We start from the raw sequence: 72089 nt of genomic DNA, 5'->3' as shown, positions 1-72089 counted from the left end.
CGATCAACGCAAAGTCTTGCTGTGAAGTTGCGCTCGACCAATGTATTCCTGTGATCGCACTCTCTGCATTGCATTAACGCATATTCTGCACAAAAATGTAAAGATCAACTGCTCTAATGCGTTGGACGCATGCGACCGCAATATTATAGAATTTATGCTTAATGGACGCAATTTAACATATTTCATCAATGCAATCCAACATTGTTTAAGAATTTAGTACTATGATAACGTGCATTTTTGCCCGTTATCAACCACATAATATCATACCTATCTCTAGGGTGCATGCGATGCAGGTTGGCAAACAGAGCTTATCTTTAAGTCCCTATCTCTTGTTTATGCAGTTCTAATTTTGCTCTCTCGAGTCTAGATTCTAACCTAGCTTTCTCAAGTCTTAGGTTCTTTCTTTAGATTCTCTCTCGAGTAGCTCTAAAGGGATGTTTGGCACAACATAACACAAGATAATCGCAAGCAATGAACATCCTAGGTCATATTAGCTTAGTTCTTCTCAACCCATTCGACATGTTTAGCTACTCATGCGTGCTAAGAGAGTGAATAGATGTAGAATAAGAACTTCCATTGTATAAATATAAAGATGAAGTACAAAATAACAATGCAAGAAGAGAAGAAAGAGTCTGATAGCAATCTTTTGCTTCCCACGCTTCTACTCGTGTTCAAAAGATAATCTCGCTCTCGCGAGAGTCGGCCCCTCTCTGCTTCTACGCCTCCATGTCGAGTTGCCCTAAGCGATCTTCGGGCGTCTCTACTCTTCTCTAACTTCGCCGTCTTTAAGATAAAAGAAAAACTATGAACAAAGACATGTTGAGCTAACTGAACCGAACCCCTTTTCTGAAGGATGCCTTTGGTATTTATAGAGCTTCGAGATGAAAGGCAACTTCTCTCTTATGATTGCACAAATAGGATGGCTTTAACGTCACCGAAAAGCTGAATGTACTTGTTATCATTAGCGGCTGTCAACTTACTTCAGATTCGACCGTCATCAACTTTCTGTCGCATCGTGATTAATTATGCCTTTCACCCAGATGCGCCCATCAAGTTGTGTCGGCTCTATGTGGCAATCCTTCTTGAGCAAATGTTTGCAAACACAAATCACCGCAACGCCTTGCGGTAATACTGTCTCATCTGTTGATTTCTTGTGATCGCACTTTTTGCTTTACGTCAACGCATATTCTGCATAAAAATACAAAAATCAACTGTTTCTATGCGATGAATGCATGCGACCGCAATGTTATAATCTTAATGCTTTTAGACGCAATCTAACATATTTTATCAACGCAAGCTAATATTGTTTAAGAACTTAGCAGTGTAATAACGTGCATTTCTGCCCGTTATCAGTAAACGACCTCTAGTTTTTCATGGTTGAGGAGTGTCCTTAAGTCCCGACCCTTGATGCATCGCAAAATGTTCGTAATGCATATGAGGTGTGGATGAAGGCTTACTCGTTGGCCCGACTTCACATTTTGGCTAGCATACCAGATGCTTTGGCCAAAAGGGTTGAGAAAATGGTCATTGCATGTAAGATCATGGACTCGTTGCAAGAATTGTTTGAATGTCAGTTCTCACTTTTCGAGCATAAAGAAATGGATGAAAAAGAAACTAGTAGTATCAGTTCCCAAGATAACCTCTAGTTAGAGAAAACAAGTGTTGTTGACTCTGATAAAGTTCGTCGATGAGAAGTGTTCTCTGAAATGGAACTTAGAGCTTATTTGGGTTATGATACTGATCCCACTACTCTCTAGAAGAGGAAGAAGTTTAAAGACAGAAAATGTGATTTACTGGTCTTGGAGACGTGTTTGGTAGAGAATGATGATTTTGTCTAGATACTTGATTCAGATGCTACTAATCACATCGGTTCTTCTTACCAAGGATTTAGTTCCTAGAAAACGTTGCCACAGGGAGAGTTAACTCTTCGAGTCAGTACTGGTGAGGTTGTTTCAACTGTTGCTCTAGGCAGGCTGAAGTTATTTTTGGACAAGAAACGTTATCTGTTACTGGATAATTTTTTGTAATTCTTCATATTAAGAGGAACTTAATCTCAGTTTCTTGTCTCATTGAACAAAGTTATATTGTCTCCTTTTCTGAGAGTAAAGTGTTTATTTTCAAGAATGGTATGGAGATTGGTTTTGGTTCGACAGAAAATAACTTATATGTACTAAGGTTGTTAGTCATAAAAGCCTTGCTTAATACTGAAATGTTCAATACGGCGACAACTGCTAAAATACCAAAGGTTTCTCCTAAGGAAAACGTTTATCTTTGGCATCTAAGGTTAGGTCACATCAACCTCAATATGATTGAGAAGTTGGTGAAATGTGGACTTCTAAAGTGTTTAGGAGAAAACTCCTTACCGGTTTTTGAATCATGCCTTGAAGGCAAGATGACCAAACGACCTTTTATTGGAAAAGGTTATAGAGTCAAGGAAACTTTGGAGCTTATACATTCAGACCTCTGTGGTTTGATGAGTGTTAGAGCTCAAGGTGGGTATGAATATTTCATCTCTTTCATAGATGATTATTGTAGGTACGAGTATTTATATCTAATGCAACGTAAGTCTGAAGCCCTTGACAAGTTCAAGGAGTATAAGGCTGAAGTTGAAAACTTGTTAGGTGAGAAGATAAAAATACTATGATCTGATTGTGGTGGAGAGTATATGGACCTTGAATTCCAGAACTGTATAATCGAACATGGAATCATGTCCTAACTCTCGACCTTAGGTACACCTCAGCAGAATGATGTATCAGAAAGGAGAAACAGAACCCTATTGGACATGGTTTAGTCTATGATGAGTTATGCTAATCTTCCAGACTCGTTTTGGGATTTGCAGTGAAGACTGCATGCTACATTTTGAACAGTGTTCCCTCAAAAAGTGTTTTTGAAACACCTTTTGAGCTGTTGAAAATCCGTAAAGGTAGTTTACGCCACTTCGGGATTTGGGGATGTCCGGCCCACGTGCTCTTGGTTAACCCAAAGAAATTGGAACCGCGTTCGAAAGTTTGCCTCTTTGTAGGCTACCCCAAGGAAATGAGGTGTGGATACTTTTATGAACCGAGTGAGAATAAAGAGTTTATTTCGACAAATGTTATCTTCTTGGAAGAAGACCACATTAGGGATCACAAACCACGAAGTAAGCTTGTTTTACATGAGATTTCTAGTGAGACTACTGAGAGTTCAACAAGAGTTGTTGAATAGATTGATAGATCAACAAGAGTTGTTGATGTCGATACATCTAGTCAACCATCTCAAGGGTTGAGACTGTCTCGACGTAGTGGGAGGGTTATGAACCCACTAGAATGCTACATGGTTTGACTGAAGCCCAAAACATCATATCTGATGATGGGGTTGAGGATCCATTGTCTTATAAGCAAGCAATGGAGTTTTCTGGGATGAGTGGATTAAAGCCATGAACAAGAAAACGGAGTCTACGTACTTCAATAATGTCTTAGAACTTGTGGATCAACCTGATGGGGTAAAACTTATAGGGTGTAAGTGGATCTACAAGAGAAATTGAGGTTATATGGAAAGGTGCAGACCTTTAAGGCTAGACTCGTGGCAAAGGGCTATACCCAGGTCGAGGGAATGGACTATGAGTAAACTTTCTCACCTGTTGTCATGTTGAAGTCTATCAGGATACTCCTGTCCATAGCCACATTTTATGATTATGAGATATGGCAAATGGACGTCAAGACTGCCTTTCTTAATGGTAATCTTGAGAATACCATCTACATGGCTCAACCAGAGGGGTTCATCGTTCCAGATCAAGAGCAAAGAGTTTGCAAGCTTAATAGGCCCATTTATGGGCTGAAACAGACGTTTAGATCGTGGAACATTAGATTTGACAGTACGGTCAAATCGTTTGGTTTTAATCAAAATGTTGATGAGCCTTATGTTTACAAGAAAATCATCAACAGCTCAGTAGCTTTTCTGATACTGTATGTGGATGATATCCTACTCATTGGGAATGATGTAGGTTTTCTTACTGACATTAAAAAGTGGCTAGCCACCCAATTTCAAATGAAAGATTTGGGAGAGGTGCAGTATGTTCTAGGGATTCAAATCATTCGGGATCGTAAGAACAAGAGGTTAGCCTTGTCTCAGGTATCGTACATCAATCAAATGTTGATCAGGTACATGATGCAGGATTCCAAGAGGGGTTCATTACCCTTCAGGCATGGAATTGTTTTGTCTAAGGATCAATGTCCTAAGACACCTCAAGAGGTTGAGGAGATGAGACGGATTCCCTATGCTTCGGCTGTTGGAAGCTTAATGTAGGCAATGTTATGTACCAGACCTGACATTTGCTATGCAGTAGGGATTGTCAGTCGTTATCAGTCCAATCCAAGATTAGATCACTAGACGACGGTCAAAACGATCCTTAAGTATCTTCGGAGAACGAAGGGCAACATGCTCGTGTATGGAGATAAGGATTTGATCCTTACAGGATACACAGACTCTGACTTTTAGACTGATAGAGATTCTCGGAAATCGACATCAAGGTCAGTGTTCACTCTGAATGAAGGGGCTATAGTTTGGCGAAGCATCAAGCAAGGATGCATCTCGGACTCCACTATGGAAGCCGAATACGTAGCCGCTTGTGAAGCTGCTACAGAGGTTGTTTGGCTTAGGAAGTTCCTTATAGATTTGGAAGTTGTTCCAAATATGTCTTTGTCGATCACTCTCTATTGTGATAACAGCGGGGCTGTGGAAAATTCAAAGGAACCTCAGAGTCATCGTAGGCAAGCATATAGAACGAAAATATCATTTGATCAGGGAGATTTTGCATTGCGATGATGTGATAGTCACGAAGATCGCGTCGGAGCACAACGTTGCTATTCCGTTTACAAAGGCTCTCACGACTAAAGTATTCGAGGGTCATCTGGAGAGTTTGGGGGTATGAGACATGCGGCATCTTGTCTAAGGCAAGTGGGAGATGATACTGAGGTATAGAGTATGCTCTAGTTTATTGTATATTGTACTTATTTTTTCATGTATTGTACATTAGTCTCTCGAGGCATTAGGACAAGTGAGAGATTGTTGGGATTGGTATCTTAATTCTCCTAGAGTCTCGTAGTTTTTAAACTTTGTACACATTATTATTAATAAAATAAGAGTTATTTTATTTGCATTTACTTATATCCAATAAACAAAGGTCCGTGGTTATTGTATGTAAACTTAAGCATGTATATGAAATATACAAGTGGATCATGTCTTAAGTAATAACCTAAAAGGTCTGTAGTATAAGGATAAAGGAGGGATACCTTATCTTGGTGACACTACGGATACGACTCACTTTGTAGAGGTTACAAGTGTTGTGAACTACTACAGATGGTCTGATCCTGACCATGCATATGGAGACCTGCGAGCGGGAGTGTCCTATACAAAGAGTTTGTATAAGACTGGACCACGAGATGAATAGTCTCTTTATATAACGCCATTGATACTTGATACTTACATCTCACTTAAACGACCATAGGTGATATGACCTCAATCCTGAGTGTTTTGGGAACTCTTGCCTTTGAGGGCAGTCCTTTGATTAGTATGAGTGAGAGTGGCCAGATTGCCAACTCAATAAACCTACCATTTTGGGGATTTTTCTGACTGGGGAGTTGGGAAAAGAGTTACACAAGATGAAATTCACTCTTTCCCCGATGTAGGGGCAAGTAGATAAATTACTTCCTTAAGGGCTGATTTTGGGTTTTGAACATAGTGGCCATACCCTCTTTTAACTGAGAGGGACTTGGTCATAGTGGAACTATAACTTATTGTTCATTAGAGGAATCAGTGGTACTTAAGGAGTTAGATGTAACTACAGGGGCAATACGGTATTTTGGCCCAGCTGTACTTACGAGCAATTTGTGAAGGGTCATCGCACCGTTGATTGGTTATATCCAATGGACACAAAAATTTATCTGTAGTGCGAAGAGTGCAGTTGTCGGTCTTTAGTGGAATGACCGGCAGTTAACAGATGTTGGGTAATTTAATCAAAAAGTTTACTTAATTATCCGAGTACCGTTGAAGCTTCAACCTACAAGTCCATAAGATCCCATTTGTAGGTCAATAGGGATTTAATCTTTTGATTAATTTAAAGTGTTCAAATTAATTGAGGAAATTAATTATATATGATATAATTAAGTAAATTGATTATATATGTGAATTAATATAATGTATTTGATACAGTATAATTTAAGGTAATATGAGAGGAATTTGAATATGATTCAAATACCAATTATATAAATGAGATTCATATAATTAAATATAAATATGATTTATATTGAGAGGAATTAAATATTTGGATATGATCCAAATATCATTTATATGGATGAGATTCATATAAGTGAACCTCGACGCAGTGGGAGGGTTGCGAACCCGCCCGTTCGCTATATGGATTTCACAGAATTCCTTGCTATGGTAGCAGATGGCGACATTGAGGACCCGTTGTCCTATCAGAAGGAAATGGAGGATATAGACCGAGATGAATGGGTCAAGGCCAAGGATCTCGAGATGGAGTGGATGTATTTAAACTTAGTATGAGATCTTGTAGATCAACCTGATTGGGTAAGACCAATAGGTTGTAAATGGACCTACAAGCACAAACGGGGTGCTGATGGAAAGGTTCAAACCTTTAAGGCTAGACTTGTGGCAAATGGTTATACCCAAGTAGAGGGAGTCGACTATGAGGAGACTTTCTCGTCTGTTGCCATGTTAAAGTCGGTTTGCATCCTCCTGTCCATTGCAGCTTATTATAATTATGAGATTTGGCAAATGGACGTCAAAACGGCCTTTCTGAATGGAAATCTTGAGGAGATCATTTACATGGTGCAACCCGAGGGATTCATAGCCCAAGGTCAAGAGCAAAAAGTTTGTAAACTGAATCGATCCATTTATGGGCGAAACAGGCGTCTAGATCTTAGAACATGCGATTTGATACATTGATAAAATCGTATGGTTTTGACCAGAATGTTGATGAACCTTGTGTCTACAAGAAGATCGTCAACGCTTCAGTAGTTTTCTTAGTGTTGTATGTAGACGATAGACTACTCATTGGGAATGATGTAGGTCTATTAACTGCAGTTAAGAACTGGCTAGCGACCCAATTCCAAATGAAAGATTTGGCAGGCTCTGTTTGTTCTAGGTAGTGCATCGAGGAGACGTGATTGTCACGAAGATCGCTTCAGAGCACAATATTTCCGACCCGTTTATGAATGCTCTCACGGCTACAGTGTTTGAGAGTCACCTTCAAAGCATTGGTCTAAGGGACCGCCCGCGGCTAGACTAGGACAAGCTGGAGATTTTATTGTATTGGGCTTTTATGCCCTAGTTTATTGTTTTGTACTTGTTTTTGTACACCCCACTTCGCTTTAGGACAAGTGGGAGATTATTGGGGTTGATGCCCTAAAGTCTCGTGTTCTGTAGTTTGTAAACAATTTGTACGAACGCATGTGATGTATAATATATGATATTTACTTCACTTCTTGATTTTGCTCATCTGAATGTTTTATTTTCTTTATCACAAACCAATAAACTAAAATCCCTGGTTGTCTTTATGTAACTTAAGCATGTATGTGGTGACATACAAGTGGATCATGTCTTAAGAGATAACCAAAATGGTCTGTAGTATATGGATAAAGGAGGGAAACCTTATCCTGGTAACGCTACGGATGCAGCTCGTTTTATGGAATAGTTACAAGTGTTGTGACTTGTCACAGGTGGTATGATTCTGATCATTCGTGTAAAGGACATGCGAGCGGGGGCATTTTATACAAAGAGTTTGTATAAGACCTGACCACGAAGTGTTAACGTCTCATTATATAACACCGTTCATGACAGAGACTTCATTTCACTAGGATGGCCATAGGTAACATGATCTCAATCCTGAGTGAGTGGGAACTCCTGCCGTTGAGGGCGGTACTTTGATTTTCATGGGTGCGAATGGCCTGGCAGCCGACTTAAACCTACCACTTTAGGGATTCGCCTGATTTCGGAGCTGGGAACTCAGCTACACAAGATGGAATTCACTCTTTCCCCGAAGCAGGGGTAAGTAGATAGATAGCTCCCTTAAGGGCTGATTCCAGGGCATGAACGATGTGGCGCCACACACCTTCTCTTGGCTCAAGAGGTGTTCACACATAGTTGGACTATGTTGTATTGTTCATTAGAGGGATCAGTGGTACTTAAGGAGTGAGATGTAACTACAAGGGCAAAACGTAATTTGGCTTAGCTGTACTTACGAGCATCTGTGAAAGGTTATCGTACTCATGATTGGTTATATCTAATGGACATAGAAATATATTTATGGTAAGAAGAGTTCACCTGTCGGTCTTTAGTGGAATGGCTGACAGTTAACAAATGGTGGATCTCGTAGTTAAAGAGTTTAATCGATTATTCACGTACCGTTGGAGCTTTGAGCCATAGGTTCATAAGGTCCCCTTAGTAGCTTGGACAAAAGTTGAGAATCAGTTTTTGGGTCAGTTTGAATGTTCAAATTGACAAGAGGGAGTTTGATTATATATGATATAATTGACTAAATGTATGAGATACATTATTTTGGAGGAAATTGGATATAAATATAATTTATATCAAGTAGAGGAGAAAACACTATAGTTGATATATGGTATCAAACTATAGGTTAAAATATAATATGATTATATTCATTATTTAATTAATTAGGCGGTTATGAGATAATTGGCCGGAGTTTTCTCCGGATTCGTGCGAAAGTGGGAAGTTTAATTTAGTTTTTGTAACTGAAGAATAAAATGAATTTTTTTTCATTTTTCAAAAGATTTGAAATGCTCACAGTTTGATTACTAGACGATCGATTAGTGTTGAGAGCCTATACAATAGCGTCTGCCTTCCTAAACGATTGAATACCCATGTTGCCTAAACGATTACCTGCGATTATCTAAACAATCGCTTACTTTTCCTAGACGATCGCTTAGCATGTCAAGTGTAACTAAACGATCGCTTACCTTTTGATAGACGATCGCTTAGTGTTTACTACACGATCGTGTACCCCGCTCTAAACAATCAAGCACACCCGACTATACGATAGTCTTCTTCTTTCTCCCACTTGCTTGTTCGTAGTACACGATCACTTTTCCTCCTTCCCTCTACCAATTCCATCAAAGTCCACCCTTTGGATTCTCACTCCGAGAATACTGAGGGCTTTGAGTGGTGATGTCGTCCCCGGTTGCCTTGTGTTCGTGCGCTGATGTTTGTGTAGACGACCGTGGTGTTGTTGAGCGATTGCTTGCTGGACGAGAGGAGTTCGCTCACGTTGGACCGAGTTCTATTGAAGAAAGTCTTCAACTGGTACGTTTGGTATTTTGTATTTATTTGTTAAAACATGCCAGTAATTAGTGTTTCGATGCATATCTGTTTGTTAGAATGTATGTGTGGTAATTCTGTCATAATGAAAGTGGAAAGATCCGCTTCCGCTCATAGGGACTCTTGTTCAAGAGCTCCTTCAGTTATGTACTAGACCTGACATCTGCTATGCAGTGAGGATAGTCAGTAGATATTAGTCTAATCCAGGATTTGATCACTAGACCATCGTTAAGAACATCCTCAAGTATCTACGAAGAATGAGAGACTACATGTTCATATATGGTTCTAAGGATCTGATCCTTACAGGACACACGTGTTAGGTTTTATGTCATAAACTCGTGGTTTGTAAATGATAAATTTATTCTGTAAAAAAAATAAAGTTGTTATTGAATATATAAATTGCTTATTTCGTGTTAGAAATAAATCCAATAAACTAAAAGATTCATGACTATTACATGAGTACTTGAACTTTATGTGGAGACATAAAAGTGGATTAGGTTCGAGTAAATAGTCAAAATTATCTATAGTATATGAATAAGATTGGGTGCCTTATTCTAGTAACACAATCGGATGTGACCCATTCTGTAGTTGTTACAATTTATTGGAAAGTGCTACAAATGAAGTTATCTTGATTCGTTCATGTGGTGATATGAGGAGTGTGGGCATCCTGTGCAATGAGTTTGCATAAGATCGGACCAAGAAATAAGTCACTCTTACTTTATAATGTTGTTTACTATTTAAGACTGACTATTTCAAAGCGATGACCTAAGTAACTTAACCTTAATCCTGAGCTAACTATGAACTCCTGTTTATTCAGAATTATCCTTAGATTTTCATAGGTGAAGGTTGGCTCAACAACGCCGGCTCAATAAGCCTCCTATTTCAGGGGTAAGTCCGGGTAGATAGTTGGGGACATAAGGTGCAAGATGGAATTTACTTTTACCCTGTTTTCAAGGATAGTAAAGAGGTTGTTCCCTTAAGTGTTGACTTCGAGTCTTGAACAAGGGGCCCCACCCTCTCATTGGCCCAAGAGGGATTCGGTTTGGTGATTGGATCTCAAACCAATTGTTCATTAGAGAATTAGTGGAACTTAAGGAACAAAAGGTAATCTTGAGGTTAAAATAACTATGTGAAGGAACTCTCTGAGAAGAGAACCTTAAGCGGAAGCAAGATCGACCCAAATCTATTTTTCATTGAATATAAATTTTACAATAAACAATAAACAAGATATGCATTTATTTATAAATTACAACATGTTAATCAGCTCTTAAGGGAACATTTTATCTACTTACCCCTGTCTCGGGGAATGAGTGAACTCCATCTTGAGTAGTTGTGTTCCCAGCTCCCCAATTAGAAGAATCCCCAAAATAGTAGGCTTGTTGAGTCGACGATCTGGCCACTCTCACCCATACAAATCAAAGGATCATCCTCATAGGCAGGAGTTCACAACTCATTCAAGATTCAGGTTATGTTACCAGTGGTCATCTTGGTGAAATGTAAGTCTCTATTATGAACGATATTATATAATGAAACTAAACATTTCTTGGTCCGGTCTTATACAAACTCCTTTGTAGAGAATATTCCCGCTCACATGTCTATACATGAATGATCAGGATCAGATCATTTGTAGCATTTTACAACAATTGTAACACCTACAAAGTTGGCCATACTGGTAGTGTCAATAGGATAAGGTACCCAACCTTATCCATCTACTACATACCATTTAGGTTATTACTTAAACATGATCCACCCATATGTCTCTATATACATGTTTAAATTACAAAGATAACATTGGATGTCAGTTTATTGGTTTGTGGTTAATTTAACTAAAATATCATATATTTTATAGACAATGAATTTGAATAAAATATCATATATTTTATTAAATACACAATGAGTTTGTTCGATAATGTTTACAAACTATAGAACCCTACGAGATTTAGGGCATCAACCCCATCACTATTGACCCAACCATTATTATGAACAACCTGTGAAGGGTTAACTTACTCATCATGGTTATATCGAGTGGACACAATATATCTACAGTGAGGAAAGTGCAACTACTAAGCTTCAGGGGAGTGACCCGTAGTTAACAAATGGTTATTAATTAGGTTAAAGAGTTTAGTTGGTTAATCTCAGATCGTTGAAGCCCATGATCTGTAGGTTCATAAGGTCCCTCTACTAGCTCATAAAACATGAACACCTTGGATTAGTGAATTGAGTGATTTTGTAATGTTCAAAATCAAAATTGAGTATTCAAATTGAATTTTAATTTGAAATGTTCCAATTGAATTTAGGGTTTCAATTTGAAGTGTTAAAGTTGCAAATTAGGTTTTGAATTTGAAATGTTGAATTTCAAATTAGGGTTTGAATAATTATATTCGATATAATTAAACATTTAATTTATCAAAATTAAACAAAATTGGAGAGTATAAAATATTTAAATATTGATTTAAATATTAATTACATGAATAGAATTCATGTATAAGTGTTGAATTAATTTAATATTTGATATTAAATTATTAATTAATTAATGAATTAAATTTGTTTAATTAATTATTTAAACTAGATAAATTTCAATTTAATAAAATTCAATTTTGGAAATTGACTTTCAATTCAATTTTATTTGAAAATTGAATATAATTAAGAAATTGCACTTAGTAGAAATTTCCAATTTCTTGGAAGTTTAAAGTGGATTCATTGATTTACAACACCTAACCCACTTCCTTCATCAAATTGAAGTGGCATTGACTAATTTCTTTTGTGCTTGTATAAAGAAGTGACATAAAAACTCTCAAAATTTTTCAGATTAAGGAAGAAAGTTGCTGGAATTTTGGGAAATTCTGCAAAATTTTATCTTCCTCTTAAACCCTCTCCATCTCCCTTCTCAATTCACTTCAAATCAGAGTTCCACCACTCATATCCAAGGCTAAGAATAGTAGAGAAGATCTCTTGGTGGTACACTGTGGATTTGAAGCTCAGAATTTGTGAAGAGCAGCTTGGATTCAGAGGATTTCTTCAAAGGTAACAATTCTGAAATCCTATTTGTTGAAAAAAAAAACTATTTTGCATGCTTTTATAACTTAAATTAAATGTAATTAGAGTGTTTATTGATTTTGATTGCTTCCGTTGCATGCTTGTACATTCCATCAACATAGATTCTGATTTCGAAACTGATAAGAATTCTAGAAAATCCACATCATGATCGGTGTTCACTTTTATCGGAGGGGCGGTAGTCTGGAGGAGCACTAAGCAGGGGTGCATTGCTGACTCCACTATGGAGGCTGAGTACGTGGCGGCTTGTGAAGCTGCTAGAAAGCTGTGTGGCTCAAGAAATTTCTGACTGTCTAAAAGTGGTTCTAGACATGTCAAAACTCATCATTCTTTATTGTGATAATAGTGGTATTGTGGCTAATTCCCGAGAGCCTAGGAATCACAAGCGCGGGAAGCACATAGAGCAGAAGTATCATCTCATCCGAGAGATTGTGCATCGAGGGGACGTGATCATCATGCAAATAGCTTCGAGCACAACGTTGCTGATTTATTTACAAAGACCCTTATGGCTAAGATGTTTGAGGATCACCAGTAGGGCAAGAGTCTACTGAACAGACCACAGTTAGTCTAGGGAAAATGGAAGATTTTGTACTGGGCGCGTATGATGCCCTAGTTTATTGTTTTATGTGTACTTTTATATTAGTATGACTTTTATGATATACACCCTACTAACTTTAGGACAAACGGGTGATTGTTAGGGTTGATGTCCTAAATCTCGTGGGTCATGTAGTTTGTAATTGTAATGTACAAATTTTTATTTATTTAATAAAATATGAGATGTTTTATTCGATATTTAATAACATTAACCCACAAACCACAAACCAATAAACTAAAATCCAAGATTATCTTATGTAGCTTAAACATGTATGTAGGGTCATGCAGGTGGATCATGTTTAAATGATAACCTAAATGGTCTATAGTAGATGGATAAGGCTGGGTACCTTATCCTTGTGATACTACGAATACGACCTGCTTGTTAGATGTTACAATTGTTGTAAAGTGCTACAAATGATCTGATCTTGATCATTCATGTAGAGGCATGTGAGTGGGAGTATTATATACAAAGGAGTTTTTATAAGACCAGACCACAAAATGAATAGGCTTACTGTATAACGCTATTCACAATTGAGACTTACATTTCACCAAGATGACCATAGGTGACATAATCTAGATCCTGAGTGAGTTGTAAACTCCTGCTTATGAAGGTGATTCTTTGATTTGTATGGGTGAAAGTGACCAGATTGCCGACTCAATAAGCCCACCATTCTGGAGATTCGTCTGATTGGGGAGTTGAGAACATAGCTACACAAGAAGAAATTCACTTCTTCCCCAACGTCTAGGTAAGTAGATAAATTGCTCTCTTAAGGGTTGATTCCAGAGCTTGAACAATGTGGTACCATACCATCTCTTGGTCCGAGAGGGGTTTGGTCATAGTTGGACTATGACTTATTGTTCATTAGAAGGATCAGTGATACTTATGGAGTTAGATCTAACTACAGGGAAAAACGGTAATTTTGGCCCAAATGTACTTACGAGCAATCTGTGAAAGGTTGTCGTACTGTTGACTGGTTATATCCAATGGTCACAGAAATATATCTGTAGTGCAAAAAGTACAGCTGTCGGTCTTTAGTGGAGTGACCAGAAGTTAATATTTATTGAATAAGTTAATTAAAGAAATTTAATTAATTATTCAATTACCATTGGAGCTTCAATCTAGGTCCATAAGATCCCCTCTGTAGCTTAACAGGGATTATTAAGAATTAATTTTGGATTAATTTGAATGGTTTAAATTATTTGAGGGAATTAATTATATATGATATAATTAATTAAAATTAATTATATTGATATAATTCATATAATATATTTGATACATTATAAAATTTAATTGAGAGAAAATAAATATTTAAATATGATTCAAATATTAATTATATGAATAAGATTCATATAATTAAATTTAGTATAAATGTGTAGTGGAGAAATAAAACTATAGATCATATTGTATTTGACACAATATAAACTATAGGTTATGTGTTATATTTGATATAACACATAGTTTAATATATATTATATGATAAGGTGGTTGTTAATATATATTATATGATAAGGTGGTTGTTATATATATATTTTAAATTAATTTTTCCAAAAAAATTAATTTGGAAGGGAGTTACAATTCCCTCCCCCTCTTTTTTCTTTGATTGCAGTACGTTTAAGGGTGGTTATTTTGATTATTCAAAATGATCGTCTTCTTCACAGAATCTCTAGTGTGAAGGTTCTTTGGGATTTTCCTAATTCTCACAAAAGACTTATTTCTCTCAAAATCACTCACCCTTCTCAAAAGAAAGAGAGAGCCCATACTTCATGTTATTCTCATCCCCTACACAGAATACAAAGGAAATTCTTGTGATAGTGTCCTCACAAATTGTTCATGACCAGTTCGACGGTTTCTTGTTTGTGATCATTCGTGAAGATTTTTGATTCATCAAGGGTAATGCAGTTTCCTCTTCCTTTTTCCTATTAATGCATGCTGTAAATTGTTTTGTTTTATGCATAATTGTTTGTCTCTAATTTTTTGTTATGTGAAATTAAAATTGGGCCAATCTCCGCTTATGCTAACGAACTTCACAGTTTCTTCATTTGTATCTCTAAGGAGTGTGTAGCTTTAGGAGTCTATAAGTCTTCTGATTATTGGGAGAATTCTTTTTGAGCTCTCTGGAACATAGAATTGCCGACCCCATCAAATGAAGAGAGCTCCTCTATTTATAAAATTCTCAAGAGGCTTGATAGGCTTGGGCGGGTTGGTTGGTTCATGGACCTAGGCCTTAGCCCATTTAATTAGATTTGGGTCTAATTTGGCCCTTGGAGCCAAATTAAGGACAAATTAATTTTATTCAATCCAAGTTCATGATGAAAACATGTGATGTCATCGGGATTTACCAACTTCAGTCTTTAATTCCAATTTGGGATACATGTCAACTTTTAAATAGTCTCAAATTCAATTATTGGTAATTTTGTCATTTATTTGATAAATGATATGAGAATTTGTGATTGGTCCAAACTTTCTCATTCAACAACAAGACACAATAATATAACAATATTATTATACAAAAATAATAGAAAAAGAACACAAAGAATCTTTACCGTAAATTCACCAAAAATTGCATAGTACAATTAAAGCAACATGTGAATATTACAAAAGATCAACAACCAAATTCAAACTCAAGTCCATAAAATAATCGATTAAATTTAACTTAAAACCGAAACATGATGAATTAAGTTTGAATTCACATCGTAATTAATCAAATTAAATTATCCACAAATGATTAATTAAACTTCATATAAACATAAAAACCACAAAAATATATATAAGCTACAATATTTATATATATATAATATTAGAAATTCAGGTTGGGTTGGATCAATTCGAATTTTTAAACGTGTAGCCCGAATCCAATCCAATCCCAAAAAATATTAAAAAAATCCAACATAAAATCCAACCTTTACAATTTAGATTGGATAGTTCGAATTATTCGGATGTCCGATCATTTGAACATCCATAATCGATGACATAATAGACTACATAATAAACAATCCGATTTTCAGCTCGAGAAAAAAAAGAGAAAGAGATAATTCTCAAACGGCTCGCCAAAACGTGAATCTCATCATCAAGTGTATTCAATTTCAAGAGGTTGCATTTTGGTCCCTATGGAAATAAAATTTGAATTTGCATAAAAAGGTGCTAGGTTGAATAATTTTTCCAGCTCAACGTCCACAGTCCCCAGCGATTCTGACGTGGCAGTTCACAATTGGTCTGTGATTTTCCCTTTCTCTCACCCTTCTCTCTCTCTCTCTCTCTCTCTCTCTCGATTCGTTGCTTTCTCCAGCAGGAAAGTCGAACAAAATTTTGGTTCTCAACCCTCGAAAATTTTTCTCCCACTTTCCCATATTTTTCTATTTCTCTCTCTTCTTTCTCTTTTGATTTTCATACTCTCAAACACAATCATGGCCGTTGCGAATTTTTCATCATCTACTTCCAGATAAGTTTTTCCCCCTTTGAGCTGTTTTTTCTTCATCAATGTCGCTCCATTTTTCAACCCCACTTAGGGTTCTGCCTCTTCTTCTTTCTCATTTCACTCCCAAACCCTACTGTTTCAAACCCCTTTTGACCTTTTTCGCTCAAATGAAGTAAAGGGGTTCCTTTTTTTTTTTTTTTTTGTTTCTTTAATCCGACCCTTGGTTGATTTCGACACCCCAATTTGTGATTCTGGAGATTATTATCTGTGTTTCTGTTTGTGCATTTTTGAATTGAGAACAGAAAAATTTCACTGAAATGTCAGGCCCTCCGAGAATCCGGTCTATGAATGTGGCGGATTCCGATTCACGACCGGTACTTGGGCCTACAGGGAACAAAGCGCGTATAGTAGAGACTAGAAAACCTGGTGTGAAGCCATTGAAGAAGCTTGAAAAGCCTCGCCAAGAAGTTGAATCAAAGGACAAAAGGGTGCCATTGTCGCCACCTCAATGCGTTACAGTCCCATCGGTTTTGAGGCAACAGGACCGCCACCAGGCGATTCTCAATCTGTCGATGAATGCCTCGTGTTCTTCTGATGCATCGTCGGATTCTTTTAATAGCCGGGCGTCTAGCGCCAGAGGTACGAGACAGCGCGGTCCGAATTTGAGGAGAAAGCAAAATAGTACGGTTAAGGGGGCTGGTAAGTCCGTTGAAAAGGTTGGCGTTGAAAGTGCGGCGGTGGTGGCAGTGGTGGCGGATACAGTTGGTTGCCTAGAGTCCAAAAAACGATGTGCTTGGGTAACGCCTAATACAGGTACTTGTACATTTAGTTTAAATTTTCTGTTTGTTTCTGTTAGCGAAAGAGGGTTAAGATAATAATGGCGTTCTTATCTTGTCAGCATTGGCCATTTAGTCGGTGACTAAGTTATGAGGATTGTCAAGTTTATTAGTACATGAAAGAATGAATTTCATTATATCAATGTGGGTTCTAGGAATGTTCTTTTTATGATCTTAATGGACTATAATCATAAAATGTGGAGAGTTTCGAGTAAGCAACGTGCAGAACATTTGCTGTTTTGATTGGTTAGGTTCATATATCTCGAGTGGTTGATTTTCTTCTCATTATTGGTCTTACTCTTGCTATCTGATACGGCTCTTCATACCTCACTGTGCCATGTATACTCTAGGAGAAATCATTAGCATTGGTGGCCACAATGTAGTTAAGTTCGTGACTAGCTGGGGCTCAAGAGTTGTTAAAGAAATGATACTGTGAAGTATTTTAATGATGAAAATTGTTTTACATATTTTTCCTCAAGGAGGTGCATTGTATAACCTACAAATTTTACTATCTCTTCTCTCTAATATAAGTCCATTTCCTAACACCCCACCTCACAAAAATCCATCTTCTCTATCCTAGTGACTATTCTAGCTTTTGTTTCATCACAAACGACTTGAACATCGTCTTTCATTTTTACCTTTGTCCATAGATTGTGTGTCTAGTTTTTCATTAAGCAAATGTGGGATTGAAATGTTCAACGTTATGTGCACCACTTAGTATATTCCGGTTATCACTAAAATTGCTTATGCTTTCCTTGAGGCTATGGCTACTTATCTCATGACTCATGTAGACTTGATAATCTTAACTCTTATCTTTCTAAGATCTTTTCAAGTTTGGTTGGGGCCCTAAGCATGATTGCTTTTCTTTCTTTACTAGATCCATGTTATGCTGCTTTTCATGATGAAGAATGGGGAGTACCAGTTCATGACGACAAGTGCGTAACTTTATGAAGTTTCAGATTTTCTATATTTCAATCTTTGCATCAAACTCCATTCAACTACTTTATCTTTAATCACCAAAAAATCACCACTTGCAGAAAATTGTTTGAACTTCTTTGCCTATCGGGCGCGTTGGCTGAACTTACATGGCCTGCCATCCTCAACAAAAGATATCTATTTAGGTATTACTTTACTGCTGAGGTTATTATTATGATTATTTTCTTAACAGTGAGTGTAGTATTATCATATCATTATTCAAGCAATTACCTCAATGGTATGCTAATGTGTACTTAAGGGAAATCTTTTTGGACTTCGACCCAAATGTCGTTTCAAAGTTAAACGAGAAAAAGATGGTTGCTCCTGGAAGTGCTGCTACTTCTTTACTGTCAGAACTCAAGGTTCGAGCTATCATTGAAAATGGTCGTCAAATGTGCAAGGTAGATGCTAACTCTTGCCTCTCCTTTCGAATTGTATATTTGTTTGTTTTGTTGCATAAAACAGACATGTTGTTGATGTTGAATCTGAATGCGCTCTGTTTGAGAACTCTCATCTTGTCTGGCATGCAAACACACACAGTTGCTCCCCTACCCACCTATTGATTTATAACCTGTCATATCGTTTCCATTTTCGATTGCAATGCAGGTCATTGATGGGTTTGGTTTCTTTAAGTTGTTCATATGTCATGTTTACAATGTCTAATCTCAAACCAACTAAAGAAGAGAGAGAGAGAGAGGAGAAGAAATGTATTTAACTATTATCTTTACCTCTTTTCAATTGTGCTGCAGGTAATTGATGAATTTGGTTCCTTTAACGTGTACATGTGGAACTTTGTGAACCATAAACCTATCATCAGTCAGTTTCGGTACCCACGTCAAGTCCCGGATAAGACGTCGAAAGCAGAGGTGATTAGCAAGGATCTCGTAAAGAGAGGATTTCGAAGCGTAGGACCAACAGTAATCTATACATTCATGCAGGTGGCTGGGTTAACTAATGACCATCTCATCAGTTGCTTTAGGTTTCAAGAATGTATAGAGACACAAACAGCAGAGAAAGGAGAAAAAGATGGTGAAATCAAGCTTACTGTTAATGAGAAAATGCCAGAGGCTTTGAAAAACTTGGAACTATAAAGAAACCCATCGGTAGCTTTGAACCTTGCCTCAGTGTAATTAACTTCCGAGTTCTTTTTTCTTTTTTTTCCCCTTTCCTTTTTTTGTAATGATGGCTTGTAAATTCCATGATGGGATATTCGCCACTTCTTTCAATGGGGTAAATTTTAGCAATGTTTTTGTGTATAAACTGAGTTGGATACAGAAGACAGCTAGAATCAGTTCTGTTAGCTTATTACTTCTTGCAATGTGGTTGGTTATTTACATTTAGAATTTATATTTTGAACCTTGATGCTGGTTCCGCTCTTATTTTTTTATTATTTTTTTTTCTTTGGTGAATCGAATCTCTGATCTTGAAATCGTTGAGTTATGCTCATTTTGGTATGAATTTTTAGCGTTGTTGATATTCATTTGTGAGAGGGCATCCTTGTTGCTGGACAAAAGTTGCACTTTTGGACTTTTTTTAATCATATATGCATTTCTCACTATTGTTTGGGATTTTTTTTCCTCCCACAATTCTAACACATTTGAAGGATTAGTCAAATTTCAAATTTAATGCAAATTTTTTTTTAAAAAAAATTAATAGATTTTTTTAATTTTTGGGTTAGATTCCAAAAATATTTCTGAAAAGTGGATAGCACAACAAATAAGTACATGACTAAAAGAAAGCTTAATTTTTAAAAATAGGAAAAAAAAAAACTAAAACCTCGTTTAATGACTATTTGGTTTTTTTATTTGTGAAAATTAACCTTATAAACACTCATTGAAACAGTAGTTTTCATAATTTTTTAAAAAAGAATTTAACTAAGAATTTGAATATTTTTCCAATAATTATGAGAATCATAGCATAGAATTTAGGAGAAAACACCCATAGTAGATTTCAAAAACTAATAACTAAAATGAAATCATCACCAAACGAAACCAAATTCAACGTTTGATATCTATCTTGATCATGTTTTTTTTTAAAAAAAAACTTATTATATTATTGTTACTTCCCCTTTTACTTCTTTGCAAAAAGAAAGGAGAACCGCTGTTGTGAGTCTCCTTTTGTAAGAACTAGGAAGAAAGATAAAGGGCCCCTTAAAAGCTATTTTTACAAGTACTTTTCTATTCTAATAACAAAAATTTTATGAAAAATTATTTTGTTGTATACTTTTATTTCTAATTTGCTTTTTTGAATGACCTAATGTGTTTAATAATTAAAGTTCTCTTCCTATGAAAAGTATGAAAAAGTGTACAATGATATGGGGGCGATTATGACATGATTATGTTTATAAATTATTTTAGGTTAAAGGTTTAGATTCTACTTTGGTCTCTGAACTTTGAATTTTTTCTGTTTTGGTCTCTAAACTTTAACAAATGTCCATTTTAGTCCTTGAACTTTTTAAAGGTGTTTATTTTGGTTTCTGTTATTAAGATTTTGTTAATTATTAAACATATTGATGAGAGGACTTTGTATTTTTGGATGACTAGGTTACCAAATAAGTTAGTCATGCATGCTAAAAAATCTAGGGTTCAACTTTGAATTAGGTGGTAAAGAGTTTTTCTTTAGAAAATCATAAAAGTCATTTTACGTCTAAAATTTTGGCCGTTCACTATTTTGGCACATTGTTGTTGATATTTTATTTCACCTTCATCTTACTCCACCTATACTAGATGCAGTTTTATTCTTAAACAGATTTCATCTTTAAAATGCTAATATAATCTTAACAATAGGGACCAAAATAAACATTTTTTAAAAGTTTAGAAACTAAATAAGACGTATTTTAACCTAGGGTTAAATCCTATTTTGGTCCCTGAAATTTAGGTTAAAATACAATTTTGGTCCCTTTTAAAATTTCAAATTTAGTCCCTATTCATTGAACTATCCAATTATGGTCTCTGCACTTTTATAAATATTAAATTTAGTCTCCAATGCTAATTTATTATTTTTTAAAAAAAAAAAACTTTTTATTATCTAATAGCATTTTTACTATAAATTTTGAAAACATAAATCACATATTATATCTTTTTGCATGAAAACTATTATTATTATTTAATCAACTTCACTAAAAATTAACTTTGAAAGACTAAATTTAAGATTTATTGAAATATTTAAAATTAAACAAACTAGTATAGAGACCAAAATGATGGTTTAACCATTATTTTAAGTTAAATTATAATTTTAGTCTCTAAATTTACATATTTGTGCCAAATAAGTCCATGCACTTTCAATTTTATGTCTATTAGACATTAAACCGATTTTTGCGTGTAATAGATCATTAAACTTTTAATTTTATCTAATAAGTTTTGTGATACTTTTAAAAAATTGTCGAGTAGATCCATGTCAATGATTATTATACATAAAATGAAAGTTTAAAAACTTATTAAATACAAAATTGAAAGTATAAAAATTTAGTTAACCAAATAATCAATATAATCAAATAGTCTCTCACTTTCAATTGATATCTTGCTTGATAAAAAGACCAAGGAGTTAGGAGTAAGAGTAACTCATCAAACTTGATGGAAATGCAATAAAAGCATAGCTCAATTGACATAAAATTTATATCATTGATCTTTTCACTCCCAACTCCACAATCAAAAAGAAAGAAAAATTGCTGCAAAATCAATCACATAGAGATCATAAAAATTTAGATGTGAGTTTTGTAGAGAAACTTACTTTGATTCACGTTGTGTAAAATAGGAACAACTCATGAGAAACATTGAAAGATTAAAAGAGATTATTTCGATTGAGTTGCCCAAACTCTAAGCATACAGTTCTCTATAACTAAGATTCAAGATTGAATTGTAATGGAATCTGCTGGTCGAGCAGAATTGGGAATTGGGAGATGACCTTTCTCTTGTAGGCTCTTAACGGTGTCGTATAGGCACTGCTTTGCTGGAGTGAACTCCAATCCCAACTCCTTCAGCTTCTTGTTGGAAAATTTGTATGCCTTCTTCCTTGGGTTCACTTCATCTGAGCACCTGATTAAACACATACACACACATGTATAAGTAGCTTTATTCTCATAAAATATGTCGGGATTGAACCTCAGACTTCAAGATTCATAGTACAAGTTCATGTTAGTTGAACTATGCTTATGTTGTCTTTATTCTCATAAAAATATACAAAAAAAACTAACAAAAACTTCTTTAAATTTTATAATAGTATGCAAGGCATGTTTGAGAGTGATTTTGAAATCGTTAATATCACTTTTCACATGTTGAAAACCATTTGAAATATGTTATAAATAACTCAATCAATTTTGATGGTATGATAATTGTTATCTAAAAATATAAAACTAAACATTATATAGATGTTGAATGATTAAATTAAAGAAATGTCATTAGGATAAAAGCAATTTTAACAATTCTAAAATTACTCTCAAACATAGTCTTAATACACTATACGACATCCGAAGTGCTTCTACTTCACCTAAAAGACACTTATTAGGTACGTTTGACCCAAAGAGTTGAGAAATAGGAGCTTGTGAACTCCATTCCTTCTTTGGCACAAAGAGTTAGTTGGTACCACTACTATAAAAAACATGAATTTTATATCTTATCAATTTCTTACATTGTGGGTCCCAGGAGTTCACAACTCCTTAGACTTCATAATTCCTTACTCTTCACTATTCTACTCAAATTAAAAAACGTTTATAAATATGATGGAAGTTGACATTGGAAGAAATATAAAGAGTTTGAATGTCCCAAAAGTCTTCAAAATTAAGGTGTCTACACATATGAAATAACTTATAACAAACAGAGTTTAGACTTTTACTCAAAGACCTTCAAAACAGAGAGAGAAAACTAGAAAGTGTTCTGGTGGAGACCCCCATGAAAGATACTTGGGGTCAGTCCAACAATAAGTGATAAGGATCACAAAGGAGGGGTTTGGTGAGAACCTTTCAGCTCCACAAGTATATTTCAATATTATTGGTTGATAAATAAAGAGTCACTTCCGATTCATCAGTTCTTTAAGAAACTAAGGTTAGCTGCTTCTATCATTGATCAAATTCAAATATTCAGAGTTCAGATTTGGTATACCTACTACACCTTACTTAACCCCCTAGAAAATTCCAAGGCAAAATACCAAGTTCCTTCTACTTTTCTTTACAGAACCCTGCTTCTTCAATTTTAGTACAGCCTACTTTTGTCTTGATAAAATCAGTATGTTTAATGACTATTTTATTTCTAATTTTACTTTTTTAATCATTAAATTTGTTTGGTAAGAATTATCTTGCTGTGAAAAAGAACTAAGTAACTTAAAAAAAATCTTAGTCAAGTTTTAGATGTCAAAAACAGGGTCCTTTTCAAATAATATTTTTACTAAAAAGAAGGAATCAATTTTATGTCTAATAAATTAATTAACTTTTAAAGTTTCCAATTTATCATATAAAAAAATTGATCGTTTAGAGACACATCATATACTTTTTAAAGTTTACGAGGCAAATAGATACAAACCTCAAAGATTCATAAAATAAACTTATTGACAATTATCCATATTACTAACATGAACATAGCTAAGCAATAAGAGCAAGACTTAGGTGCAGCTTATGCTTCCCTTCATCTATACACCAAAAATAATAATAATAATAATTTTTTAAAAAAATTGATACGTGACAATTTTTAATTGGGTGAGGCTGCACAATAGATAGGTGTAAGCCTAGGTTGTACCCAATTTTTTTTTTTTTAAATAATAATTGACACGCTCTTTCTCTTGAAATCGAATATTCAAATCTACCAATCTAACCTATAAAAAGGAGATAAAATTTTTGAAGTTAGGTATTTATTTAATATAGGGCGAAATAATAGGTTATTTTGTTACCACATAAATAATGTAGCCAATCCAAATTGGGTCCGCAAAACTCCACATAAATGGTCCCTTTTCCATTTTAATTATATCTATATACATCTAGATTTTGTGTGTCTAATGTCAGTCCTCCAGTTTTCGCTGTTAATTCATTATTTTTTTCATTAAAAAAAAAGTCAAGCCTGTTTCATTAGTACAATAAATATGGTGCCAAGATTTGAATTCTATATATATATCGATTATCATCCAACTATACTCATGTGACCCATCATTGTTAATTCCTTTATTGCTTGCACGATATTCCAACAATTTATTATTTTAAAAAAACATGTGGTTGATTAATTTTGGACTGCTTATGCCATGTAATGTAAATGTTAAACTTAGCGAGTTATAAGGCAAAATGAATTTATAAGACTCCTTTGATAACCATTGTCTTCTACGTGATTTTCACTTTTTTCAAGTAAAAGGTTGAATTCTTTGTCAAATTTTAAAAACAGTATCAAGTTTTTTAAAACCACTTTTTTAGTCTTCAAAACTTGCTTGAATTTTGGAAGAATTCCTAACTAAATTGTAGAAGAAATTAATAGAAACAAATAGGGTTTATATACTTAATTTTCAAAAATAAAAACCAAAACCAAATAGCTACCCTAACAAAAGGTTATGGGAACTAAATAGATACTCCATGATCAAACTCGTAAATTTTACTTTCAGGTTAACAAAAATGGACAGCTTAGAGGGAAGTTAACTTACTTGGTAGGAACAGGATATTCCGGGAACAATTTGGCCAGAATCTCAACAACCTCCCCTCTGTGAAGCACACTCTCGGCGCAGAGGTACCGGCCGGCGGCGGAGGGAGTCTCGTACACAAGGATATGAGCTAGAGCCACATCCTTCACGTGCACATATGCCTGAACGGAATTAGCGTACGTCTTAGCTGATCCAGTCAAGTATTTCAGTACATGAATTATGCTCGCATTAATGGTGGATTGCAACAATGGCCCTAGCACCAGCACTGGATTCACCACCACCAAATCCACCCCCTTCTCCTTCGCAACCTCCCATGCCGCCTGCTCCGCCACAGCTTTTCCATAGCAATACCAATTCTGCAAATCCCCAAATTCATATTTCATCTCAATCGCAAGATCTCGATTCATAAATCAGAAATTAGCGTATAAAAACACTTCAATTAGTCGTGATTATTAGGAAATTTAACCTTTGTGTTCTTGCAGAACTCGAGATCGCTCCAGCAGGACTCGTCGACGATGTCGTCTGGACCTCGGTTGGGGTCCATGTAGACTGCACCAATCGAGGAAGTGAACACCACGCGACGGACATTGGCTTCGGCCGCCGCAAGTATGACGTTCTCTGTGCCGTTGACCGCCGGCTCCACCATTTGCTCCTGCAAAAGTTAAACAAAACCACAACCACCATTGCTGTCACTCTCCTAAACCTATCGGATTGTACAAAGAGAACAGGGTGGGGGAAATCATATAGCAATCAATAAACATTTTCATATAAAGTAAAATTTAGTCCAATTCTGTTTAAAATTATTTTCCTATATTTTGAAACATATTATGTAATTTTCAATTTTACGAAAATATCATAAAATTTAAAATTATAAGATCCACGATTTATTATATTTGAATAACATTGTTATACATGCGAGACAAAATGTTTAGCCAAATATTGCGAGATAAAATGTTTAGCTAAATGTTTAACAATGTTCAGCCAAAAATTGTTATACCTGCGATCCATTCAGTTAAGCTATACAATTTTAGATGGGAAATATATAATATAGTTAGAAAATTTATTTTGAAAATATTGACAAATAATAGTCATATATATATATATATATGCAAAGATATTGTAATTAAAGTGTGGGGTGGGGATAGTACAAGTATTATGCTATATTGGTTGCTCATATTTTTTTGATGTGGATAACTATAGGATAATTAAAATATTTTAGTTTAATATTTGTTTAGTTGTTAATTTAGATTAATTAGTATTTAACTAATACTTTAGAATTAATTAACTTTTTTTTTGTAAGGCTATAAATAGCCAAATTTAAGGTTGTAATAGAAAGCTTTTGATCTAGAACTTGGTTCTTTAGAGAGTGCTCTCTCATCTCTTTAGGGATGGATTTTTCTTGTTTGGCCATAGATTTGGCCTAAATACTTCAACCTATTGCATAATTTTTATTGTCTTAACTATACAGTTAAATGGAGATGCTACCAAAATGACCTAGAGGATATACTCTAAAACGACAAAGAGGCAAGGGTGGATTTAGTATGGGCTCCTAAATTTTATGCTATTTATATAATATATATATTTATAATTGTATAGTATCAAAACTACTAGTTCACTTAGTGATAAATCTACTTTTCTTCTCTAGATTCAGGTTCAAGTCTCATTTATTACATTTACTTTTACTAAATTATATAAAGCTCGTTGTCAACCAAATTTAAAAAATGAGAAAAAGAAGAAAAAATAACGTTGGGTTTGTTTTTTTACTTTTGAAATTTATGCTTTTTTTCCTCTATCTTTTAATTATAGTTTTTATCTTTCTAAAAAAGATATTTGAATATTTAGTTATATTTCAAAGAATAAATAGAAGTTTTTAAAAACATTAATATTCTGTTGGGTAACCATTTGAATTTTGGTTTTTAGTTTTTGAAAAATAAGTAGATTTTCTCTCGATTTCTTAGAACGATTTAGATCTATTTTAAGTAAAACATTTGAATTCTTAATCAAATTAAAATAATAAAAACAAGTTTTTCAAAACTATTTTTTATATTTTTCAAAACATGGTCTGGTTTTCCAAAACATTGGTAAAATGTAGGAAACAAAAAATAAATAATAAAATGATTACTAAAGAGACAACCTAATTTCTCAGTTTTAAAAATTTAGAAATAATTTTTTGAAAATATTAATAAAAATTGACAACAAAACAAGCGAACATATAGATGAAAGTAGTATTTCCAAACTTAAATTTAAAAAATAGAAAGCTAAACATCAAACGATTATCAACATATAGCCTCGAATTTTAGTTTTAAATTATACAAAATTAAGCTTAAAAAGATTACCTCCAATAATTTTTTTATGATTTTATTATCGACTTCCACGTTTTCAAAACTTAACTTTAAAATTCAAAAGAAAAAATATTTCTAAAAAAATAGCCATGAGTTTAAATTTTGAATTGTATACTCTAAATTAATAGTTATATCGATTTAAACCTTAAATTTAGAATTTATATCGATACCACTCTCAAAATTATACCATTATTAATTTAAGATTTAAATTAATATACTTGTTACAACCCATAAATTTAAAAGAAAAAAACGTCATCTTCCAAATACGAAATCATAAGATGGGGTATGGGGGTCCCTGCAATGACTCATATTCAAAAGTGGGGCCCAGCCATTAATGAATATGAAACCACGCATGCACAAAAGAAGCAATATATCCCTCAGGATTCTCTCATACCATTACCATTATCATCCCAATTCTAATTTTCCCGGGAACTAAAACAGGAAAAAGGAAAAAAAAAAAGGATAAATAAATAAATAAATAAAAATAAATTGAAATCGAAAGAGAAAATGCGAAGAGCAAATCACCCACCGGATCGTCAGTGACAGGCGACGCCGTGTGGAAAACGCCATCGCAGCCATCGATCGCCGCTTTAAGGCTTTCGAAATCGAGAAGATCCGCTTTATACAAACTGAGCCTCTCCGCCGCACCTTCGAGTTCTCTCAAATGGCCGTTCTTCGGATCCTCTGTAAAACAACAAAAACTCCTAATCCTGATCAAAATCGACAGGAATTTCCGCAGATTGCATAGACATTTCACACTATACGATTGAGATATGAAAATACGAATTAGGTTAAATAGAAGATCAAACCTGGATTTCTGACGGTTCCTCTTACGAAATAGCCTTTCTGGAGGAGGAGTTTGACTATCCATGAGGCAATGAAACCGCTGGCGCCGGTGACGCATACGGTGGAGGCGGCAGTTGAAGAACCGTCAACCGGCATGATTTTCGAATAGAGAGAGAGATGGAGAATGCGTGTAAGTAAGTGGAAATGGTTTGGTGAAGCAGAGAGAGAGAAAACGGGAAAATTGAAAAGGAACGAAGAATCTCCAAGTTTCTATTGGAGTACAGCGAACCACCATGGAAGCTTTAGCACCATTTTATAAGCAAAATGTTTGCTGCAATTTAACCACTCACCTAACCCCTTTAAATTCTTTTTCTTTTTTCTTTTTTCTTTTTTCTTTTTTCTTTTTTCTTTTTTCTTTTTTCTTTTTAAATAGTTTCCTAAGAAGATACTTGTTTTAAATCATAAAATTACTACAAATATTTTTAATAAAATTCTTGGTTTCATTTCTAGTGTATTAAAAAAAAATTATTTGAGTCATGTCATAAAACAATAGTGTGGTCTTTTTTGGTACAATATTGTTTTAATGTGTAATTAAATAATGATTTAATAAACATATTTAAACATGTGGATATACTACTTGCCATGTCATTCGTAGAATACGTAAATAAAACATAATACACATCAAAATATATTTACATATTTATTTATTTATATATGTTACTAGATGAGAGAATTAAAAACTTCAATATATTTAGGACAAAATTGATGATTTTAAAATTTGAAATGAGGATTAAATCTTCAATTTTAAAGGAGTAAGTGAAGGTCGATTAATGTTGAGTTAAATTTTTTTAACATGAAATTAAAAATTATCAAAATGATATTTAATTGTTTTATATGTATCAACTATCACACAATTATAGCAAATTAGCTAGTTTTTGTGTGGTTGGGGCTTGAAGAAAGTAATCTAGTGATTTTATTAATATGAAAATCTAATAGCTAATTATAGAGAAATAGAGATGTTTTATTGTTATGGAAAAAGAATGGTATATCCCTCAAGTAGTTTTTTGTGATGGAAAATGTTTGGGTTAGGGCCACCTAAGTCTCAAGTTGGAGTTGGTGGATGAAGTGGGAAAAAAAATCATGGTATGGTTGAGGAGAAAATTATAGCAAATAATAATAATAATCAAATATTATTTTTTTTTAAAAAAAATGTTGACCCTATTGGCCAAAAAGCCCTTTGTTAAAAGTTTGGTAAATCTATGTTGGAAGGTGTAAGACCTAACAAAAGCGTAAAATACTTTTTTTTTTCTTTTTTTAAACAATAGGGTAAAATACTTTTTTTTTTCTTTTTTTAAACAATAGGGTCAAATACCTTTTTTTTTCTTTTTTTAAACAATAGGGTAAAATACTTATTTTCCTAAGCACCTAGACACATCATCTCAAATCATATTTGATAATATGAAAATCACGTTTAAAAATTTATTAAATTAGATTTTGAATGGCTCATAACATCTTTGTGAGTATTTTGTTTTCACTCGTCTATTTTTCTCTCTAACATATTTATTTTTAAGGGCATGTTTGGATTATCAATAAAAAAAAAAGTGTTTATTAAAAGTCATTTTCATTTAAATATATTTTTTTAAAATAAAATTTTTTAAAATAAAACACTCGTGTTTGGTTACACTTTCTAAAAAGTGCTTTTTTATGCAATTTTGTTTGGTTTGTATTTTTATTAATGTCAAATTACTATAAAAGATTATTATAAAATACTATGAACTAATAATTTTAAATGATAGTTGTTGAAGTTGGTCGTTGATGGTTGTTGCCGGAGTTGGTGGTGGCGGTGATTGGAGATGGTAGTCAAAGATGGGTGTTGGTGGTGGTCGTCGGATTTGGCGGTAGTTGGTCGGACAGATTTCGTCGGCTAAATCAAAACCAATAATTTTAAACCGTTTCCACTAAAATTAATGTAGTAGCGGTAGCAAGGCTTAAACACAGGAAACCTTTGAATTTCTCAATCAAATAGTTTACAGCCCGAGGGTAACCGATGGGGGGAGGATTTAAAATTTGTTTTGATGCAAAGAAATTTAAATAACATAAAATAAAAGCACAAATTAAAAGGTTTAATAAATTGTATGAGAAAGTCTAGCTTGGGTTGTATGAAAATTTTCCTTTTCAAAATATTTGATCATTGAATTATCATTATCAAAATAAATTAATTGCTTACATCTAACCAATTCAATTAGAAAAACTAATTAAATTGTCCTAAATAACTAACTATGAAAGACATGCATATTCAAATTATCCTAATTGCAATTAAGATCTAGGGAACATTAGGTGGAATATTTAACTTTTGAGCACCTAGTTAAATATTCATTTGATTCAATTCTATGTTGGTTAGAACAATACTAATCTTAATCGATTCGCAAGCTAACATAAACTATCACTTTTTACAGATAACATACAATCAAGTTTCACAAGTTGAACGTTAATCAAAAGCAATATCATACGATCCCAAAACGTACAACGATATGATAATATTTCATTAACCACGAAATTGAATCCAGCAAATACAAGAATTTGTTTCGAAAACTCACAAATACATGAAAATCGGGAAAACTCCTAAAAATCCAAGCTAGAAATGATTACCTTAGCCCATAATTGACATATCGATCAATGGGTTTGAGTTTGAATACATCTATTGGACAGAAAGAAGAGGAAAATAAAGAAAAATCGAGTTTCAATCGGCAGAAATCAAAGAGTTCATGACCTAGGTGGCTAAAGTTAGTATTTATAAAACCATGATGGTGCGATGGGCTAGGGTACAGTGTTGCGGCATTGATGGAAATTCACATGCATCCAGACTTCGGAACACCACGACGCTCTAAGACAGCGCCGCAACACTGTGTGCTTTCCACGAAATTGAGCATTATGCCTTTTTCAGTGTCAACGACATCGTGAAGGTAGGGACAAAATTGTAATTCTTCATTAGATAGAAAGAAGAGGAAAATAGACATGTCGATCAATGGGTTTGAGTTTGAATACATTTATTGGACAGAAAGAATAGGAAAATAGAGAGAAATCGAGTTTCAATCGGCAGAAATCAAAGAGTTTATGACCTAGGCGGTTAAAATTAGTATTTATAAAATCATGATTGCGTCGTACGGTAGGCTACAGTGTCGTGGCGTTAATGGAAATTCACATGCATCCAGACTTTGGAGCCCACAACACTCTAAGACAGAGTCGCGATGCTGTGTACTTTTCACGAAATCGAGCAATTTTCCTTTTCAGCATCAAGCACAACACCGTGAAGGTAGGGGCAACATTGTAATTTTCCATTTTTCTTTCCGGATTGAAGCAATTTGACTCCATTTTAGTCAGCTTTAGCTCCATTCTATTACTAATATTCGGTTCTACCTTTATTGTACTCGAAATCTATAAAATAACCAAAAGACACAAAATCCTAGAACAATCCTAAATTAAGCGGGACAAGATAACACATTTTCAATGCTATTAGCAAGAGGTGGTAATCCTGGTGGTCGCCGTCGGAGTTGGACATCGATGGTGGTACAAAGTTGGCCATCGATGGTGGTACGGAGTTGGCCATCAATGGTGGTAGTCAAAGGCAGCCTTCGATGGCATCCATTGTTGAAGTTAGTTGTCAGAGGTGGAGGTTAAAGGTGGCCCTTGAAGGTGACTACCGAAGTTGGCCACTAGTAGTGGTAGGTGGAGGCAACCTCTAATAGGCCTGCCGCTGATGGTGGTGGCCGAAAGTGATCAAAGTTTGTCATTGGAATTGGTTGACACTAAAGGTCCTTAGAGATGGTTGCCAAAAGTTTCACCATAGTAGGTTATTGGTGGTGGTTGCTCAAGGTGACCGACGGAAGGCAGTGGTGGCTAGTGGCAACATGGTGGAAGTGAAGTAGTTACTTGTAATGACATTTTGGTAATTCTACGAATTATACAACTTAGGGAGAGATTAACCATTAAACACTCAAAAACCATTTTTCTAAAAGTTAATTTCAAGTGTTTCTCTCGAGTATATTTATTTTATTATTTTAAAAGCTATTTTGGGTGGTTGTCGAACACTAACTTATTCCAAAATTAATTTTTTTTCCAAAATTAAACACTTAAAAATTAAATCAAACACAACATAAATTTTGTCCCAAAATTTTATTTTCTATCTGAGCTTTCTTTCTCTTCGTACAAATTTTTTTTATTTTTCTAGGTTATCTTTATTTCTCTAACATATCTTTTACTTTTTTTTAAAAAAAAAAATAATAATCTCTCTTTATTGAAACGCCACTGTGGCTAAATTTAATATCCAATCAAGATAATAGGAAAGCCATACAACATCATGCTCATCTAATTTAGCAAATTTTCCTACTCTATCAAGTACGTTATTACATAAACGACGGCAAAAGGTAAAAGTGATGAATTTGAAACTTCTTGAGATCTCTTTGATTTCTTCAATCCATCATGTAACTTAATGTATTATTGAATCTTCCTTTGTAATTAGGTTTATTGATTATATAGAATCAGATCGCCCCAGGTGGCGAAGAGCCGACATCGAGGACTTCGAACTTGGAACGAGCATGAAGAAATTAACGATACTTCTAAGTTTCATCACCAGATGTATTCCTTCAAAAATGACAGGCACTTTAGTCAAAAGAAGATCGAAAGTGACATACATTGATTTTGTCACAAGTACAACTTTCAAAGACCCTTCCGAGTCTCTCAAAATGACATTCAATTCTGTTTTTGGTAGATCCGATTGCCAAGCAACATCAATATTTATTTTATGATTTCGAAGATGCTTTCATTTTTTCAGATTGCGAGTATTCTTATTTACAAAATTATTATTGGATTTCGGTTTTCTTATTAGTGAATTCTTGAACTCATCAACCTATTTCAAAATCCATTTGCATTTCAAAGAGATTTCTAGAATTGGTTTGCTCAATCTCAATCTAAAATTATCAATTTCTCTTACAAAATTTCTTTTACTAATATTCTCATATAAGAATGCTAACAAACATTCCCTCTCTATGATATCTCCAACGAGATATTTTTCTTTTATCTCTATAAATCATCTATTTTAAATTTTTCTCTTGAATGAAATTGAATCAGTGTATTTAAAATTTTATTTTTATGCCTCCACTTATTTTTCCCTCTCTACACACCTTTTTATCTCTTCAACTCTTTAGGAAACAATTTTTTTTTTAAAAAAAAAAAAATCAATGATAATCATCAAACAATATATTTTATTTTATATTTTTTAAGAATAAAAAAGAAAAACTAGTTACCAAACATGCATGACTTGTTTTCACACGTAACCAACAAAAAACAAACAATAATAAGAATAGTTATCCAACAAGACCTAAGATTTTTCTCTATCTTGTAGATCTTTTTAGTGTTAGTTTTTATATTTACTACGTACAAAATTAAACCAAACAAAATCAGTAAAAGGGGTTTTTACCTAAAATGTTTTTAGAAAAGACACATATTACGCGTCTTGAATATTTTATTTTTTTACCAAAAAAAAAACTATTAGCCTCCTTATTTTTACTTAGCCATCACCTACGTTATATATATATATATAATTTATTTATTTATGTATTTCTTTCTCCTCCATGCATACTATCTCTCCCCCATGCATATGTTCTCTCTCCTCCAATAATATATTTCATATATTCTCTCTCCCATAATTCACCGTCATTTCTTCCTCTTCCCTATCTTTTCTCCTTCCGGTGATGTGAGTTGTAGGTGGTAGACAACGATGTGGGGTGAATTGATGGCTCAACACGAGGTGACACGAATGACTTGGGACAAATCGATGGTGCGAACAGCGTGGGACAAATCGATGGTGACAGATTGAGCATATTCGGTTGACGGCACGGCGGGACAAGCAAATCTGGTCAACAACGATGGGGAGAGAGATCCGTGGAGGTCATGGCTGAAGAAGAAGAGAAGAAGATAAAGGGTTATGTATTATAAATTCCCATATGAATATGGACTTTATTGTTTTCCTATTTTATTATATATTGTGACATATATGTACTTTTTTTTAGCTTTGGTAGGAAATTTGATATATACTATGGTATATGTATTCATTTATTTTATATAAACAAGTGTTTTTTTTTCTCATTTAGACTTTTATTTTATTATGATATATATACTGCGGAGTAAATGAAATTTATGAAGATTTATATACTGTAATATATTTCATATATTGGTTTATACTATGATTTATGTTAAGCATTGAATGAATCTTTAATTTATAAACCGTAGTATATTTCATATATTGGTTAGAATATTTTCAAATACCTAACAAAATATTCTAAGGTATATTTAAAATAATCATGAATCCGTCAAAATGTTCTAAGGTATATTTAAAATAATCATGAATCCGTCAAAATGTTCTAAGGTATATTTAAAATAATCATGAATCTATCAAAATGTTCTAAGGTATATTTAAAATAATCATGAATCCGTCAAAATGTTCTAAGGTATATTTAAAATAACCATTAATCCGTAATAAAAAAAACACTCAATAAATTGATATGTACAAATAAACAACGGAATATATTACATGTGCAGATGAACAAATAATGAAATATTTCACATAATAACAAAAGTCAACGTGAAAAACGAAATGGAAAATAAAATCATATTATATGTCATTTTCTCTCTCCAAAATAAAATGGAAAAAATATATCAAATGCATTTTATCTCTACAATCGAAAAGGGAAAAAAATCATAATAAATGTATGTTCTCTCTCCATAATAAATGCGTTATATGGTGATTTATGTCAAACATTGAATTTATATACTGTGATATATTTCATATATTGGTTATAATAGTTTTAAATTCCTAACAAAATGTTCATATTTTAAATAACCATGAATTCGCAAAAAAAGAAACGTGAAACCAATGAAAATAGAAAAAAAATCATTAAATGTATTTTCTCTATCCAATTAAATTAAATAAAGGAAAAAATTTTAACAAATAAATGCATTTTCTCTCCCCATTTGAAAATATGAAAAAAAAAATCATATCAAATGAACTTCTCTCTATAATAAATGGAGATCGAAGTCAATATAGGTCGGAGATCAGAGCCGTTATAGTACTGAGTTTAAAACCAATGAATGAAATGCTCAAGTCAAAGACTGAGGTTGGGACTAACGGAATCCATCGAAGCCAATAAGAGGCGGAGATCAGAGCCGTTAGAGCACTGAGTTTGAAATCGACGAAATGCCTCAAGTTAAAGACTGACGGCTGGACTGACGGAATCCCCAGGTTGCGCACTAAAATCGAAGCCAATAGGAGGCAGAGATCAGAGTCGTTAGAGCAATGAGTTTAGAAAATCGACGGAATGCGACGGAATGCTCAAGTCAAAGACCGAGGCTAGGATCAACGGAATCCTCAGGTCGCGTACTAAGATCGAAGCAATAGAGGGCGGAGATCATAGCCGTTAAAGCACTGAATTTGAAATCTATGAAATTCTCAAGTCAAAGACTGGGGTTGGGACCGACGAAATCACCAGGTCTCATACTAAGATGGAAATCAGAGCCGTGAAAGTACTGAGTTTGAAACCGAAGGAATGCTCAAGTTAAAGACTAAGGCTGGGACTGACGGAATCCTTAGGTCGCGTACGAAGATCGAAGCCAATAAGGGTGGAGATCAGAGTCGTTAGAGCACTAAGTTTGAAACCAACGAAATACTCAAATCAAAGACTAGGGCTAGGACCAACATAATTCTCAGGTCACGTACTATGATCGAAACCAATAGAGGGCTAAGATCAGAGTCACTAGAGCAATGAGTTTGAAACCGACGAAATCTTCAAGTCAAAGACTACAGCCAAGCCGACGGAATCCTTAAGTCATATACTAAGATAAAAGCCAATAGAGTGTCAAGATCCTTAAGGACTTAAGATAGAATCTTCAGGTCGCGGACTGAGGTCATGCTTATAGAAACCCGAAAAAAGAAAAGGGGCAATGGGGGCAAGTTAGTAAATTTGAAAAAGATATCCTCCAAGATTAAAAAAAGAAGGAAGGAGTGAGAAGTAAATAATAAAAAAATGGGGTTTAAGTGTAAAAAATGGGTATAGGAAAAAAAGAAAGAAGTAGAAAAAAGAAAAAGAGAGAAAAAAAAACAAAAGAAAAAGAAAAGGAAAAGAAAAGGAAAAACGGAAAAGGAAAAGAAAAAAATAAAACAAAATAGAAAAAAAAAAGAAAGAAAGAAAGAAAAGTTTAGAAGAAGAGGAGGGGATTAGGATACTGCAAGCGTTTGAGGTCCTATTTATAGAGGTTCTCCCAAATTCCGTGACAAATTAGAAAATCTAAATTAAATAAAGAATTGAAATAAATTATTAGATTTTATTAGATTTCCTAATTTGATTTTATCCTAATTTCAAATTAATTAAAAAAAAATTAAGGTCCTATTTAATTTGATTTTAGTAGATTTCGTCTCAAATTTATCTTCAAGTAAAATTTGGATAGGTAGATAAAATCTCACATCAAAATTTGGGCATATTCTAAATTCTATTCAAAATCAAATTTAAACTATGGAAATTAAAATTTGGTCATATTCTAAATTTTATTCAAAATCAAATTATTCAATTAAATTGTAAATAAAATCTCAAATTAAAATTTTGGCATATTTCAAATTCTATCCCAAATCTAAACCATCTAAATTTAAACTTTTATCCTCAAGTCAAATTAAATTAAGGGTAAAATCTCAAATGGATATAAAATTCAAATTTGGGCATATTCCAAATTTTATATCAAATTCATCTAAATTTAGGTTCTTATCTATATTTTCAAAACAAGATGGGGTAAAATCTCAAATTAGAATTTGGACATATTCCAAATTTTATCCCAAATTCAAGTTAGACTTATGTACTAAATTCATAGCTTGACTAACACATCAATTGAGGTCAAATTCAAGAACAAATATGTTTGAATTTCGATTACAACTTTATATTTTTCAAGATTTATCCATCTATATATGTGCATAAATCTTGAAGGAGAAATTTTGGACCAATCACAAATTGCCACGTTATTTACTAAATTAATGACGAAATTCCAAATCGTCAAATTTGGGATGAATTAAGAGTTGACGTGTGTCATAAATTGAAGTTGAAGCCAAATTCCGATGACGCCACGTGTTTTCATCATGACCGTTGAATCGGATAAAATTAATTTGGTCTAATTTGATATTATTATTTGGATTAAAGTCTAACTAAGCTCAAATCAGACCCAAAACCAATTAATTGGGCCCAAAGGCTGATCATCCAAGTAGATCAATAAGCCTAAAGGCCGATCATCAAGAAAATCAACAAGTCCATGAGTCGATCATCCAAGAAGATCATCAAAGTCTATATGGACAGCAACAATACGGGTGGTCAAAATAGGGATGGTCCTTCCCTAACTGAAGATGAAAGAGAACGCATGCTTTTATCAATCTTTGAAGCCGAATTGAGTGAGATGGAACCTATAAGATTAAGAGAGATCCGAAATCGTAAGCGTAGTATCTATCCATGCCATATTACTGCACTCAAAGCAGACATGCCGGTGGATATGGTTTCTACTTCTTAGATTAGTCTTCCCATTATCTTCTCTAACCTAGTCAAAAAAAGTATTACTGATTCCGAGGTTGTCGTGCTGACCGTACTAGTATTGGGGGTGAGAACCGGTGGCTGCTCACCCTCCGAATCTTCTGACCGCGTCATCTGAGACCGAGATCGGGTGCCATCTCTTTCTTTGTAGATGTAGATTTCCTTCCTGTGTTCTTAGTTGCATTGCATAAGGACTAACCGCTTTCTTGTTTGTGATTGCCTTTACTAAGTACACTAGATTCATTCCTTTTGCTCTCGAGATCCTAATGCCAACTGCAAGATAACATCAGAAGCGTCAATGCATCGTCGAATAGGTGGCAAGCTCAAAAGTCGATCATCCAAGAAGATCATCAAGCCCAAAGGCCAATCATCTAAGAAGATCAACAAGCCCAAAAGTCGATCATCCAAGAAGATCAACATATCTAAAAGTTATCATCGAAAAAGGTCAACAAGCTCGAAGGTCAATCATCCAAGAAGATCAACCAATTTAAATATTAAAGTTTATTTTAATCGCATCAAAGAATTATTGTATTAGAGATTATATTTTCTATACTGAAATTGATATAAATACAAAGTTCAAATCTTACGAGACGAAGTTTTTTTTTCGAAAACCTCATGCAAACAATGCCTCTAATATTTTTAGAAACCACTCGTTTTTTCTAATTTTTCTATTAAAATAGCAGTATTCATCTATTTAATCTGTCTACCATGGGCAAGCCGATTTTCAATCCTATCAACATTTAGCATAAATTTTGGCTATTAAAAATTTGGACAATTAATTCAATTACATTAATTAAACATGGTTTCTTTCAAAGAAAAATATAATAAAAAAGTGACATTATATTGGGAAAACTGGAAAATATGTTTGGGGCTCCTTTTTTATAAAAATATCTCTCATGGCTCTAAATTTTGGGTAAGTTAGTATTTAGTCCCTAAATTTTAAAATATTTTACTTTTAGTCATTAAGTTTTAAGTTCGATTTCAATTTAGTCTTTGGATTTCTAAATTTTACAATTTTACTATTGAGATTAATTTTTCAATTTAATCCCTAGATTTCAACACTTACATTGATTTTCACTAAATACTCACTTTCAGACTTTCATGTTCATATTTGTTAATTAATTTAAAAGAATTTTAATTAACTAAATTCACTATATTTTTTTATCACTATTAAAAATAATTTTAAACCCACACTTCATAATTATTATTAATTAATTAATAGACATTAAACACTAGATACTAAATTTAGTATTTAGTGCAAAGTAGGGACTAAAAGTCTAAATCTTGAAACCTAAGGATCAAATCGAAACAAAACTCAAATATCAAGAGTAAAATTATAACATTTTAAAACTTAAGGATTAAATTGAAATCAAACTCAAATTTTAAAGACAAATGTGTATTATTTTTAAATCGAGAGTCAAAAAAAGATATTTTTGCCCTATAATATTTTATGAGACCATGCTTAAAATTTTAGAAAAAAATAAAATAAAAGTAAAAAATCAACCCAATAACAACCATGTTATGTAATAAAGCATACGACTTTTTGTTGAGAAAATTAATCGGGTTAGCTTCAATTCACTTTATAATGAAGAATTGGAATTGTGTAAACAATAAATAATAATTTCTAATTCGTAAATTTAGTTGACTTTTTATAATATTTTTAGAAATAGATAGGTAATTTATTAAATAAGTATTTGAAAATTTCAAATTCCCTATTAAGAGAAAACCTTTTTTTCATTTAAGAATTAAATTCAACTAATTACCAACTATTTAACAATATAATTTTTTTTTTGGCACGAATCTCTAATTAACACATCTTACTCAAAGTTTGTATATTCAAATCTTTAATCAAAGTATAATAAGAAAAACCTATATATATATATATATATATATATAGTTTTCCTTAAACAAAAACTTAATAAAAATACAGTAATTTATCAAAGCAGATGCAAATTTTAAAATTAAGTAAGAAAATAGATTATTGGTAGTTCTGAACAACCTTCAAATTCAAATTAAGTGTTCAAAGTCAAAATTATTGATTTCAACTCAATTATGTATTATTAAATTTCCTTCTCTTTTTTAAAAAAGAAAATCTATTATGTATTTAAAATAAATGTAATGTAATGAAGTAAACAATAATGAATGATTACTTTTCTCCACATAGGTTTCGAAATTTAAAGGTTTTTTTTTTATAAAAAAAAAAAAAACATTTGAAATTAAAGGTTAATTTATTATGAAAAGTACATGGGAATCGAACTTCTAATTTTGAGATCGGTAGAACAAACTTTATGTTGATGAGTTATACTCGCGTTGCCCAGTTGTGAAAGGTATTTTAAAACATAATTTCTTATGGACAATATTTTAAATGAGTTTTAATGATGAACGATTAGCATTGTAGTAGATCATGTTCTTACACGTAACTCGCATAAATGTTATATCTACAATATTTTTCTTCTTCATCTATGTTTTCGAAAATTTAGAAAATTATAGATCATTCCATTTTTCATTAATTATACGTTCTCTCTCAAATGCTCAAATGTCGAGATTGATATTTGATAGCATATGTTTTATGTCAGATTAATTATGCTGAGCATTTTGACAATATCATTTCATTTAGGTCATATATTTTGTCTGATGAGTATAAATATTAAATATTAAATATTAAATATTTAGCAGTTAATATTTGAGATATTAAATATGTATTTGGATATGCAAAATAATAAATATCTATTAATTAAATATTATATTTATGTTGATAACTTGAACATAGTTTAATTAGTTTAGGTATATATTTTCTCAGAAAACAAAAAACGAACTAGTTGAAGCATATATCCTCAACCCGACAAGTCACGTGTTCAAATCTTTCGACCTTTAATATTAAAATTTTATATTAAAGAGCTATAAAACAAACAACCCCTAATAAAAAGTTTAATTTGACCAAAGTAAATATTGGCCAGTGACTTCGAATGGAGGAGAAAATTTTATAATTTATTATTTATTTATTAAAAAGGGTTTTGGTAGTTGACCCTAACCTTATTTAGCTTTTATAGTCATTTCAATCTACTAATTAATTATCATAATCAAATGAGATGAACTTTTTGTTTTAAATTTTGAAGTGATGGAAAAATAAATTTTTATAGGATGAATCAAACCAAATTATATAGGATTAGAATAATATTTTTCTTTTCAATTATCCAATTTTTAGTCTTTATACTCTAAAAATTTTTAAATTCATTCCTTGTATTTTTAATAAATTTTAAATCTAACCCTCTAAAGTTAATATTTATTGAAATTAGATAAATAATAAATGATTTTCATGCAAGAATTCACATGAATAAGATCAATTTTAAGATTTACTGCGAAAATTAGACATTTATAAGTTTAAATATTGAATAAAGAATGGAACAGACTAAAAGTGCACTCAACAAAATAATACTTTACCTTTATGGAAGTGGTACGGTCAATTAATTAAGAACTTAAGTTTTTTGACATTTTGTAGCCACTTGTGAGCAAATTTTTGGTAGCTGTGTTGAATATTTTTTTACCTAGGTTCTGTAATCTTAATGTCAAGTTTGAGTATTTTCTTTTTACTTGATTGTTAAATTATTAAACTTCCAACTTTTAGTTATCGTTGAATTATCCTTATATGAGCAAAAAATTCTTATTTAAAGCATATGTGATAGCAAGAGAATTCTATTTTAGTCATTTTAATCACTCATCACTACTTGTTTGATTCACAAAACTTCAATTTCATTTCTTTCTTACAGGGTACAATAGTTCGTTGAAAACAACCGAAACGAGCCAACTAAATTAATTTGGTTGAAAACCAACTCGAACCAACTATTCTCACACCCCTACTGATAATGAAGTCCCAACATCCTTAGAAACCTTTTGAAAGAAAGAATATTTAGGTAAAGGGATTGGTGAAGTACATTAATGCAACATGCTCCACAAAACAAAGCCAACAACTTAGAAATAGTGGAAGAGTGTCCCATTCAATAAAGGGCTATTGCCCCCTTAAGCAAATTCTTGTTGGGTCTGTTCTAATATGCTTCTAATGTTAACCATTCATTACAATTAACCAAAATTTCCAATCAAATTTAATAAGATTGAATACTTTTTTACATCTATATGCTCAGAAGTCTTGACAAACACAACACGGTGTAATGAAAGTCAAAACACCACCTAACAAAGAAAATGATGGCAACTACGTATGTTGCTCGTTTCAGAATTTCATTTTTTTGAATGAAAGTTCAGTTTCTTATAAAAAGATAATTATTCTAGGTTGAGTAAGAAGCTAGGCTTTCAACAGCTACAGATTTACGAAACAGCCACAGGTTACAGTGAGGAAGCTCGAAATTTCGGTATACAACCTACGTATTCTAGTGACTGATCTATGTCAATGGATCAACTGTTAAAACTTAAATTATCTGCACATGTTAGGATGAGCAGCTTTGACATAATAACTATCTGCTTTTGTTATCATTCAGCAACTGATTTACACATGGGAGGTTTATATATGGTGGCTCTACTGTTTACAAGACTGGTTAGATGAAAGACTGTTTTTCATTTCTACTTCTAAAGACACAAAAGAAAAGGAACTAAGCTGGCCTATGGTCTTTCCTAACTGGCAAAACGATGGTATGCAGTTCTCGTACCTCTAATACTGCTAAATTCTTGGTGGCAAGAGGTTCTTCTTTGTTTCTCGGGATGTTATTCCCTGCTTGCTGCATTCTGCTTGGACTTTAAGTTAATCTTTAGTCTACTGTTTTTTATCAAGTCTATGAGCTTTTTATCATTTCCTTTTGTACTATTATCGACGCTCCCTGCATCATCCATTGATTCATCGGAGATAACAGACTTCTTGAGCATGGAACTATTGGCAACTTTCTCGCTCGACTTTGCTGATTTAACTTCAGATTTCCACTTGGCTGAAGCTCTATCTCTGTAATTCCATGAAAATTATATAGAACTTGGAGTCCAAATAAGAATGTGAAATGAATAAAGTACACAATTGGCAAGCAAACAAGAAACCTTCTGGTTGAAGAACTGGTTTTTTCCTTCTTGTCTGATTCTGACATGTTTTTCCTTTTTCTCTTTCTCAGTCTACTCTAAATTAAAACAAAATCTCATGTCACAACAATATAAAAGGAGGGGGAACATAATATAGGTAAGCACAGAAAGGAGTTTTTTTAATATAATGCATGAAAAATATTAGTAGTTTAGTTATCAAAATAATTAACGACCAGAAACCCATATATGTAAGAACAGTAGCTTAATCCGAATCATTAATGAAAAATCAGAGGAAAGGTTCCAGGAGTTTCAATTCATTGAACACGGAAGGTGTCTTAGCTAACAATAACAAGTAGTTAATTTTCAGGTTCCATGATTCCAAATGCTTTAGCATGACAAAAACAAAAACAAATTTTCACATAGCAAATTATGGTTGTAAGAACGAAGCTTACATATCAGACGAAGCTTCAGATTTTGGGACATCCATTTCCTCATCCTGTATCAGAATAACAAAAACAGAAATCATATATAAAATGGCAATAATCAACACAGGAAAATATGCTAAAATAGTTTAAGTGAGACACCTACTCCAACTAGCAGAGGATCAGCACCAATGAGCTCATATCGTTGCTTTTTGAGGTTTAATATTTCTTCATCACCATCATCATATGACACCTTGACAAATAAAAGAGAAAAAGGGGGGGAAATATCAGAAACTACAAAAAGCATAAATAATGGAAGAGAAAAGGAAGGTAGCCTTTATTGAGATGTCAGAATGGATGGTTCAGTTCATCTGAGTATCATCCAATGATTGCTGCATCAGCAAGGAATGATTTTGTCCAAGTTGTCATTACAAGAACAAAGGAGGGGCAGAAAGCAGAATGGTCAAGGGATTGAGGCTATGAGAAGAGAAGGAATGACTGGTTACTGAACCAAAGGCGTGGTCATATGTGAAGTGAAGCTGTTCATAATATGAACTGGTTACAAAATTGGCAAAAGCATACACTCAGAATAGAAATAAATGGTTTGGGGCAGGCTAGGGTCATCTTGCCTTGTGCTTTTTCTTGACAGGATCAAAGCTACGAACAACGCCTTCATAAAACCTGGAAAACCAAAAAAAAATAAGACTTTAAAGTTTGTATCTATCAGGTTTGTTGTTATATAGAAACCTAATTGTGTAGCATCTATTGTGCAAGCATCCCCCACTAATTCTTCTGATATTCCTCTAGAACATAAGAACCAGAGACGATACACAAAACACCCAGACAATTAGAGAGCCATTCTTTCTATCTCTCTCTGGCCTTTCTCATACAGTTGTCCCCTCCCACTAACCATCTCTTGAAGTCAGTTCCCTTTTTCGCCTTTCTTTACATATTAACAGAAGGCAGGTGCTCTTCTTTTATTGTACGTTTATTGTAAACTGGGTCCTAGTATATGCTAAAAACAAACGTTCTTCTGCTACTTATCATCAATTAAAAGTTATGTAATGCAACTATTCAACGAGTCGATGATGTGACTATCCAGACTTCACTGGATACATGATATTTTAGGCCATGATCAATTGTAGCCCAAGTGGCTAAATTTTTGTTTAAGTTTCCCTTCTTAAGGACGAGATAATGCTTATAGGCATTGTTAAGAGTGGTTCAACAATGCCTATATCCACTAAAGCATATCAGAGCCGCCAATTCAGCCACAAAGAAAGATGAGGACAAAGATAATAATTGATTGCTATATTTTTCCGATATGTCAACTGTCTTGGACCGTGCACCATCATGACACACGACTCTCACCTATAATAAGCACTGAAAAATACATCATAACACCATTCTCCTATAAACATGGAAAATTGCAAGACCTCTTGAGGAATGCTGTTAATTTTGCCACATAAAGCACAACTATGGTGTCCTGTCCTCAGTACTCATTCAGCTCAGCATGCAAGTAATTATTCCTAAACATTTCATTTTCAAGTTGGTAATAAAATCTCGAGGGTTTAGTTTGGTTACTTTAACAGAGCAAGTAAAAAAAAATTGATAGAAATAGAGAAATAAATAAAGAGTTACTGATGTATAAAATGTCCAATCAGCAAGTTCATAAAGTACTCACATCCTGTCCAGGGGCCACCAAACCTTTATTCTCCTACCAACCAATTCCTCTCCAGCACTTGATATGCCCATTACCTGAAATGAACTTAAATAATACAAGTTAGCAGAAGCCACAAAAATATATCTTTAAAAAAAAAAGGATATCCATCTGATTGAGGAATCAGGATTTTCTTTGTATGTGTAAAAGGTTAACATACTACAAAGTATAATCCACTTATCTATGTGATATAATAGCAATGCCCAAATAACAGCCTATGACTTTAGCTTCCAAGACTGATACTTCAATCAAATTCTCACATGTACCTCAGTGACGATGTTATATGAAAATAAACAGAGACAGAAATGTCTCAAGAAAGTACCCTCAAAGCATGTGAGTGTCATAGTTATGGAAGTGGACAAAGGAAGATTATAAAAGTCTTACCTCTTTTTCCACAATGGCATGCTTCCTTGTAGCTTTTGCCTGGGGGGTTTCTTCCAAGTAATCATCACCATCTAACTTGGCAGATTTGGAATCTTTTACCTATTCAGAATGTGGAGAGACGCCATAAGGTAGTGGAACAGAAGAGTAAAGGAGAGTTTTTATTAAATATGTACTTCAAGTTCAACATGTGGTTAAGTGATGAGTAAGGAAGGAAGAACATTTGGTGTACCTCACAGGTTGATGGTTTATGAATGTTCTTATCCATATTAGTATCGATGGATTTCACTATAACATCTTTTTGGACTACTGACCCATCCCCATTGGTGCTCTTCACTCTCAACTTCATAACCAAATGCACTGACCGTTTTTCTTTGTAATCAGAGGGAACAGATACTTTCTCTTCTGAAACAACACATCCAGGATCATGGATTGCTTTATCCTTCTTAGACTTACCAACTTTAGATTTCTTTGACCTTGCCTGAGCTTTTTCTTCCATCATTTTCATGTGCTCATTTACCACTTCATCTTCCGATTGTACAGATTTCTCTTCAGCATGTGCAGAAGACTCCTTCTCTACTTCTGTTGTCAAAGAATCCCTTTGTACTCTAGGGCCTACAGAAGAAAATTTAGTTGCCTTATCCTTCCTAGACTTACCAACTGTAGATTTCTTTGACCTCGCCTGAGCTTTTTCTTCCATCATTTTCATGTGATCGTTTACCACTTCATCTTCCAATTGAAGAGGTTTCTCTTCAGCATGTGCAGAAGACTCCTTTTCTACCTCTGTTGTCAAAGAATCCTTTTGTACTCTTGGGCTCACAGAAGAAAATTTAGTTGCCTTATCCTTCCTAGACTTGCCAACTGTAGATTTCCTTGACCTCGCCTGAGCTTTTTCTACCATCGTCTCCATATTCTCATTTACCACTTCATCGTCAACTTGTATACGTCTCTCTTCAGTATGGGAAGAAGACTCCTTTCCTACCTCTGTTGACAAAGGAGCCTTTTTTACTTTTGGGCTTACAGAAGAAAATTTAGTTGCTTCATCCTGCCTAGACTTACTAGATTTCCTTGACCTCACCCGAACTTTTTCTTCCATCTTTTTCATATTCTCATTTACCACTTCATCTTCAGATTGCATATGTTTCACTTCAGCATGTGCAGGAGACTCCTTTTTTTCCTCTGTTGGCAAAGAAGCCTTTTCAACTCTTGGGCCTAAAGGAGAAAATTCAGTTGATTTATCCTTCCTAGACTTACCAGCTTTAGATTTCCTTGACCTCACCTGAGTTGTTTCATCCATCTTTTTCACGTTCTCATTTACCACTTCATCTTCAGACTCTATGTGTTTTTCTGCAGCATGTCCAGAAGACTCCTTTTCTACCTCTGTTGGCAAAGAAACCTTTTCTACACTAAGGCTTACAGGAGAAAATTTAGTTTCTTGGTCATTGGACTTTTTGCGATTGGATAGCCTGGACCTTTCCCGTCCTTTTCCGATCCAATAATGATCATAGCCTTCATCTGGATTCATTAAGGAGTTGGGTTTTCTGCCTCGTTTCTTTGGTACAGAGTCTAATGTGTCCTCTGCCTTCATAGATTCTACACTGTCAGGTATTTTGGTTTCTGTCATTTTTGACTGTTCACTACATTTCTGTGATTTTCTTGAGGATGCCTTCAGTCTGTTGTCATTCCCCGCTGCAACTGTACCATGGGATATCAACGATTCAGAAGCAGCATCAGTTCGAGGATTCTCTTCAATACTTGCATCTGGTGTATGCGTCTGTGTCACCTATTTAGCAGCAGGAATATATACAAGTTTGTGATTTTTTTTTTTTTTTTTTTTTTGGGGGGGGGGGGGGGGTTGGGGTTGTGGCAAGGATTGTTTGACATATAGACATAGACACATACCAGCATTGGCTCGTTCGAATTCATCCCCTTCTCTTCGATATTTTCATTTTCCTAAAGCATTCAATCAAATGTCAGAAAAGAGGAACCAAATCACAGAGCAATATAGTTCTGTTGTATCAGATAACACTATTTCAGTTCGTCTTAATGGCCAAAGATGCACTTTTCCCTTTCGTACCAATCCTTCCTAAGTTCATCTCAAAACCAAAAGATAAAGAAGGGTGGGGACCTCGGGTTCATATAGTTAAAAATACCATGTTTAAATAAATGGAAAGGGAGTTCTGATGTATTATTAACTAAACCTTGACAACGTATACGCAGATAAAATATCTCAGCTATTACATTCTTTCTCCCTTCTCAAGCTCCAAACAGTTAAATGGCAAATAATTGATAAAACTTCATTAGCAGCATAATCTTGGCAATCTGGAAGATTTTAATAGGGAAGAAAAAGGCAAGAAATTACATTGCACTTCTCTACCATTGTTAAATTCCACGAATAATTAGTTTCATAAAGGATCATCTCATAAAGACCAAAGTTTAGTTAGTCAGCTTCAAAGACAATATGAAGACTGAAGAGGAATGAATATATTTAGGTTAAGACATGGGGTTACTTATGAGACCTAGGGAAATAAATTCTCAAAAGGAAATGTGAGAGAGGCTGTTTGATGTACTGCTGCATACTTGATCCATCAAATGATGAAAATTGTTACTCATTAAACCACCATTTCAATGTTTGCTTTTTAATTAACAAATGAAAATAAACAAAGATGAATTCATGGCAGTCATTGCCAAATATTTGGTCCATTTTCAGAATGTTTAGATTATTATCATTGCAGTCTTGAATCAATTGACAGAGACATTTTGACATATCTTAATGTTTCTAGGTTAAAAAATGAATAAGAAATCTATTACGCCAGGACTTTTAATGAGAAGAGGTGAGCTCATGGTGGTGATCCTCAGCTGGTTAAACGAGAGTCTGCTTCTAAAACAAGAAAGCAGATCAGGGATTGGTAATTTATCCCTTAAGAACGTGGCTCTTTGAACAAAATAGTCTGTGGCATTTATCCTTGGAGCCTGATGCCCTTTCGCACAAGACTGTGCCAAGTAACTATAGATTCTCAAACAAATGTATTAACTTTATGATGCAGTTATCTGTATACGACAGTTCTAAATAGCACCAATTCAGATCCATATGAAATCAAGAACTTTCTGGATTAGTCAGTACAACTCACCAAATGATCCGCAGCATCAGTTCCATTTTGGCATATAGACATAACTATGGGATCATAGTCATCCAAAGAAGCACCAAGAGACTGAACTGCACCCATAAGATAGGGCTGGAGCTTAGTAGCACAGTTGGACATAACCTTTTCTCCCAGTTTCCATGAAATAGAAGCTGCTTCCTATAATAATGGGCAAACCAATTAATTGATGATAATATAAAAGAAATAAGGTTGGGACTAACAAACAAGGGAGATCAAGATATTAAAAATATAATAATAATACCTGATTTTCCTTCCTGACGCTAGCTAAAATAGGCCTGAGAAGATCTGGGGAGATTTCTTCACTTTCATCTAAGACATTAGTCATAATCGCTTCCATGGCTGAAAAAACAGCAGTTGGATGGTTGGACCTTAGAATTTGGAGAAAATAAATCAAGATTAGAAGAAGAAAATAGAGCTTAAAAGAAGAAATATAACATCAAGATCAGTGCAATCTAACCAAATCAAAATGATACTCCTCTCTTAATCACTACGCCAATACATTCATATATTTGTAGAGAACCCTTTACTAATCTCAAATTATTATCAATTTGATAAATCAAATGCCTAAGAAATCATCTTCAGTCAACACATCAATAAAGATCTAATCCAAACTTTCCAAATTCCATCGATATCTAAAGCTGATTTAAGATCTCGCATTTACTTTACCAATATAAATGTCGAGTCTACAATATCTTGCATGGTACTGAAACCATGCTTGTGAGGTCAGTAATGTCTATATTCATAAAAAGTTCTTACCAAATAGAACAGCATAAGCTGAGTTTTAGGACACATTTCAAAACTGTCACATAGCTTTGGTTTGCAGTGTTTTGTATAAACGAGCTGGCAAGATCTCAAATCATCAATATTGAGGGCAATCCCTGAATGCAAACAAGAACATGAAGAAGTCGTTTGGTTGGACGGAAGAGAGGGGGTGGTAAGTCATCAGTTAGACAGGTTCTTGCTATCGATGGGATGGGTAGAGTTTTTTCTGAGTCCTATACAAGTCTTGGGCCCGAGATTTACCTTCGATCATTGCCCTCTTCATCTGAACTCTGGAAGGATTTCTTGGAGGTTAAATTTTTTTAGGTTCAAGAATATACAAGCCTTGGACCCGAGATTTACCTCCAATCATTGGCCTCCAAGCCTGATCTCTAGAAGAATTTCTTGGGGACCAATCCATTTAGGTTCAAGAATATGTGGTTGTCCCGCCCTGACTGTAAGGCATCCATTTCCTCATGGTGGGGTGTGAGAGTTGATGGGGAGTGGGAGAGTTTCTGCTTCTTGAGGAAACTATGAGCCCTTAAAGGCATTTTAAAGGATTGGAATCTTACAGTTCTTAGAGATATCAAGACGAGGAAAGTTGAGATCGTGGAAAGGGTTAGAGTGATTGGTGGATTTGAGGAGGAATTTGTCGAGGGCCTAATGGTTTCTTGATAGTTAAGTTCCTTTGCGAACCTTAATGGTATTTTTATTTATCTTAAGATTAATAGTAGAAGAAGTTTTTATTTGGCCTAGTGGTGTTGTTCTAAGCAAAATTCTTGGGCCTCCTTGGTAGGTTGTAAGGTGGGTCAGCTTCCTTCCTCTTATCTTGGGCTTCAATCACAAGGTAACCTGAGGAGCCAAGTGTTTTGGATAAGATCCAAAAACAATTGTTTGCTTGGAGAAGGGTCTTATTCTCTAAAGGGGAATGCTCACTCTTGATGAAGAGTGTTGAGTGAGATTCCCAGTTATTTCTGAACTCTCATCAAAATTCCAATTTTTATGTGTAAGTGCATTTAGAAAGTGATCATAAATTTTTTATGGGACGGGGTTGATGAGGAGGGAGGGTCCCGTCTAGTTAACTGGGAGGTGGCAGTTAAGCCAATGGAGTTGGGAGGCTTAGGGATTGGTAGCTTAAAGATTACATAATGAGGATTTGTTGGCTAAATGGTTGTGGCAGTTCTTCATGGAGTCAAACGCTTTGTGGCACTAGTCGTGAGTTGGTATTGCACGCACTCTTTTGAGTGGGCAGCAGATACTGGTACCAAAGGGCCTAATAAAAACCTCTGGAAAGTGAGTGCCTTTGGCTTCCAATTTTTTACCCCGTTTATTAGATGTTCTGTTGAGGAGCGCATGAGCGCAAGTTTTTGGGAGGATTGGTGGGTGAAAGATAAGCCTCTTCAGCAGTTGTTCCCTTGCTTATTCGATCGTTCAAGTAAGAGGTTTCATTTTGTAGCTTCTATATTACCGACCTCTAATTCCTCCTCCTCCTTGTCATTAGGCTTCAAGCGCCGTTTTCGAATAGAGAGGCGCTAAATGTTGTCAATTTGCATTTTTTTTTAAAATAATCACTAGGTGCTTCAAGGGAAAAGGGATTCTAGGTTTTGGATTCCATATGCCTCTAGGGGTTTCTCAAGTAGTCCCTTATATCACGTGTTGTCTGTCCCTTCCTTGCCCCCAAACCACCTCTACTTTCTCCTCCATCTTGAAGGTTAAAGTTTCTTGTATGGCAGGGTTTACAATGGGAGACTTAACACTTCGAATCAGGTTCAGAGATACTCTTTCACGTGTTGTCTATCTCTTCCTCGCCCCAAACCGCCTCTACTTTCTCCTCCATCTTGAAAGTTAAAAGTTTTTTGTATGCACTTCAGATCAGGTTCGGAGACACTCTTTCCTTGTTTTGTTTTTGCAATGGTGAATTCTTTGTTGTCATCAGACTGAGGATTTGCATCATTTGTTGAGAAGCTATTAGTTTGTCCGGTCCCTTTGGTGTTGTTGGTTGGAGACATTCGATTTGTGCTTAAAACAGAATTGAGATGGTTATGCTATTATTGAGGAGGTGTTGTTGGTTGGAGACACTCACAATTTGTGCTTAACCCAGAAAAGAGATGGCTATGCTATTATTGAGGAGGTGCTCCTACGCTCACCTTTTCAGGAGGACAATTTTTTTTGGGGCAAGCTGATGTTTTGGTTATTTTGTGGAGAGTTGGCTCTTCAGTTACTAGGATTGTGTATCTATAATCTTAGTTTTTCTTTTATTTGGATTGGAGTCCCAGTCTGTAGTTTTTAGGTCTTTTTTTTGTGTATGTATATTCAATTTTGTTCCATGAAAATTCAGTTTCTACCCAAAAAATGATAATAATCACATGAAAAGAGTAACCAAATGCTTTTGAAAGCTTTTAAGACAGGTTTGCTTGAAAAGAAAACTACAGTTTCAACAGGTAATTCCCAAAAAAGTTATCACTATCAGAGCATGAAAAGAGAATTTCATAAAGTGCCAGGAAACTAATTGAAGAATAAATTTGGATAACTGTGGTATAATATTCTAAACATCAACCATTTTTATGACCTTTACCTAATGAGTTCTAGGAAGTCCTGGAACATCTGAAGAATCAAAGTATCACACTCCAGATCCAGCATCACCAAGCACAAACGGACCTTCGCAACAGCATCAAGAATGGATAAAGCCTTTGTATAACAACGACCAGATACATTTGACAACTTTCTAAAAGCTTCTAAAGTCAATTGAAAGATCACCTGCACCAGTAAAAGTGGAAAAAAAATAAATAAATAACTAAAAAAACACACACGGAACATGCATTTCAAGAATGAGCAACTTAACAGATACCTTCATTTTTTCATCATCATAAGGGGCATCTGGCGCAGTTATTCTTGTTATTTCAGTAATGCAGGATGTTACTGTAACCTTCACATCCTCTTCTGAATGCTTCAAAAGCTTATCCGAAATTAACACCTTCATTAAGGGCAGGAGTGCATCTCGCATAGATCTCGTTGGCGATTGCTCCACATTTGTTAAAAGACACTCCGCTTTCTGAATAAAAATTGCAAAAGAGGACAGCTTTTGTGATATCGACTAAAAACTAGTATTAAGGACAGAATTAACATTATTAGACTAATAACCCCAATGGGGAACAGAAATGCTTCAAAAAACCAAGTCCTAGAGGAAGAAAGGGAGTGTGGTTCTTCAAACGTATTATCATCATCATGAACAATAAAGAACAAACCCTTTTGGAAGAAACGCTAATAAAATGCTTTCTTAAACAACAATTTTAGATTTCTCAGGACCAAATTGACTACATATCCGAATACCATGAAAACTTTGGAAAATGTTTCTTGTTGAGTAAAGGAAATTTTCGCCATGCCAAAAAGTATATTAGACTTGCCCTTCATCTGAAAAAACATTAAAAAAATTGGGTGGAGGCACAATGGCCAGTAATCTATGTCGTGAATAAACATTATGAGAAGGTACACCACACCTATCATGAATCCCTAAGGGGGGATAACTATCTTTGGAATATTTCTATCATCGTGTATTTCCTATTCCTTGTTCAAAACTAAATAAATTGCAAAAGACCTTCAAATCATAAATTGTTATGGGCGCAAGTGAAAAATGCGTAATAATTTGTACCCCAATCCCTATCAGCCCATCAATAGATATGAGAAGACAGTTCGTATCATGAAGAAAAGCCATAAACCATTTGAAATTCTTGAAAATTAACCAAACCCCAGAACGAAATTATGCACAATAAGAGATATAAAAAGCTATGCAATGGATAAGAAAAGAAAAAATATAAAAACACATTCTTACATCAAGAGCTTTGAGAAGCGCATCAATGGAAGAAGGGGGATTTGAAAGCTCACTCCCAATCTCCTTAAGCTGCTCTTCGAGCTCTTTCTCAGACAAGTTCATATCCAAAAGCTTAGAAGGAGAATCTCAATTCAGGCAAAGAAATCGAGTCATACCACCAAATACAGAGCTATGTCTTCTTCTTCAAAGGGTGTTTCGAGCAAAGTGTTGGGCATGCAGAGAAATGGGCAGTTTCGGATTTCGCCCTTTGAATCAATTCTAGTTCATTCTTTGAGCTTCAAATCCGATAGATACTGTGGGTTTTGCAAAAAAGTTCATTTTTTTTTCCCTCGTTTCTTGCTCGTTCGCTTTCCCCTTGGCGCCCTTTTTGCTTTGGTTTTTGGCGCAGATTACTAAGCCATGGTTGAATTTGAGTGTGGTCACGTTCAAATTATCATTATTCGTCAAAAAGGAACAATTTTCATTATAATTTTGAGTTTATAACAGTCGAAATGTCTTTTTGTCGTCTTTTTTAGCATCAAATACTGAAATTGCTTCTAAATTCGAGGCATGTTCTTTAACATATTTGTTCCGAATCCATTTTCATGTTTCCCACTTAACTAAAATGAGTATGATTTATATTTTTTTTCTTGAAAACTTCATGTCCATAAATAAGCACTGGTTTCATTCTTATAATTTAATTGATATGACATCATTTGTTTGTCATCTTATCTCTTCAAATATTGCAAAGTACGAACCGGCTCGATTGCTTAAAATTTAACTTTATTACCATTTTGTAAGCTCGTTTTTGTACTAAAAATTAACTCTAAAGTCGCTTGTTTTACTTTTTGTTGGGTTTCAATTATTAAAAACCATTTTTATATGAGAAAAAAGAAATTCAACTAAATTATTTGTCACTTGATTTCTTCATGCAAATTCAAATTGCTTTTTAAAATGATAATTTCAAAATATACCCCAACCTCCTTTTTTCCTTCAAGTAGGTCCGCTCACTTGAAAGTTAGGTCAACAGAAAAGTTGCCATATTCTAGGAGTACAAACTATGTGATTGAATAAATCCACCTCGAGATGTTGCAGGTCAAGGACTCCTCCTTGGTCCCCCTTTCTCGCATAAAAGGGATAAGAATTCGAACACGCCGCATTTCTCCAAAAATATGAAAAACTGGAGGACTTTGTACCATCCATTCCAATGTAGTTGAATTCTATTCAACAAAGCCAGGTATCTCACAACACAAGTAGACCATCCGACTGTAACTTCCAACTGTCAACTTATTAGAAGCATATTTGGATTCACATTCTAAGCACTTAAAAATACTTTTTGTTCACTTAAAAAACGCCTTTTTAAAACATTCAGAAAGTCAGTCTAAACGGACTTCAAAACTTGTATCAATATTAAATTTTCAAAGATGGCCTTGTCTGCAAGTTCCCACCCTCCTTTCAACAGCAAAACGATAGACCTTGATCTTCAAATGAGGGCATAATTGCCATTTTGAAACAAATTAGAAATCACCCACAATAATAGAATGGAAGTAGATAAATCTAAATATGAATTCAGCAAGAAAGATGATAAATATTCCACTTTTCCCATGGGCAAGGAGACTCTTGATGAATAAATTGTTCTGTTGGCCGGAATGATAATGAGCTCCACATCAATGGACTCAGAAGATAAAAACTAGTCTTTCCAATCAATCAACAAAGAAAAACACATTATAGGGGTGAAGGTGTTAAGCAACAACGGTGCACCAAATCTAAACATAACTAACGATCAAAAACTTTCTAAGTGAGACCAACAACTGTAGTCTCGACAGACACCATTTCGATAATCAATTTGAACTCACATGCTTCTGGACGATGTGAAGCGCCTCGTGATCTTCCCCAAAGTCCTGGGGATAACACATAAAAAAATTCAAGTAAACAGATTGTTTAATAAGAGAAGGAACAGGATATTTGCTATGGAAGTGAATGGACATATATATGTTACCTTAACTACAACACAAGAGCAACCAACAACTTTCCTAGCCTTTCCTTCGGAATCAATTTTGCATAGCTGCATTAGACCAAATATGAAAAAAAAAAATGACTTATTCTGAACTCACATAAGCTTTTGCTAGTAATATAGGTAAATGTATATTAATTGCACCGTTATATCAAACTCAAACTGATGGTGCAAGAAAGCAAATATTAGAACTAAAAGGCAAAAACAAATTTTTCATGGTAGTGTTGGCAGTTCACTTCAAGTGAGGATCAAACAAATTCTCTGGATTTTGCATATATACATTTTGTTTATATCCTTGCATATCAGAACATGTAAAACAGTAGCTAAATATTGACAGGTATCAATCTTGGTACAATGAGTATAATACAGTGCATAATGGGGCCAGATATCAACAAAAGGAGAGCAAAATGTAAACCATTTTACTGTAGATTGAATGTTAAAAAAAATGTGTTTAAATAAAGATTGAACGCTTACACCGGCCCACTCCCCAAGGGTTTTTGCACTTGGGACTGTCATCAAGTTAACGTTGTGCTCCGCACAAAGAGCTTTGACAAGTTTAACATAATCTGGCTGGTTGCAGTCTTCTCCCAAGACACAGAGCTGAGCAGCATGCTTCTCAATAGCTTTAGCACTCTCATGAAGGCCTCGAACAAGCCCACCGTGAGCCAACGATTTTCTAAGAACAAGTTGCAAAGCAGTCTCAATGTCCATCGGCTCACCTAGAGCTGGGACAGGAGCCTCAGCCACAACTGCAACTTCATCACTGCAAAAGAAATCAAGTCAAAAGGGAATACAACACCCCTCTATGACATGCTTTTGTCAACAATGGAAGGCAATTGCATATTCAATGACGCAAATCTCATGACACTACCCATCAAAAGCCTCAAATTCAATAGTAGTTCACCGCTGAACGTGTAATATAAGCATCTTGACTCCCCAGCAACTATTAATCCCATACAAAGAACTATTACAGATCATCGTTTACATCACATTTTGTACTTCAAACTCTACATTTTATATGACCAATAACCAAAACATTTAATTTGCATCTCAAGTCTTCAAGATTGATTCCTTTATCGCCTTCACCAATCAAACTTCCAACACGTATCTTATTCATTATGAAAAATAGCAAACATTCTCGAATAGTCAACTAAAAGCAGCAGATTCTACTTCTAACAAAACGAAGGCATCGTAAATTTCCATGATAATGAGAACACGACCAAATATATCGCAAAAAAAAAATGGCAATTAACAAGGAAGTTAGCCATAGTCATAAACAAATTTCCACTCACGCTGACATTTTTCTTCTTGATTAGAAGTTCTTCCTCCCCGTTGCAAGAAAAAACTGCAAAAAAAAATAAATAAATAAATAATCAGATAAAATGAATATAAGGAACCCTATAACAGCCAGTCTGAATCAAGAACAAAGACTTATAGAGTAAACCACTAATCAGTTCCGAGTTTCTGTTATGATAATTAAAAAAACAACTTCGAGATGGAAATATGAGAACAGGGGGGTAAAATGAGACGATCTGTGTATCTGTGAACGAAAAGAAGCGGATAACAATGAACATGCGGGAGGAGAGCTAGAATTGCTTGCCGGAGATTTAGAGAGAGAGAGAGAAGCTTACCAGAGATTGAGAGATAGCGGCGGCGGTAGGACAGAGAAGAGAGGAAGTTTGTAGAGAAGATTAGGGGTTTATGAAAGTTTTTGGTATCATATAAATGGGCTGGTTTATTGGGCTCGGTATTGGGCCCAGTACTTTCGAATGTTCTTACTTTGGGCACTTTACAACCTAAATTGTTGGAAAAAAAAAAATTGGAATTGGAATATGTAGGCACGATTTATGTTCCGTTTGGAAAAATATCAAAACTAGAAAATAATATGATTTTTAGCAAATTATATGTAGATCATGTATAGGATATTTTTGAAGTTTTTGTTTTGCTCTTAGTGTGGTCGTTTGTTTTATAATTCGTGTTCTTAAAATTGTATCGTAATTGTTGAAGTTGAATTAAATATATAGTTATGATACAATATAATTGGTTGGGCTTCTGTTATCAAATTGCAATCTAATTAATTCAATAAAATAACAATTAATGGCTCCTTTCTAATTTTTCTCACCAATTTGAATTTAAAATTTATTTTATATTGGTAAATAATATTCTATGTAACTATTTTTTTAATTAATAATGATTAACGAAAATTTACTCATTTTTCTCCAAATATAAATTTAAATTCTAATATCGTATTTGATTTATTCAAACTAATTTTTAATTTTACTTTTTCAAACACATTTTTTATATTTTTAAATATTTGTTACCAGATTTGACTCTGTCTACATATATTTTTCATCATTTTGTACGCATCCTTGTCAAATTAATTTTATCTTTTTCGTGTTTTCAAAGTTTTCGAATTATGTACTATTAATTTCGAATTTTATATCTATTATTGTCATATTTAAATCAACTTAAATCTTTCTTAATCAGTATTTTTAAAAAAGTGTTTACTATTGACTCATAAATTTTTAATTTAATTTTGCTTTATCGTGCTTTCTTCCCTAGTTACTATTTTTACGTTTTAAAGTGAATTAGGTTTATGTTTGATGGTATATGGGATTAGAGTTCTCATTATCATGATTTTTAGGTTGTTAAGGTGTATATTTCGTCAAACTCATCATTTCAACAATTTGTGAAACATATTCAAGGTAAGCTTTTTTCCTAAAGCAATCTAACTATATCACAGTTGATAATGTACCAAGATGGTTCCAACAATTATAATCTCATTAGGATTGTTGAAGATAAGAATTTTGCGATTGATTCGATTTTATCTGTCTGCCCCCAAAATGATATATGTGTGGTTGTTGAGCATGGTTCGAGTTGTGGAAATACACTGTATTCGAATAATGAATAGTCAGATCCTTCTCCCAACCTTATGAATGCAATATATGTATTCAAATCATGAGTTAGCAGGAATGAAGGGACAGTCCATTTGCTTACTTGTTTTTTTTTTCCCCGTTATTCCAGTAGCTCTTAATTTTCACCAACTTTAGTTCTTCCTTCAATTTTCTCTTTTTTCATAATTTTAGTCTTTCTTCGAATGCATTTGAATGTTTGATTCATTTCAAAATTTATGAGTTAAAAGTCAGTTATAAATAGAGGTATAATCAATTTCTATTTTAGAATCCTAAAAAGTAAGGATAATATTTTGTATATAAAAGTTTTATTTAATTTCCCTAAAGATCATAATTAGTTTAAAAACATAATCGTATTCCTATATTTTAAATAATAAGTAGGTAAATATTTATTTATATTTGAAAAAATAAGAAACTCTCTATATGTCATATCGAAAAATGTTGGTTCATCACTTCCGTTCATACCCAAAAGAGTGGAAAAATATGTGCAGAGCAGTGAATGCACAAAATGAAAGATTGGAAAATGTTTTAGGTTTGTTTACCTATGGAAAAGGTTGTTGATACCGTCGATTTTGTGATCCGACAATAGAGATAGGTTATATTTGCCCTTCCTCTTGAAAACGAATTAGTAAAGTGTAGGATTGATATGACAAACTAGAGGGAAATGAATAGGGTTTAATATGAATGAATGAAATTTCATAGCGGAAGCGTGTGAACGTATGTGCCAATGTAATTCAATTTGAACAACTTGAAGCGACATAGAAAATATAGAATAATATAATAAACATTTATAAATTACAACATGTTTCTAAGGAGAAAAAGATGAGAAGAACTAACCCTTGAAGACTTTTCTTCTCGTAATTCCTCTCATCGAAATTGAACAACATGAATGCAAATCTCTCTTGAACAGGAAAACGCCTCTCATGAGCAAACAAGTCACGAATAGAGGATACCGCCACTTGGTTTTCTCACTATTCTCTGGACAAATAATAAAGAATGCTAATAGGTCTCCAATTATGTGGCAATATCAAGAAAGAAAGAATAGAGGAAATACAGTTGAATCAGTTAAGAACGACTTCCAATTCTGTTGGGAGAGGTGGAGGTTTAAAGAAGAAAGACACGGAAAGAGAGGATAGTGAAGTTTGAATATCAGGAGGAAGGAAGAAGGGCTCTCGAGAGTGGGAGTTCATAAGTCTTTATCATGGAGAGTTCATCGTAGTGTGTCGCACATCGTCTACTTCTACTAAGCGATCGTATAGCAGAGCTCAACAATCATGTAGCATTTGGTTGGCGATCCTAGCATTTGGTTGGCGATCATGTAATGTTTTGTAAGCGATCATGTAGTTCCTTGTAAGCGATCGCGGAGTATTTGTAGGCGATCGTCTAGTGTTACTCAGTGATCGTGTAAAGACTTTAAGCGATCATATAGTATTTTGTAAATGATCGTTTGGTAGTTTGTTAAGTGATCGTCTAGTCTCTGTTTATCTCTTATGTTTAATAAAGAGTCTGTTCATCATTTAGTTCCTATTCCGGGAGATTGTACCAACTCGTTACGTTAATAAAAATTTTCAAGAATCTGTTTTCTAACAAATGCGTGGACTTTTTAATTTGGTAGGGAGAAGTGATTTTGTGTGAGAGAGGTTTCTTAAAAAAATATATGAAGAATGCGGATAAAACTTTATTCTCTTATGAGTGATCTATGTTTTAGAACGAAGCTTCTATAAAATGAATCTTCCCCCTCTAATTTTACGTTAGAGTGAGTTGGTTGGAGAGGGAGTTAATCCCCCCCTACTAACTCACAATAACTCCCGATGGAAGTTATCATTTTGAATTTAAAGAAATTACATATTAAATCAAATTTAATATACAATTAAATAAATACTAATTAATTATTATTTAATTAGTTAATAAATTGAATATCATATATTTAATTTAATTTGAATCATATTCAAACAACAACCTCTCACATAATCTATAGTTTTAACATAAATATCATTCATATAATTTATTACCTATGGTTTTAATATGAATCTCATTCATATTAATTCTAACCTATAGTATTATATGAATTTTATTCATATAATTAATATTTGAATCTTATTCAAATATTTATCTTTCACATAATATAAAGTATAATTTTGAATCTTATTCAGAATTAACTTTATGTTATAATGGTATCTATATACATTACATTAATGATATCTTATACAATTAATTCTCTTATATAATTTAAGTAATTCAAGTTAATCCAAAATTAATTTATTCTTATTTTACCCTTAAGAAACTAGCAAAGGACCTTATGGATCTATAGATTTGAAGCTCAGGATAATTAATCAAACTCTTCAATTTATCAACCTTCATTAACTACATAACCTTTCACGAATGGCTTATAACTACAATTGTATGAAATTACCGTTTTACTCCTATAGTTGATTTAACTCTACCACTAATTCCTCTAATGAACAAACAATTTATAGTCAAGCTATAAACTAATCCATTTTTACCAAGGGGAGGGTGAAGTCTCGATGTTCAAGACTCGAAATCAGTCGTTAAGGGAGCAATTCATCTACTTACCCTGGAAAAAGTGAATTTCATCTTGAGTATCTATGTTCCCACCTCCATACTCGGACAAATCCCAAAAATGGTGAACTTTTTGAATCGGTGAATTTGGCAACTTTCACCCATACAGATCAAAGAATCATCCCCATAAATAGGAGTTCATAACTCTTTAGGATTAAGGTCGAGCCACTTATAGTCATCCTATGAAATATTAATCTCTCCAATTAACAACATTATAAAGAAAGATTAATCATTTCAAGATCCGTCTTATACAAACTCTTTGCATATGATACCCCTGTTAGGGATTGTACCCTAAATATCGTCGATTGTATCGTATAAACAGAATTCATTTATCGATATTATCTAAAAAGTGCTATGGTGGAGAAATATTTGATTTCTCTTTTTGCCCTTTTAGTTCATGGCCATAGGATTATAATGTAATTTCACATAAAAATTATTAAATTATAAAACTTCTTCCTATGTTTTATGTAATTCACATTAAAACAAGGATTTTTTTTTTAAAAAAAAAGAGAATTACATTTTATCTTTACAATCTAATATTCACCTAAACAAAAAGGAAAATCCTTTTTTTTTTTTTTTTTTTATAAAAAAATCACATCTTAGATCAAAATCTCAAATTCACGTTAAATTTTAAAAAAGGTCCATATTATTGGCGTGTTAAATATAGTAGATTATTATTTTTTTAAAATCACATTTTATCATTCTATATCTTATATCATGTTAATATAATTTGATTTAATCAAATTATGAGATCAAAATTCTCTATAAATAGCTAAATTCAACGTCTCATTTTCATCGGGTATAACCTAAAATTTTGTTGACCCTCTCCCCAACTTTTTTGCTTCCATTTTTTTTAGAAATTTTGTTGTAGCATTCAAGTGTATATATATAATTTTGTTAATAATAACATCTTTTCTTTTCATTCTTCTTTAAGAAAAGTTTAATAGTTATGTTTCAGGTATCTCTTCTAGATCTATAAAATAAAAAAATCTATATATTATCTAAATCTAATCTTCTAAAATATAAAAAGAGCTATGAAAAAAATGTCATTCTATATACTATGACAAATTATATATATATATATATATATATATATATATATATTATAAAAATCTAGATTTAGATTTATCCATCTCAGGTTATCTAAAAAAATCATGGATGAAATCTCATTTTATCTAAAAATAATAATATTTGACATTAAAAAAATTTCAAAATAAAAAATCTATATACTATCTAAATCTAAAATATAAAAGAGGATATGAATTTTTTTAAAAAAACACACAATAAAACTCTGAATCACATTAAAAGAAAACCACATAAGTTAAGTAAAAATTTTCTCCCTATTTTTTTGGCATCGTTGAACTGAAAAAGTTGGAGTGATAATAGTTTTTCTTTTTTTAAAAAAAAAACATGATTTTTTTTTAAAAAAACAATTCACGTTTAAAAGTCATTTTTACAACAAATTATAGATTTAGGTTTTATCTAAAAGCTCATGTTATCTTAAAAAATCATGGATGAAAATCTCATGTTATATAAAATTAATAATAATTGACGTCAAAGAATTCTTTTTAAAACAATTTGATATCATTTTATCTAAAAATCATTTCTAATAGTTCTATAATTTGTAAGTATATTTGGTAAAAAATAAATAAATACAAGATTCAAGAAATTTATTAAAGATTGAAGCAATTTAGTGACCAGTAAAGTGACAAAGAAACTTGATTAATTATTTCATCCTTTTGTAGTTTTTTCACTTTTTAATTTTTGTAAACGCACCAATGAGTGGGTTGATAAAACATTTATTTTTTTTACATGCTTTTGTACTTTTTTTTTCATATTCTCAAATTGTAAATATACAATAATTTGTCTACATATAATTTTGAAATAAATATAATAGAAACAAGTTTTTATTTCTAATAAAAGTGATGAGCTTTTATTTTAAAGTTTTCTTATTATAAATGCAAATATTATTTCTTTGTTTGTTCTCTTACTACCAAAGGTTTGAACTAAGAGAACAAAAAATCAATTAAAAAACTTTTAAAAAAATAAAATTAAAAGTTGTTGCGAGCTGAATGCTATCTTGTTTGTCTTGGGGTTAATGAATTGATTATGTGATAGAGTTCAATATTTCAAGCACAGATTCAGCTCTAATTGAGTACAAGTTTCCTTGAGATAGATACAAGTATAAATCTTATGCAAGTTTCCGTGCGCACTAATGCAATATGGTTAAGTGGACCTTCTGTAGTGATTCTTCAAGTGTATGTATGCATTGAGGCTATAAAGTAAACTAATATAGCACACATGCAAGGAGAAACAAAAGTTAGTTAAAGGGGATGCGTTGACGAGATGGGTTATGCATTGGAATTAGATGCATTGATTCCTTAGTAACAAACAACAAACCTTTATGAAATCAATGGAATGGGATGGGGTTGAGAGGACTATTTGCTAAACTCTGAGTGTATATGTGTGATGCGTTCAAGTTTCGTTCTTAACTTAAGTCTATCTTCAACATCTCTCAATGCGATTGCCGCACATGTCTTGTCTCTAAATGCATATGTTGATAAAATGAACAGATAAACAACATGATTAACTTTATCTCTCAAGCTACTCAATGTCTTTGCTCAATGCGTTCCACAATTACTTACTTTCTCAAGCAGTTGACTATTTCTACTCAGATCGATTGATCAGATGGATTCAAGCATAAAACTTTAAGCAAACATCAAGCAAGCTGAACTTCACACACATGTAACTTAGCAGATTAACATTTAGCTCAACCCAACCCACAATGAATTTAGTTACTCATGGTGAAGAAAATCAAGTAAGAAGATGTAGAAAGGGATGATATCATGATTGAATTAATAATGATGAAGTGTTTTTACAGAATCCCAATTCAATCAAGTTAAACAATAGAATAAAATGTTTAGTAAGGGTGAAAGGAGAGTCAAGCTGCCAGGTTCAATGTTTTGCTCCCTTTGGCTTATTTTGGTGCTTGCTGTTAGCTAGTGAGGTGAGGACATGCTAGAGGTCGTCTTTCTTGAGCTCTATCTCCAGCAAAACCTCTCTAATCAACGGTGGAAATGGCAGTCTTCCTCATTTTCTTCGTACAGACGACTGAGAGACTAAATATGTATAGCGAAATTCTAACTATCTAACTTTCTAAGTGTGTAACGTCTAACTCTTTGCTGGTGGATAAGTTCTCCTTTTATAGGCATTTCAGTTCAACAACTTGTGATTTGGGATTTGGCATTAAATGCACGAGTGAAATATATTGTTCTGCATCAGATGGGGCTCAACACATACTTCCTGCATTGGCTTATCTGCAACACTTAGTAAATTTCCTTGATTCCTACGTTATAATGCGCCAGTAATGCAGTTTTCATTTGAAAGAATGTTTTTCTACTAAAATGAATGTGTTTATCATTACCTAACTCTGATTATTCCAACTTTAAGAGAATAATAACTTGTATTTCTACAAGTTATTACATCCAAAATAACCTGCCTTTGAAACTTTGTGACCAAGCACTATTCCTTCAGTCACCATGAAATGACACTTCTCTCAATTGAGTACTAGATTGGTCTCCTCACATTGGGCGAGGACAATTTCTAAATTGTCAAGGAAGGTACAAGAATCTCCAAAAATGGAGAAGTCATCTATGAAAACTTCAACAAACTGTTCAAGAAACTCAGAGAAAATAACCATCATGTACCTCTGGAACGTTTTTGGCACATTGTATAGCCTAAAGGGCATGCATCGGAATGCGAAGGTTCCAAAGGGACTCATGAAAGTTGTTTTGTCTTGATCTTTTGGGGCGATTAGACCTGATTATAACCAGAATAGCCGTCTAGGAAGCAAAGGAACTCTTTTCCAGCAAGTCTATCTAACATTTGGTCGATGAAAGAAAGTGGAAAGTGGTGTTTCTTGGTCACCACATTCAGCTTTCTGTAGTCCATGCAAATATGCCATATGATGACTGTCCTGGATGGAATCAACTCGTTGTTGCTGTTGACGACTACAATGGTGCCTTCTTTCTTTGGCACGCATTAAATCGGGCTAACTCAATTGGTGTCAGAGATGGGGTAAATGATCCTTGTGTCGAGCCATTTTATAATTTTTTTTCTTTACCACTTCTTTCATGATAGGGTTAAACCTGCATTGGGGCTCAACAGATCTAGTATTTCCTTTTTTCAATCTTATTTTATGTATACAGTATGATGGACTGATTCCTCGAATATCAGCCAACATCCATCTGATGGCTCGTGCATGCCTCTTCAATACCTGCAATAAAAGTTTTTCATTAGTTTGAGAATTTTTTTGATGAAATGGTCACAGGTAAAGTACCATTATTTCCAAGAAAAACGTATTATAGATGATCTGGAAGTGGTTTGAGCTCAAGCGTTGACGGCTCCTCGAGTGAAGGAGACATTGGTTTTGATTGTTGCTCGTTCAGGTAAAGCAATTCGAACTTTTTTATAGTGTCACTCAATGCTTGGACCTCGAATTTTGGGTCTTGTATTTTCTGACTTCCCTTTTCTTCAAGTAATTCAACAGTTTCAATTGACTAGCACGTTTCTAACTCATCTGGAAACTTCAATGCGTTGAATACATTGAATTTTATTTCTTGATCATCCACTCGCATTGTTAGTTCCCCTTAATGTACATCGATAAGAACTTTTTCGGTGGATAAAAAGGGCGACAAAGAATAACTGGGATATCTTTGTCAACTTCATAATCTAAGATTATGAAGTTCGCTGGAAATATGAGTTTATCATCCTTTATGAATACATCTTCAATTTTTCCTCGGGGTAAGTAATGGATCTATCGACCAGTTGCAATGTTACCATGGTTGGGCTAGCTTCGCCAATTCCCAACTTCTTAAAAATTGATAGGGGCATCAAATTGATACTCATGCCTAAATCGCATAACAAATGCCCCACGTCGATTCCTCCAATTAAGCATGGGATGGTAAAGCTACCAGGGTCACTTTGCTTTTTAGGGATATTTTTTTTGAATAACACACTGCATTCTTGAGTTAACACCACAGATTCAGATTCGTTGATCCTTCTTTTCTTTGATAGAATATCTTTTAAAAACTTAACATAACTAGTCATCTGCTCCAATGCTTCAACTAGTGGGATATTGATATGTAGCTATTTGAGAAAGTCCATAAATGCTTGAATTGATTTTTGTCGTTCTTTTTAAGCAAGCATCGAGGGAAGGGCACAATTAGACGTGCGCCAAATGTTCCCTCTACATTGGAGGTGTTTGTTGGATAGTGGTTTATAGAGCCAGGTGCTCTATTTATTCCAACTCTTTTATATGCATTGGTTTTCTCAGATGGTTGCTCAAGTGTATTTGTTGTTGGATGAGGGCGGTCATCTTCTCTTGGTTCTTTTCTTCTATCCTCGGTCAGAGGTCTACCACTTCGCATTGTTACTGCTTGATACTTCTCTTTGCCATTGTTGTGTTGTCTTGGGGCCTCAGTATTACTTGGCAGGGTGCCTTGCGACCGGTTCTTCACATCGTTAGCAATCTTACCTACCTGCATCTCCAAGCGGAGATGAAGAACTCGACGAGTTGGTACCTCTCTTATGAGATTGATGTTGTGGTTGTTGTTGTCCATGCTGGAATCAAGGTGAGGGTCCTTGCCTGTGTTGCTGCAGCATACTAGACTGCTCTTGGTTTTGCCGATGACCACCTCAAGAGAAGTTAGGATAATTTATCCATCATGTGTTGGAGAATGGGTTGTTTTTTTCACAAAGTAGACGATTTTTGGATTTTATGGACATATATAAAAGGAATGTGGCTTACCGCAACCCACACAACTAATCATATGTTGCCCCAACACATCTATCTGATGAAGATTTTGCGTTTAAGTTGCATTGTTCATGGTTAAGTTATTCAGTATGTTTGTCATGGCGGCCACCTACCTTGCTAGATTGGTCACTGCATCATTATCTATCATTCCTGGCTTTCGACGCTTATCTTCCAATTGTGACTCATCTTCTCATTCCATGTTGTGTTTGGCTATGTGATCTAGAATTTTCTTAGCTTCATCATAAGACTTAATCATGATCCTTCATGCGACGGCTAAATCTGCTGCCATTTAGGAAGGTTTATTCAGGCCAGTGTAGAATGTCTCCATTTGAACTGTGAGAGGTAGCCCATGGTTTGGACAATTTTTGACTAATCATTTAAATCTTTCCCACATATCACGTAAGGTTTTAGAATCTCTCTGTTCGAAGTTCATGATTTCCCTTTTTCAACTAGGGTATTTTCAAATGATTTTAGACGTATATATTTTTTATACGACCTTGCGCTGATCTGAATGCCTAACATTCGTTTTGGCTTTCCCCTACGTGTGTCATGCGAACATCCAACTACGAGCAAGGTGCTCTTTCTCAGTCTAAACTCATGCCCATTTAGCAGCGGAGTTGCGATCATTTATTTATGCGTTGATCACGATTCCTACCTTCGTTTTGGCTTGCCCCCACATGTGTCATGTGGACATCCAATTACGAGTAGGATCCGATCGCAACGTTATGATTTTTGTTTTTTGATGTGCCTAAAAATAACAAGGTTGAAAAATGAATACTGCACCCTGAAATTTAAACGCAGCAATGTCCCCATTGCTGAAAGATTGAAAGAAGTCATGCGATGCTCTTAGAAAGTTTCGTAAAAAGTCAGTTTGAAAGAAAGCTGCGGACCACTAACTTCTAGAAATATTTCATGAGATGACTGTCCTAAAATTAAGTTGACTCTAGTATATATGAAAAAATAAAGGCATGTGTTTCATCATTGAAATCATAATTGGTAAAGAGAAATAATGTGGTGACTTACTAAATTAATCAATGTTAAATGATTGCGCCGACTAAAAAGGATGCGATGATAAAATTATCAAAGTTAAAATGTGATGCAAGAGAGCAAAATTTGAAATAAACAAAGTCAAGGAAAGATACAATCCCCAAATTTGCTCTATCGCCCGCATTATTTGTGAACGCATCATTCTTTGCGGCGATTGCTCTCTTCGATTACGGTGGCGGACTAAGCTAATTGCGTCTTTTATGTAGCTCCTCCGCAATCGTTCACCACAATCGTTGTAAAGAAAACATCGAGAGGGTCAAATAAAAAACAAAGTTAACAAAATTTTTCTTTTTTTTTTCCCTCTTTTTTTTAGAAGCAAAAAGAAAAATATACGATAACAGATAAAAGAAGGGTAATGAAAGTTCATGGTTCATTGATAGGAAAAAGGATATTCCAAAAGAATTGCATCCCTGATGGGTTTGAGTCACATAGTAACGCAGGGACTGCTTATTTCAATATGTGCCTTTTACGTCCAAGGCGGCTTCCTCTTCTTTTCTCGGTCTTCTGGGATCTTGATTGCCTCAATTTGGAGCTTTTCCCCATTGAGTTCATTACGATCTCCCCCTTGCGCACATTAATTTGAGCGCGACCGGTCAAGAGGAATGGTCGTCTCAATATGATGGGCGCATCTTCGTTTGCTTTAAAGTCTAAAATGATGAAGCCTACCGGTAAGATGAATTTGTCAATTGAGACTGTGGCATCTTTCAACTCTCCCTCGGGATGTATTCAGGATCTGTCCGCAAGCAGGAGAGTCTCCGTCGTGGGCGTTAGTTTACCCATATTCAATCATTTGAAGATTGATAGCGGCATTAAGTTTATACTCGCCCCAAGATCGCATAGTGCTTGACCAATATAGACCCCTTCAATTGAGCAGGGTATCGTGAAGCTTCCTGGGTCGCACATTTTTGGTGGGATCATAGTATGTAACCCTTGCATTTCTGCCACTGCAGCGATCTTTTCTTCATCATCCTGTTTCTTTTTCAATCTTTGTGGGAATGTACTTCTTCTATCTCGTGTTCTAGAGGCTTGTAGGTGGGTGCAACTTGTGGGTTCATCTTATTGGGCTCTTCTGCATCATATGTCAGGTTCTCAGTTGTCACCACATTTGAGTTGGTTTGGTGGGCTATTCCTTTTCTTCCGCTGTCATTTTTTCGCTTGGCAAGGAGACTGCTAGGCATTGTTCCTACCCCCAAAGTTGCGAGGGAGCTCAATTGAGCTTGACAACGCTCCTTGCGGTCTATTTTTTAGTTCGCCCGTAATCTGTTCTATCTGAATTTCATGGTTTCGGATGGATGTCGCTTGATTTTGAAGCACTGATTCATTCTTCTCAATATACTGCTTCAGCAAGCTCTTTAAAGATGAAGATTACAATGTCTGCGAACTGCTGGCTTGGTTTTTCGTTTGACCATTTGTTCGTGGGAAAAATCCTTGTGGCCCTTCCTTTTGCACCACTGGTTGAAAATTGTGTTGTTGATTTTTCCACGCGAAGTTAGGGTAGTTTCTCCACTCAGGATTGTACGTATCCGAGAAAGGGTCATTCTTTATGAAGCATATTGACTGCGGATTCCTTGGACATTCTTCAATGGGATGTGCTTCTCCACAGATGACACAACTCGTGATCATTTGAGCAATTGCGTTGACCTGCCCTTTTTGCGTTCCCGTGCTATTGATTGCGATGCCTTGTATTAGGTTCATCATCGCGTTCATTTGGGTTTTTAGGGATGCGATGGCCCCATTATTTGCGTCACTTTCTTTGATCCTCAATCGTTGATCGCTTTCTCTCCAGTCCTCGTGATTTTTGGAAATGCGATCAAGTATATTTTTCGCCTCGTCATATGTCTTTTCGAGTAGAGCACTAGCTGCTGCAAAATTGGCAGCCGTCTGTGATGCAGGGTTCAATCCGTTGTATACAATTTCCATCTGTAAGCAATCTGGTTAGCCGTTATGCGGGCAATCTCTTACCAGCCTCTTAAAACCTCGCCCAGGCGTCACTGATGACATGCAGAAATGCATGTCATCTTAGGCCTTTTACTTAGAATTATGAGGGATGTTAAGCAGAATACGCGGCAATTATGTTAGGAATTCACGAGAAATTGAGCTTGCGACGTTCAACATTATAAATCTCAGCTAACCCAATATTATGCGTTCAATGTTCTATTTTTGTAGCTAACGCAGGAAGTGGACACAAACGCGGAAACCGGACTACCGCATGTGGAGAAACTCTCCATCGCAAAGGCGAACCCGTTCTATCAATGCATGGATGTTACAGTAATCAGCCACATGCATCCATCACATGGGAGTTGCGATCATCGTGTAGAGTTGCGATATTAAGTGAATGCGATCACTACATGATTGCGGCTACACGATAACGCATGGTAAAGAGATCAACGCAGGGTTAGTGGAATGAACGCATCAACACATCTATCTCGAGAAAATCAAAAGATGATGTTTACATTTCACCTATCACGACGTTGGCAGCAGAGGTTTAAAAAGGACTAAATGTGCCAAATGTCAGAATCAGAGCAGTCCATTAATGTTGTCGACGATCCAGGCTCTATATAAAGAAGCCGATGAGCAGAAATTCAAGTTATCCAAGGTTTTCACCTGAGGTTCGCTTAGGGCAGATCCTTGTGATCTAGACAAATGCGTGAGAAGACGCTTGAGAGTTCTTCACCTCCTTCCTCCATTTCAAGTGACGACCGGAGCTAGATCTCGAGAGAGTCAGCTCCACCGCCCATCCATGGCACCACCGACAACCTTGATGCACATCCGTTGGAACCAAGTTTTTGCTTCAGCCGACCATTTCATTTTCCTTTTTTTTTTCTTATATTATATTGTATGACATTTTGTGATTAAGGAATTAATACATTTTATTTTCAATACATTTCTATGTTTCTTTCGATTCCATCTCTATCTTCTCTACTTAGCATCTTTAACTCTCATTGGATTAGGGATATGAAGCATGTAGCAAACCACCGAGAGGTGTGCGTTGTATGAGTATGTGAGAAAACCTTATTTGCTTAGTGTGAAGCTTGGCAACGCCTGTCTATAGGCTAACACGTTGCTTGTCTATGAGTAAAGTCAGCAATAACCAACTGACCGGGAGGGTAAGTGGTTGGTCGCATTAAGCAATGTAAGTCATCGTTCACTAGAGATAGGAATAATCTTATGTCAACAAAGTTCATGCGGTTACCTTGTCCTATGAGCGCATCATTCATCATTTAGGAATACTTGAGAGAGTAGTCTAAAATCCAAATCTAAAACTCGAGAGAGCGGATTGGAACGCATAGGCAAGAATGTGGAACTTAGAGATAAGATCCGTTTGCTATCACACAGCGTATGCACTCTACGGATAGGATATTGCATGCGCCCAGGAAGTAAAATATGGTGGTTGTATGCGGTCATCTCGACACTTATACATCCCCACCATATATGTCCTAGATTTAGGCTTAAATGTGTGTGCCATGAGAGCATGGCTTGCGTTGACTAAGGTTGCCCTTGTGGTCACGCTTAAGTATTGCAATGAAAACATCTCCGCATTTTATCTATTTTTCCCATCCATTTGTTTCATGTCAAGAGTTATCGTGTCTTTACCTCTCATTCATATTCTCATTGCATTGTCTGTTAGCTAGAAGTAGGAGTAGTGTTAGTGTAATCAGCTAACACTAACATATTCATATTCATATTCTCATCGCGTTGCATTGTCTGAGCGGTTCATCAATATCCTGTTCAAAATTGGTAATCAGCTTTCTCCTTCTGGCGTTCTCCGTTGGAGGGAAATACTTCTTCATGAACTTCTCCCTTACCTGTTCCCATGATGTAATCTCTCCTGGTTTGAGAGAATAAGCCCATTTTCGTGCTTGGTCACACAATGAAAACGGGAACAATGTTAATCGAACCTCCTCAGCGGAGATGTTTGGGAACACAAACGTATAGCAGATCTCCATAAAACTTCGGAGGCGGGCGTGCGAATCCTCGCTACACCTATCGCCAAATTGTTCGGCAGTTTGGATCATCTGCAACATCACCAGTTTCATTTTGAATCTCGATCCGTCAAGAGCTGGCCTCATGATTCCTAGTGAAAAATCATAGAGGTTGGATGACGCATAGTCTCGGATGGGCCTATTGCGGTCGTTCGCCAATGGGATAGGGTTCGCCATGATATTATTTGCATTTGGTGCTCTATCTTCTGGTTGCTCCACCATGTCTGGATATTTCTCTTGTTGTTGTTGTTGTTGGCGGCTGTTTCTTCTTCTTCTTCAGAAGGTTCTCTCGATCTTTGGATCGTAATCAGGCTCAGGATTTTGTCCTTCGCTCATACGACGCCCACTCCTTCCCTTACCTAAGGAGAAGTAGTGCACAGAGAAGGAGAGTCTGCAAAGAAAATAAAAAAATTACCGTTAGCACAATGTATTGCTGCAGTCCCCGACAACGACGCCAAAAATTGATGCGTTATTAATGCGATGAAATAGTGGTGTAGAATGCGATGGTGGTATATGCATTGTGCATGCAAGTTTTCTCAGCAAGATCCAAGTATAAATCCTACTAAGTTGCCTGGTAAGCCCAGGGTCGAACACAGGGACTAAGGAAATAGTATGCGATGGTAATTTTAGATCTCTTTGCGGTGACAAATAAAGCAATGCGATGATTGGTATGTTGTTTGAAGTATAAAGTTTATGCAGCGGAGTTGAGAAGAGAGTTAATAATACGAAAGATACGATGAGTATGTGGGGGAACGGGTTGAGAAGGGATTTAGCTAACACTTCCTAAGATTGCGTTCATGTTATGCGATCATGCTACATACATACAACAGTAAGTCATCTCTCAATGCAAATGCTATGTCTTCTAGTTTTAGAACGCATGCGATGTATGTGATGATGTCTATAGGACCT

General features: G+C 34.4%; 4 protein-coding genes across 8 annotated transcripts; 1 reads left to right on the top strand and 3 right to left on the bottom strand.

The window, feature by feature from the left end:
* Positions 1-16149: 16149 nt before the first annotated feature.
* Positions 16150-19516, top strand: LOC120087289 (DNA glycosylase superfamily protein). The gene is made up of 5 exons (XM_039044236.2): positions 16150-17213; positions 18114-18171; positions 18274-18357; positions 18471-18612; positions 18961-19516. Exons 1-5 carry the CDS (start codon positions 16718-16720, stop codon positions 19300-19302), a joined length of 1122 nt encoding a protein of 373 aa, XP_038900164.1. The 5' UTR covers positions 16150-16717; the 3' UTR covers positions 19303-19516.
* Positions 19517-21922: 2406 nt separating this feature from the next.
* On the bottom strand, positions 21923-28502 carry LOC120086819 (cinnamoyl-CoA reductase 1-like). The gene is made up of 5 exons (XM_039043623.2): positions 27972-28502; positions 27692-27846; positions 25287-25472; positions 24824-25176; positions 21923-22245 (listed from the first exon to the last, which is right to left on the bottom strand). Exons 1-5 carry the CDS (start codon positions 28102-28104, stop codon positions 22056-22058), a joined length of 1017 nt encoding a protein of 338 aa, XP_038899551.1. The 5' UTR covers positions 28105-28502; the 3' UTR covers positions 21923-22055.
* Positions 28503-41884: 13382 nt separating this feature from the next.
* On the bottom strand, positions 41885-53305 carry LOC120085017 (Tudor/PWWP/MBT superfamily protein). 5 transcript variants are annotated; one of them, XR_005483792.2, is made up of 14 exons: positions 52851-53305; positions 51870-52073; positions 51597-51778; positions 48504-48630; positions 48230-48400; positions 47001-47051; positions 45331-46881; positions 45102-45200; positions 44682-44755; positions 43630-43681; positions 43167-43539; positions 43031-43074; positions 42600-42671; positions 41885-42510 (listed from the first exon to the last, which is right to left on the bottom strand). XR_005483792.2 is itself a non-coding variant. In XM_039040835.2 (14 exons), exons 1-14 carry the CDS (start codon positions 52950-52952, stop codon positions 42279-42281), a joined length of 3048 nt encoding a protein of 1015 aa, XP_038896763.1. In that variant the 5' UTR covers positions 52953-53305; the 3' UTR covers positions 41885-42278. The 5 variants fall into 5 exon arrangements, 2 of the variants coding, with proteins under 2 accessions (XP_038896763.1, XP_038896764.1); XR_005483791.2 differs by having other exon boundaries at positions 42600-42676; positions 43167-43253; XM_039040835.2 differs by having other exon boundaries at positions 43167-43253.
* A 1072-nt stretch (positions 53306-54377) lies between these two features.
* On the bottom strand, positions 54378-56578 carry LOC120085047 (small ribosomal subunit protein eS12-like). Its single transcript, XM_039040883.2, has 5 exons — positions 56475-56578; positions 56136-56188; positions 55318-55606; positions 54829-54894; positions 54378-54730 (listed from the first exon to the last, which is right to left on the bottom strand). The coding sequence occupies exons 2-5, from the start codon at positions 56141-56143 to the stop codon at positions 54671-54673; spliced, it is 423 nt and encodes a 140-aa protein (XP_038896811.1). The 5' UTR covers positions 56144-56188; positions 56475-56578; the 3' UTR covers positions 54378-54670.
* Positions 56579-72089: the final 15511 nt, after the last annotated feature.

Source organism: Benincasa hispida, chromosome 9, assembly GCF_027475165.1.
Source record: "Benincasa hispida cultivar pf3 chromosome 9, pf3_genome.v1.1, whole genome shotgun sequence".
Lineage (NCBI taxonomy): Eukaryota > Viridiplantae > Streptophyta > Magnoliopsida > Cucurbitales > Cucurbitaceae > Benincasa > Benincasa hispida.
The sequence above is the reverse complement of the archived record's forward strand: the minus strand, read 5'-3'. Positions and strand labels throughout refer to the sequence as shown.

Bases quoted from the DNA above. Each gene is read 5' to 3' on its own strand.
- LOC120087289 (XM_039044236.2), top strand. From the start codon at position 16,718: ATGTCAGGCCCTCCGAGAATCCGGTCTATGAATGTGGCGGATTCCGAT. The intron at 18,172-18,273 runs GTGCGTAACTTT...CACCACTTGCAG, and splicing joins GTACCAGTTCATGACGACAA to AAAATTGTTTGAACTTCTTT. The intron at 18,358-18,470 runs GTATTACTTTAC...TGTGTACTTAAG, and splicing joins AACAAAAGATATCTATTTAG to GGAAATCTTTTTGGACTTCG.
- LOC120086819 (XM_039043623.2), bottom strand. From the start codon at position 28,104: ATGCCGGTTGACGGTTCTTCAACTGCCGCCTCCACCGTATGCGTCACC. The intron at 25,177-25,286 runs GTTAAATTTCCT...GGGGATTTGCAG, and splicing joins AGTTCTGCAAGAACACAAAG to AATTGGTATTGCTATGGAAA. The intron at 22,246-24,823 runs GTAAGTTAACTT...GTGTTTAATCAG, and splicing joins GAATATCCTGTTCCTACCAA to GTGCTCAGATGAAGTGAACC.
- LOC120085017 (XM_039040835.2), bottom strand. From the start codon at position 52,952: ATGAACTTGTCTGAGAAAGAGCTCGAAGAGCAGCTTAAGGAGATTGGG. The intron at 47,052-48,229 runs GTGAGTTGTACT...TGAATGCTTTAG, and splicing joins CTGATGCTGCGGATCATTTG to GAAAATGAAAATATCGAAGA. The intron at 46,882-47,000 runs GTATGTGTCTAT...GCTGCTAAATAG, and splicing joins ATTCGAACGAGCCAATGCTG to GTGACACAGACGCATACACC.
- LOC120085047 (XM_039040883.2), bottom strand. The intron at 54,895-55,317 runs GTAAGCGTTCAA...GGTCTAATGCAG, and splicing joins CCCTTGGGGAGTGGGCCGGT to CTATGCAAAATTGATTCCGA. The intron at 54,731-54,828 runs GTAACATATATA...TGTTATCCCCAG, and splicing joins GCTCTTGTGTTGTAGTTAAG to GACTTTGGGGAAGATCACGA.